Here is a 72,089-nt window from a genome sequence, read left to right as displayed (position 1 = left end):
CTTTGTCTGCAGTGTTCTCTAGGAAGATCTCATTTTGCTCCTTGAGGTTGGAGTTGGGGTAAAATGTAAGCTGTCTGAGGACCCTGCTTGGCTGACTATTCAAAGCATTTGAGAGTTGAATTCCTCAGCCGGGGGAGCAGGGAATTGAGTTCAAACCTGGCTCTACCTTACTGGTTGTGTAGCCTTAGGCGGGTCACCTCTCTGAGCTTCAATTCCCTCACTAGCAAAGAGGGAGTAAGAAGAACACCTACTTCACAGCAGAAGATGTGAATTCCCTTGCCTTTCTCTGACCTGCCTCCTTGAGCTTTCCTGAGCCTGTCACTATTGTTTCCTTTCTTATTCATTTGCAGGTTGCGAGTTTCCTGAGGGTAGAAAGGGTGTCAGCAATGCCTGACTGGCCTGCAGAGGCCCTTAGAGGGAGTTCAAGATTTCCAGGGAGTCAGGAAAGTCAGCTGCTGACCCAGGAAGAGCCAGAAGCTCCCTCTGCTTCCTGAAGCGGGTGCAGAGTCAAGGTCCTGTGCAGGAGGTCTTTGAACGTGAGTAGGGTTTTTCTAAGCAGTGTGTACTGCGTGCTGTGGAGATTGGTGGGGTGTGGGCGGGTGATAGGAGAGTGAAGGGCAATGGCTCTGGGGGAATGTTTGGCCAGGTTATTGAGGGCCTTGAAGGCCACTCTCAGGAGAGTCAGTCTTTAAGCCGTAGGCAGAGGTGCTTGCAGGGTTTTTGGCTGAAGCACGACACAATCATGCCCCACCCCCTTCTTCTTTTTTAAAAATCTTTTTTCTTTGAAGTAATTTTAGACTTACAAAAATAATACAGCAAGTTCTTGAATACTCTTTACCAGCTTCCCCAAGTATAACATCTTACATAACTACAGGAGAATTATCGAAGTCAGGAAATTAGCATTAATATACTACTGTTAAAGAATCTACAGACTTTATTCAGATATGGCCAGTTCTCCCACTAATGTTCTTTTTCTGGTCCAGGATGTAATCCAGGATCCCACACTGCGTTCAATTGTCATGTCTCTTTAAGGACTCTTTAATGTAGAACAACTCCTCAGTCTTTTTTTTTTCTCTCATAACTTTGACAGTTTTTAAGAGTCCAGGCCAATTATTTTTGTCTTTCGTGACCTTGACAGTTTTGAAGAGTACTGGCCAATTATTTTTGTAGAGTGTCCCTCAACTTGTATTTGTCTGATGTTTTCTCATGATGAGGTTGAAGTTATCCATTTTTGGTGAGCATCCCACAAAAGTGATGTTGTGTCGTTCCCAGTGCATCATATCAGAAGGCACATGTGATATTGCTGTGTCTCATTACTGGTGATGTTCACTTTGAAAGATGATGTGGTAAAGATGATGTCTGCTAGGGTTCTCCGCTATAAAATTACTGCTTTCCTTTTTGTAATTAATAAGTATTGTTTGGGGAGATACTTTGAGACTATACAAATCTTTTTATCATTACTTTCAACTACCTAATTCTAGCATTCACTGATGATTCTTGTCTGCAATATGTATTACCTTTGATTTTCCAAAGGTGATTTTCTATTTGCATAATTCCTTCTCCATTTATTAATTGAAATTCAGTTGTAAGGATGAGCTGTACCTTCCCTCCTATTTATTTATTCAGTTATTTATTCCAGTATTAACTCATTGATATTTATTTTATTCTACAGATTATAATCCATTACTAACATTTTTTGTTTTGTTGCTCAAATTGTCCCACATATGGTCATTAGGAGCATCTTCAAGTTGGCTCCTGCGTCCTTTTGAAATACTCCCATTCTATTTTGAGCACTTCCTTACTTTCTGACACCACAAGATGTTTCAGGCTCATCTTGTATTTTCATTGCCCCCTCCCTAGACTCAGTCATTTCTCCAAGGAACCCTGGTTCCTTTTCTTGGAGAATGACATCTAGAAATGAAGATCTGGGTGCTGAGTGTGTTCATTGCACTGAGGCGTCATTGCTTCTAAGCCCTGTCAGCAGACAGAGCTGGGGAATATGGGTTAGCAGTTCTTTTTATGGGCATTCTAGGATTGTGCAAATAAGAAAATATATTATATTTAATGGGAGCTACGTTTCTCACTGTTGAAGAAAGGAATTGCAAATGAGGAAAGGGGAGAGGGTAAAATGAGCCCTGTTGTCTTAGATTGGAATCAGCGGTATCAGCATGAATTCATCGTTTTTTATATATATATACAAACTGATAGATATAGAAATAAATATGACCTAGCAATTCCACTCCCAGGTATATACTTAAGAGAAATGCATGGCATAGGAAGATATGGACAGGAATGTTCACAGCTGTACTATCATAATAGTCCTAAAATGGAAACTACCCAAATTCGTATTGACAGCAGACTAGATAATGAATGGATCTACCACTAGATGCAACAATATGGATGAATCTTGGAAAAATACAATTAATGAAAGAAATTTTCGCAAAAAAAATCTGTGTGATTCAATTTATATGAAGTACAAACACAGGCAAAATTAATCCATGTTGTGAGAACTCAGTATTGAGTGACTTTTGTGTGTGCTGCGGGTGGATGGTGACTGAGAAAAATGAGGGGGCTTCTCAGATGCTGGTAATGTTCTGCAATTTGATCTGGGCGCTGGTTACACAGGTGTGCTCAATTCTTAAGATGTATACATGTTATACTTCAATAAAAAGTTTTAAAAAAATCTCTATCTCCTAGCTCTAAACTTCATGTTATCTTCATTTCCCCTCAGCTGCTGCAGCAACCCATTAACTGAATACAACAGGACCCACCACTAAACCTTAGGCATTAGAATTTAATTCTTTCCCTTAATCCTAATTGAAAGATCATGTAAACTGGTATTCTGGCCCCCTCACCCTCCTGGTTCCTTCCAGACTATGCGTGTTTGGTATTAGCCTTCCAGGGCTAGGACCCTTGATCCAGCCCCACCTGGTGGTGTAGGGTGGGAAAAGATTATTTAGGCCCACTGGACTAGAAGGGTGAGTAGGAGAGATAAGATTAGGGTTGTTGAAGGTTAACACCATCTCTGATCTTCCAGTTACTGCCTTCCAGGTTTTCTCATCTAAGATTAAGGGCAAGAATTAACTCTAAGGCTTCCATTTTTGTGAAGAATTATAATGAATAGGGCTTCTGTCCTGTGTGCTATTAAAAGGTACATTAAAAAAAAGATAAAATCATGACTGTCAAACAGATATAAAATAAACATGTGTTAAGTGATTTATAAATAGTGATTATAAAATAAACATGATTTAATTCTCTATTTCACAGAGAAACCAGAGGATGGATGCTTGTGACTGTGAACTGTCCACCCATTAGCATTTTAGCAGACTAACAGAGTTCACAAATTTCTGCAGCTATATGTGTCCTGTATAGTAAAACTTCTTTGACAAAAATGAACATGTTGATTAACAGACCCAGAGATATAGACTCTCTGTAGACGTAAAAAAAGGAGCAAAAGTATATAAAGTTAAATTATGCTCGGTATGCATGTTTCAGTATTCCACTTTGCTTAGAAATTATCCAGGGGCTGGTGCTGTGGCTGAGTGTTTAAGTTTGCACGGTCCACTTTGGCAGCCCAGGGTTTTGCCAGTCAGATCCTAGGTGCAGACATGGCATAGCTCAACAGGCCATGCTGAGGTGGCGTCCCACATAATACAACCACAAGGACCTACCACTAGAATAACAACTATGTACTGGGGGGCTTTGGGGAGAAGAAGAAGAAGAAGAAGAAAAACCCCAGAAGACTGGCAACAGTTGTTAGCTCAGGTGCTAATCTCAAAAAAAAAAAAATTAAGTACCCAGTGAATATCCATCAATTAAATGAATCAGTCCAAGCTCTTAAGTTACTTAAAGATCCTGGAAAATATCTTCAAGCTGATAAACGACAAAATGTATTAACTTTTGAAATAAAATTCATCAGCATAACAGTTCAACTTTGTTAAAACAAATTTGCATTTATAAATTTAAACGGTATGTAAAAGTACTGCTAGCCTATTTGATCAGTAAACATGCATAAGTTTAGGAAAAAGCATACCAAAGTAGAATTAAAATGTATACTCCTATCATACAAATAATTAATGTGCAAGTTTCAAGAGTTATTTTATTCACATATAAGCAAATAAATGTGGATATATATACACACACATACACCTCCTGTTCTATCACAAATATTAGCATTTGTACTCCTCATTTGTTTCTACTTGTATTTTAGAGATCTTTCCATATCAGTACATAAAAGAACTTCCTCATGCAGTTTCTTTTAAAGCTGCATAAAATTTTATTATATGCTATGGCAAATAATGCTGCAATGAAAAATCTTGTCCATACATTACTTCCATGCATCAGAATATATCTTTATTCCTAGGTCAAAGGTTATGTGCATTTACATTTTGATTGATAATGACAAATTGCCTTACAGAGGTGGTTTAATATACACTCATCAGCAGTGTATAAAAATGCCTTTTTCCTCACACAAGCTCCAAGTGTGTTAGAAAAGTTGAATATTTTTCTCAACATGATAGGTGGAAAATTGTTCTCTGAGTACTGTTTTAATTTGCATTTCTTTTAATATGAGTGAGGTTTAATATCTTTTAAAATATCAAAAACTATTTGTATTTCCTTTTCTGCGACCTAGATGTTCATATCATTTACTCTTTTTTCTATTGTGTTATTAGGCTTTTTCTTATTGAATTGTGGAAGTTCTTTATATATTAGAGAACTTCACTTTTGTCTGCGATATGAGTTGCATATATTTCATGATTGTCTTTTCAGTCTTCTTACAATTGTTTTAACATAAATTTTTTTATTAACATAAATTTTAAATTTTTTGTAGTAAAATTTATCAGCATTTCTGTTAATACTTTTTTAATGACATTTGTGTTTTATGTTATAGACAAACCTTTCCTACTACAAGGTTTAAAAGTATATATACCCATTTTTTTCTAATACTTCATGTTTTCAGGGTTTTTAACATTTGAATCTTTTTTTCTCCACAAATAGGATTTTTTATTTATCACCATTGAAAGTCTGAATTTTAAACAGATTCTTGGGCTGGTGGCTTGCATTCATCTTTAGCACCTGTCTCATCCCCAGTAGCTTTTCCACAACCTTCTCCATGAAACTCCATGACTTTTCCCAGTTCAAACTTGGGCTTCTTCAGCATTTTTACTTTTCCAACTAAGACATCATGGAGTGGATAAATAGATTGGCAAGCCTTTTCTGTGTCTTTCCAATGCTGTCAGGAATCAGTTTACTGACTACTTCTTTCAAGTCATCTGTCTGTACCTCTTGGGTCATGACTTCCATCATCTTCTTCCAGATTTGGCACGCCTGTTGGTGCTGAGCATAAGAGGTCTACTGAATCTGATTGTTGTGTTTTTTAGTAAAACCAACACAGAGAAGACGAGGCAAATAACCATTGGTAGTCTTGATATCAACAAGAGAGCTTCAATCATGGTCTGCCGTTTTTTGACCATAGAGCACATTCTGTCATAAGTAAGATCCACACCATGGAAATTAGATAGACAGTTTTTGCCCTGAACATCCTCAGTTATTAGCTTGAATTTTCTAAGTGCAACTTGATCATTCTGCAGATCAACAGGGCTCACTTCAAACACACAACCCTTGAGGCCGTCAGGTGTGATTTTGGTCCCTTGAGTTCTCATGACTAGTTTTCCTAATATTTCTTATATATATATTTTAAAATATATTTTTATATTTGTTTATTATTTATTTATATATATTTTATTTTATATATATATATTTTATGTATATTTTTAAAGGACTATTAGCCCTGAGCTAACATCTGCCACCAATCCTCCTCTTTTTGCTGAGGAAGACTGGCCCTGAGCTAACATCTGTGGCCATCTTCCTCTACTTTATATGTGGGCCGCCTGCCACAGCATGGCTTGCCAAGCAGTGCTAGGTGTGCACCTGGGATCCAAACTGGCAAACCCTGGGCCACTGAAGTGGCACATGTGAATGGTTGCACCCTCAGGCTGGGCCCCCACTATTTCTCATATGAATATAGCTGGTGCTTTCACATCATACAAATCTTTCTTAAAAATTGGATCAACCACTTTCTTCTTGGCTCCCTTTTTGGTACCTTTCTTAAAGTGCTTGTTCTTGCTGATTGCCATGGTGCTACTCAGAGAGCCTAAAGGGCTACATTTGAATGTTGAGGTAAATGTGACTCATACCAATTTTATATTTTTCCAGATGACTATCTAGTTTCCCCAGAAACATTAATTACACAACTTTTTTTTCCTATACTGATTTTAAAATTTGCTTAGGAACCATACAAAATTCCTCCATATATTTAGGTCTGTTTCTGGACTATCTATTCTGTTTATTTGTTATGTTGGTTATTCATGACCAGTTCTATCCTCTTTTCATTACTGAAGCTTTATAATATGCTGTAATATCTGATTGGTATAGTTCCTCTTCTTCTGTTTTTGATTTTTTTCCTGGTTCTTCTTGACTTTATTTTTCTATATGAACTTTAGAATCAGCTCATTTGATTATAAAAGTATTTCATTTGTAGCTTATTTAATTTATAAAATAACTTAGAGAAAATTGCTATCTCCATGATCTTGATTCTTCCTGTCCAAGAGCATGGTATGTCTTTCCACTTGTTCAAGTCTTCTTTGGTGTCCCCCAATAGCATTTCCAAGTTTTCTTCATGGAGATTGTATCAGTTAGCTTTTCCTGTATAATAAACCGTCCCCAAACTTAATGCTTTTTTTTTTTTTGAGGTTTCTACAGTGATTTATTGTTCATTATTTCTACAACTTTTTCATGAAGATAATTCACATATTGAAAACATCCTCAAACATTTAAAAGACATTATCACTTTAAATAACTGACATTTTACTAGCAAAGTTATGAGAATCTACAACACTAAAATTCTTCTTACTTTTTTAAAAGAAAGAACACTGATGAACTAGTGGACACAATTTCCCTTCTTTGCGGAGCTTATCAGTGTCAGTTGCAACTCCAATAAAAGTTACATTGACAAATATTCTTGGCACAGTTCTTTCACCAGTCATTTTGTAAAGAACATCTTGAAACTGGCTTCCATATTCAAGTATGTCCAATTCTACCACTTTATAATTAACATTTGTGTAATGGAAAAGTTTTTTTGCCATTGTACAGTAAGAATGAGATATTTTTGAGAAAATTACCACACAATTATCAGAAGTCGTTACTTGGATCCGATTCACAGGAGCAATTGCTGACTTCCCCAAAGATGGTGATGTGCCGTTCTCCATACCTGATGCCGCAGTGCCCACTGCCCGCCAAACCAGCCCCCTGAGCAGATGGAGATGACTCCCCATCAGCGCCTTGCAGCACCAGGAGGGCATGGTGGGAGAGCAGGGCTGCAGCGAGCAGAGGGGCGGGTGACCGTGGCCTGGGACAGCTTGCCTCCTCTGGCCGGCCCTGCCCCTAAAGGTTTTAAACCACAAGCTATTATTTAGTGCATGATTCTGCAAGTTATCAGTTTGTGCTGGGCTCAGCTGGGTGGTTTTTCTGTTGGTCTCCTCTGATCTCAGGTGGACTCACTTATGAACCTGATCGGCTGATGGGATAGCTAGGACTAGTAGCCTTTTGATGGCCTTGTTTGGGAGGAATAGAATGACTACATGGTATCTCATCCTTCAGAAGGCTAGTCCAGGCTTTGTACATGATGTCTAATACTCTGAGATTTTCAGTTAGCTCTTCAAAATTATACGCAAAATTGCAGGTGCATTTGTGTGAGTATGTGTGCACACTCAGGGATTTAGGATTATCAAATCCTAAAAGAGGTCCATAATCCAAAAGAGATTAAGAACCAAAGGGCTGTGATCCTCCTGTGATAGAATTGAGGTAAAGGTCCTGGTTCTCTCTTCCCAATAGCATGAAGCATCCTCCCACCTTGGGTTCTTAAGTAACCAATACTATGTCACTGTGAGTGACCCTGGGGTGCTCTCTATTCTGCCCATCCTCAGCCTGCAGAAGTAGACTTTCTCCCAGTCCTCTGGGCTGAGGTTCCTCCTTTCAGGCTCTACTACTGACCTATCACCTCAAATTTGGTTCTCCTGACTGCTCCACCTTTCCATGATCTAAGTCTCATATACTGTTGGTAGGAATGTAAGTTTGTACAGCCTTTGTGGAGGGCCATTTGCCAATGTCTACAATAATTTTCAATGTGATGCCCTTTGACTTTGCAATTTCCCTTCCAAGACTCTACTCCATACATAATGAAACAAGTGTATAAAAATGGTATGTGGTATACTAAGCAGATGTTAAAATGAATGAACTATATCTATGTATACCAGCAGGAAATTACTTGCTAGACTTATCATTGAATAAAGGAAGCAAGTTGCAGAAGAGTGTGTGTAATACAATCCCATTCATAAACAAAAGTATGTCTATGAGTATGTATGCATGTATATTATACACTCTTTCATTCATACCTATTTTTATATATATAGCCGATATCTAGAAAAGTGCACATTCAACTGCTAAAGTGTAATTGCTTTTCTACACAAGGGTTAGGTTGAGAGTGAGGGTACTGGGATAATGGGGAACTTCATGTTAGACATTTCTCATTGTTGAACTATTTGGTGTTTCACAGCAAGCACAGGATACATTTGTGATAGCAGTAACAGTAATTCTTGTTGCAGCCAAGCTCATCTTTGTCCAGAAAAGGAAATTGAGGCCCACAGAAAGGGCCTTGCCCAGGTTTAGGCAGTAGGTTAGCAGCAATGAAGTGGAGAGGGGAGCCAATGAGGAAGCAGGACTTAGAGGGAGAATAGGTGAGCAGAGGAGGCCCAGCTGGGGAGACGCATAGAAAATGTACTGAGCATAAGGAGCAGGAGGGGCTTGGCACTGCCTCCTAAACTCTGAGTGTCCCTGGTCCAGCGAGAAAGTGAACAGGGCTTTGGGACTCAGCTTTGCAGCACAAGGCACAGTCCCTGAATGTGAAGGTGACCACGATGCCAATGGGAGATGATGCTGATGACTAGTTCTAACTACAGCTGAGGGTGAAGTGAGAAGTGTAGTGGGTGCCAGAGAGCAGGGTGGAGAGGCCCAGGGGTCACGAATTCCCCTTTCAAACGTTTTCTGTGAAGGAGCCCCTGTCATCACTTCCATTTTAGAAAAGGGATTGAGAATGGATAAGAAACCTGCCCGAGGTCACCCTGGACTCCAAAGCTTGCTCTTAAGTGTGAACATGCTCCAGACTGTGCCTTGAGCCCTGAGTATGGCCTAAAGTTACATAGTCCTTGGACACCGTTCAAATCACAATTAAATTGAGAATGTTGCAGCACAAATTTGAAAACCACTGAACTTGACTAAGAAGGAACAAAGAAACAAAGAAAAAAAAGGCCTATGCAAGTATCTTTGCCCTGGAACAATTTTGCTTTTAACTTAATTCCCTAGGACTACAGGGTAGATGAATGGAGAATTCTAAAGTGTTCCTACCAGTCTGCAGATTTTATTTCTTAAAAACTTAAAATATATTGAGAAATTTGTATGTTGTAAAGCTTAAATGGGGGAGTGGGTTTGCGTGTTTCTGATACAGGTATAAATGTAGTTTGTAGGGGCTGGCCCGGTGGCACAGCGGTTAAGTGCGTACGTTCCGCTTCTCAGTGGCCCGGGGTTCACCAGTTCGGATCCCGGGTGCAGATATGGCACCACTTGGCAAGCCATGCTGTGGCAGGCGTCCCACTTCCAGTGACAGGGAACTCACTACTTCTCCCAGTAAATTGTCTATCACTAGTAGATAGTGCTTCTGGAATTTTTTGGAATTTTAAAGCTGGAAACTTATAAATCATCAAGTGTAACTGCCTCATGAGGAAACCCAAGTTCAAGAGGTGGAATGATTTGCTCAAGATTGCATGGCTAGTTAAGTGGCAGCTGCTACCCTCTTCTGCCTTCTGCTCTTGCTCACTAAGTCCATTTTCCTTAATGCATCTGAGAGCCTTGGTACTGCATCCACCAACGCCCCCCACACTCCCCAAAGAACAGTTCCTGGAGGCCCCAGGCTGTCTGTTTGCGGGGCCTCTTTGGATCCCAGATTATATATATATATATATATACACACACACACACACACTTTTTTTTTTTTTTTTGGTGAGGAAGATGGTCCCTGAGCTAACATCTGCGTCCATCTTCCTCTATTTTGTATGTGGGACGTGGCCACAGCATGGTTTGATGAGTGGTGTGTAGGTCCACACCCAGGATCCAAACCTGCGAACCACGGGCTACCAAAGTGGAGTGCCAAACTTAACCACTATGCCACCTGGCCAGTCCTAATCCCAGACAATATTGAAGGTTCACTGACCCATCCGTGGAACCCATGATGAGAACCTCCATTTTAGAACTTCTAAGTGATGAAGGCCAAATTCTCCTTGCTACATTCTGTAAGACAATCCTCCTCCTCCACCCCACAGTCACAGGGCTGATTCAACTCTACTCTGCTCCTGGGCTCAGCCCAGCCTTCTCTAATCCCAGTGGCCCCTTAACCTCCACCTTGACCCCGCTTGAAGATGCCTGGTCTCGGGCTCACAGGCCCCCTGAAGGCTGATATCCGTTTACTAACCCGCTCCACCTAGTCTGGAGAAAGAGTTACAGCTGAATTGCTTGGAGCTCTCTTCCCCACAGTGACTATGGAAGAATGGCATATGTACATGCTCAGGAGAGGGGCCTGGCCCTGCCCACCCCCAGAAGCCCTCTGTGCTGCTGACACGACCTTGGATGATGCCTCACAGAGAGGGCAGCATGGCCAGCTCTGTGTTCCTGAGCTGGCCCCTCCTCCTTTTTTGAAAAAAGTTATTTTATTGAGGTCATATTGGCTTATAACATTATGCAAATTTCAGGTATACATTATTGTATGTCAGTTTCTGTATAGATTGCACTGTGTTTACCACGGATAGTCTGGGTTTTATCCATCACCATACATAAGAGCCCCCGTACCCCTTCACCCTCCACCCACTCCCTTCCTGTCTGGTAACCACTAATCTGTTCTCCTTGTCCGTGTGTGTGTTTATCTTCCACATGTGAGTGAATTCATGCAGTATTCGTCTTTCTCTGTCTGGCTTATTTTGCTTAACATAATACCCTCAAGGTCCATCCATATTGTTGCAAATGGCTCTTGAATTAACTAGTTGTGGTGAGAAATCAGAAGGCATCACTGGGATCTTTTCCCGGCCTGAGTCTCTGCTGCACAGTTCCTCAGTGGCTTCAGAGGGGGCTGCTCTGGACAGTCCTTGCTCAGACTTGTGTTCAAATGGAAATGTCTTTTCTTAATAGATGCCATTTCAAAGAGGCATTTCAAATGAATCCCTTGCTTGAAGTAGAAATGGAATAATTTCTATAAAGGGAATTAGATGGTGGAGTCTGTTTTAAATACCTATTTCACAGAGCAATGTATTTCACTGTGAATATATTGAATCCAGGGAATGATTTTATACTATGGTCACATCTGTAATTTACAACCAATAGGCCATGAATACACGTTACAAACACAGGCTTTAGAGTCACAGGGATACAGGTTTGATTCCTGGTTCTACCACTCACTAGCTCTGATTGTTAACAAGCTACTTAATTTCATTAGGCCTCAACTTTTAAATTGGGAAAATAGAATGGCAGTGCCCACCTCCTAGGGGTTAAGGTGAGGATTAAATGAAAAGATGCAAGCAAGGCTCTAATCATAATGCCTGGCACACAGTGAGTATTCAGTTAAGGTTTGTTCTTTTCATTAACATAGAAGTCATTCTGTGGGATTCCTGCAGATTCAAAGGATGTAATGGGATTTCATAAGGAGTTCCTGCCTCTGGCCAACAGTGTGTTTTGCAACAGGTGTGACAGGATGCCAGTACAACACTACTGACATGTTGAAAATTGAAATTTCATAATATATTTATTTTCAGTTTCCTAGGAAATACTTTGTAATACCCACAACATAAGCCTGGCAAACTGGCTGTGCAGATGTTAAAGCTTCATAAATGCTGTAAATACCCCAATTCTGTGTACATGTGCAACGTATTATTGCTTCACGATTAACCCTGGCAAAAAAACCCCTAGTCTGCAGAGTGTTTACAATATTTGTGCATTGCTATGGATACAGTGTCAAAGGCAGGTGCCAGCAACATGAACTGGATGTAGGGTCTTATGGCAGCTAACAATGATGGAAACTATTCTTACTCTTAATGCATCATTCTTGGATAATATTTACAAGATATTTGGGAGGTGAAGCATGCTGTGGAGAACATTACTTTGGATGTTTTGTGCAACACTACTGAGAGGGAGCTTGGTGAAATATTGAGGAGGTGGGGACCTAGGTCTGCCACCACACTGGCTGTGTGACATTGGTGGTTACGTTCATTTGTAGGTGCTCAGTTTCTCCCAGTGTAAAGAGGTGTGTATGTGTGTGGGGTGTTTATCTTAAGATTTCTGCAGTCCCTTCCAGCATTCTGATTACAAGTGAACCACAAACATGGTTTCATCTCATATCCTGTGTAGTTTGATGCAATTCTGGCTAAGTAGAGCAAAATTAAGATAGATTTGTGGAGGTGTCCAAGATTAGCTATGCTAGTTGGCCAGCCTGGACTTTCTTTTTCTATTGTTATCTGTCTTGTTCATAAACCTCGTGGGTTCCAGTTGGCTCTCATGCTGTCTTAGAGACAGATGTTTTTCCCCCTCCAAGGGAGCAGCATGGAATGTGGACAACTCAGCTCTTGTTGGCAAATTGTCAAGAATTAAATGAAAATCAGATTAAGTTACCAAACTCACACTGTCCTTGGAATCCTTTTCAAGATGCCAAAGTTTAGTAGCAATTGACATATTGCAACATGATTGGGTCTTTAAGTCATATATATCAAAATATTATTCATGTAAATTAAAAATACATGCTCACAAAACAACAGTGTACATTGTGCAAGAATACATGCACAGCAAACACGTTGGAATTGTTGCCTGGGAGGGGGGACTGTAGTGGAAGGGGGATAAAAGGAAGCAAACAAAACAAGAGGAGAGTAGTTGCTGAGACTCAGAGAGATGATGACGTTTACCCAAGGTGACGGAGCTAGTAAGCAGTGGTAACAATGTGAACCCAGTGTCACTCAAAAGGCCAGGACCTTGTTCTACTACATCCTGCTGCCTTTCTGCTCTTAAGTGGAAACTACGACAATAACAACAAAAGATTGAATTGCGGCTTGTTATTTATCAGTTCTCTCAGAGGGTTGCTATGCTGTTGCTTTTCCCTCTGGAAGTAAACTTCTTGCAAGATTCCCTCTTAGGGAGCTTTGTCTTTATCAGATCTTGTCTTTTTTGGGTGATTTCATCTTCCAGTAACAGGAAAGGTAAGGTAAATTAATTCAACTCAGGGTTTCTGAGGTTGTATCAGGGGGAATAATTCCAGTTCACAGAGATTTTTAGAGGCCTCTAGAGAGTTAGAAAGTGGGAAGTTCTTCAAACTTTGGTTCTTAACGTGATATACCACTATCCCAGAGATGGGCACCTGAAATATATATTTTTTATTTTTTTTTGAAGATTGGCACCTGAGCTAACATCTGGTGCCAATCTTCTTTTTTTCTTCTTCTTTGCCCTAGAGCCCCCAAGTACATTGTTGTATATTCTAGTTGTAGGTCCTTCTGGCTCTGCTAGGTGGGACGCCACCTCAGCATGGCTTGATAAGCAGTGCCATGTCTGTGCCCAGGATCCGAACCAGTAAAACCTGGGGCAGCTGAAGTGGGGCGCACAAACTTAATCACTTGGTCATGGGGCTGGCCCCAAGGCACCTGAAATAGCACAGCAGGTGTGTTGTGAAAGAACTTTTGCCCATTTTGTCTGGGGAATGTACTCCATGGTGGGCATCTATTACAAGACTTGACACCTAGGAAAAAAGTGAAATAATAATATTTATATGTCTTTACTTTTATTTGAAAAATTACACACAGAAATGATAAACTGGGAATTAATGATATTTGTTACATAAGCGTAAATAAAAATAAGATTGAATTTTCCCTCTTGCCCAAAGGGAAGGAGATCTTTTCCTCTTTCTCTTTTCTTGGAGCATTTCCTTGAGAAACTGTATTTATGAGTGTATAATTAATATAGTAAATATACAATATGTAACTATATATATAACATGTAATTGCATTTATGAATGTATAATATAATAAATATATAATATATAACAATGTAATTGTATTTATGACTGTATTTATGAGTAAACTATATTTATGAGTCCTTTCCCCATCTCTTTGATATGTATATAAACCTTACGTAAAAGCTAAATAAGCCTCTTGATGATGTTACCACCCAGGAATGTTTTCTTAAAGGCTTGGGAGCTATTGCTTAGAAATGTAAATATCCAGGGAGACAGTGGCCCTATCACCTTGACACCGTGAGAATTGAGCCTACTGCCTTGCACCAAGCTGTAGCTACCTGCTTGTCATTAGAGAGAGAAATTTTATCTTTCCTTAGGATGAAGGTAATACAGATGGTCACCCTACTTACTAGGTGAATTTAGGAAGAACTATGAAAAAATGTACAGCAACTGGTGCTGTCATGTCCCCTTACGTGAAAACTAGTTATCGTTTATCTTGAGAACATGTATGTAATGGATCTTATCTGCTTGCCTATCTAGAAGGGTGAGATTTCTTTCTGTCTTTGCAATCTTGTTAGAAGATTGCCTGGGAGGCACATCATAGTCTGGTTTAGTGCTTATTAAATAATAAAACTGCTTTCTTTCTTTTCTCCATTTGTGGAAAGGATTTCTGGGTTGGCAAGAGATTTTATTTTTAGCTTTTCCTCCTACAGTTACCTATAGAAAGTGGGTAGGATTGGGCTGGAAGAGATAGAGGAGGGAATGAGACTTCTTCAATTATACTTCTTATATAGTTTTGCCTTTTGAACCCTATTGATGTCTTATATATTAAAGAACATAAGAACATTAACAAGGATGGGGAAAAAGGAAACCCGAAAATTGAATACAAATTAGCAAATGAACTTAAAACCTAACTGAACACCAACTATGGCATATTCACAAGGAGGCAAAAATATAACTCCTATGACATACATTGTACGGATCAAAAGGACTGCCAAGAAAGTTTGTTCTTTGTAGGAATATTGGCTGACAAGTCAGCTATTCTAAAACTATTTTGTGTGTGTTGTAGGACTGAGTGATTAAGTAAATACATTGATATTTGAACTAGAGTTCTCCTTGTGGGAGGAGACACAAGGAAAGGAAAAACCCTGTTGCAAAGAATTGGAATTACAAGGTATCAGTATGAATTCATGATTAAAAAAAAAAAAAATCTATGTCCTTAGCTCTGTCCACTGAATGGTTCTAAAGCAAGGACACCCTTGGCAGCAAGAAACAAACCAGATCTTGGTTTCTAAACACCTTTCTTCAATGCAAGAAAGCCAAACTGCTTGGAGAATAGGCTGATTCTAGGCCTAGCATAGAAAAATTACAGCTTGTTGAAAATACTAAAAAACTGATGAGAGCATTTCAAAAGAACGCAGAAATCACCTTGAAGGGGCTCCCACTGGCCAAATTTTAGCAGCAAAATAAATGAACTTAGAAACAATTTATAACACATTGAATAAAAAAGAATTCATAAGTTCATAATGATACCTCCAATACTAAACAAACCAATAAATGAAAATAGGAGAAGGAAGAAAACTCTTCTATGCAGAAAAATGCCAACTGATAAATGTAGAAGAAGTGATAGAAATAGGAAAATCACCAGTTTACAAACATCGTGGTAAAAATTGTTTGAGACAAGAATCATCAATGGATGCTTCAACAATTGGTGGGGAACATGTGGTCATGTGGTATTGTAGTATAACTCCTCGGATCTCTTATTAATTCAAAGGGAGGGGAGATATCTGTAATATTTTTTTTAATATCCTTTTTTTTTCCTTTTTCTCCCCAAAGCTCCCCGGTATATAGTTGTATCTTCTTAGTTGTGGGTCCTTCTAGTTTGTGGCACGTGGGACGCTGCCTCAGAGTGGCTCGAGGAGCGGCGCCATGTCTGCGCCCAGGATTCGAACTGACGAAACACTGGGCTGCCTGCAGCGGAGCTCGGGAACTTAACCACTGGGCCCCGGGGCCGGCCTCAGGAGATACCTTTAAAGTGGAGAAAACTGTTGAACACCAGCTTACCAAGTGATGAAATTTAGGATCATTAATAATGGGACAAACATCGTGGCTCTTGATGTGATGCACTGAAAAGGACATAGCGTCATCTGGCTCTACTCCTACTAGTGTGTTTAACTTCAGTCTGATCATGAGGAAGCAGACAAAATTGAGGGCCATTCTGCAACATAAATGGCCTGGGCTTTTAAAAAATGTCAGTAATTAAAGGTAAAAACCAAAACAAAAAAGGCAAGGGAACCCTTCTAGATTAAAGGAAACCAAAGAGACTTGATCACTAAATGCTGTGTGTGATCCTGGATGGGATCCTGGACTTCCCCACTACTGCAGTCCAAAGGCTTCTAAAGACATTATCAGCACAATGGGAGAAATTTGAATCTGAACTGTATAAGATAATGTTAAATGTCCTGAGTGTAATACTTATGTGGGGGTTGTGTAACACAACACCTGTGTTCTTAGGAGATGCACACTGAAGATGAAGTGTCATGGTGCCAGCAACTGCTCTCAAATGATTTGGGGGAAAAAAGAAAAAGTTATATAGGGAGAGAGAAAAAGAGAGTGATAAGGCAAATGTGGCAAAATGTTAACTGGTGAACCTGGGAGGTGAAGGGTATGTGGATGTCCTCTAACCTCTTCTCTGTGACTTTTCTGAATGTTTGAAAATTTTCAAATAAAAACAATTACATATCCTATTTTTGTTCTTTTGGCAGTTGCGCCTGTTAACCTAAAAATAAAGAGCCGAAATGAGAGGCAGTGAGATGTTTATTTTGGGATCAAAGAATTGCAATTCAAGGAGCACAGATTCAGGTAGAAACCCAAATACTGTCCTAATTACAGGAGAGGGGCTTAGGGTTTTTATGGGGAAAAGGGAGGATGAGAGGAGCTGTATTAAAGAAGAGTTCATTTGTGCTAGATAAGGTAAGGCTAGCTTTGTACTTCAGAGATTGGCTTGCGGTATGATCATCAGGCAAAAGGCCAGACTTGTTTGGTTAATGATTGGTCATCAGCAAAATCCAGTTTCATCAGTCCTTACAAACAGGATATTCTTGTCCTTACTCACTTCTTGGAATGTTGGTGGTTTGGTCTAGTTTGGAAGATAAAGAAAACAAGTGTTGCAAGGCAATTCCTCTGAAATGGCTGCTCTGGCTCTGTTTTAATATGGCTCCACTCACGTCATCTTTCACACACCTAATTCATCACTTCATGTTTGTTCATCCTGATTGCTTTTTAAAATTTATTAGTATCTATATTTCCTCCTAAGGCGGCAACTGTTTAGTGGATGAAAATAATCCATAACCAATCTATAAATGAAAATTTGGGAGAGAGTTTATTCTGAGCTAAAATGTGAGGACCGTGAAGTGGGGTGTGCAGAGTGGTTATATACCCCCAAAGAGGATGTTTCACATATGACTGAAATGTCCCTTTTACAATAGTTGCGAGACTGCTCAGTCAGCACAGCGATTGATGGACACAGCAGGGTGGCAGGTCTGTTGTCTCGAGCTGGGTGGTCACAGATAAGCTGGATGGTCACAGGCAGGCGCAGCAGTCAGTTCCTAGCCTAAGGAAAGATGCTTGTCCTTAAGGAAATGCCAATGTGGGGGGAAGTTGCACCTTTATCTTAAGGCCATTTGTTCTTGCCATAGGAAATGTTTAAAGCAGATATACGATGCATGCTCAATCGCCATGTCAGGCCTTTTTGGAAACTCAAAGTCAGGCCGAATTAGGTTTACACCAAATGACTTCCTCATATATTCCAATATATCCTATTGCTTGCCATTGCTATTTGTCAGTTTCAACTTACCCTCATGCCCAGTTAACTCATCCTACTGCCTCCCTCCCCCATACACACATGCACACACACATGCTATCATGGAAATTTTCTAGAACATATATAATTTAAATTTGGGGTTATTTTGAAAACATTATCTCCTTTTATTTTTCTTTCATGACTCTCTCCCCTTTCCTCCCCCATATCTCTTGCAGCACTGCCTGACTTTTTTCATTATTTAAGGACTTCATTCAAAGGTGTTTTCAATGTGGGTCTTTGTGTGGCAAACATTCTGTGCCCTTGGATACAGGGAATTTTCTATGACTTTCTCCTATTTGAACGATAATTTGGCTGAATATAAAATTCTACAAAGTTATTTTTCCTCAATATTTTTAAACTACTATTCCACTGTCTTCTAGCATCCAATGTAGCTGTTTGATATCCATCTCATTGTCATTTCTTTGGAGGTGATCTGCTCTTTCTCTCTGGAAGCTTTTAGACTTTTCTCTTTGTCATTATTCTCAAATTTTATTGTTATTCCTAGGAATGGATTTTTCCTGATCTCTGTTCTCTGCCCCTTTATGAGCCCTTTCGAATAAGGTTATTTAGGGGAAATTTATCTCCACTATTTCCTCAAATATCTTCTCTGCTGCATTTTTACTTTTCTCTACATTTGGAACTATTGCCCAGGCATTGGTATTTCTATATTTATCATCCACATTTCTAAGCTTTTCTTTCATATTTTATATTTTTTGTGTTTTCCTACTGTGAGACTTCCACAATCTTGTGTCCACAAATTCTTTCTTCAACTATATTCATTCTATTTCACTTACTCTGTTTTCACTTATTAGATGTTTTTATTTCAACTATTTTATTTTTCATGTCTAATATTTTCACTTACTTCTTTTTTATGATTTCTTGTTCTTATTTCATGTTGCTAATATCTTCTTTTAATAATGCCTTGTCTCCTACTTAAGGAACATCTTTAGATTCCAGGTCTTTCTGTTCCAGAGCTTTTGTTTCAGATGGTATGTGTGGCTCGGTGTATATGTGTCATCCTTAGCTGTCTGGTTATTTGGTTTGTGAGCTCATTTTCCCTTCAGGCATCAACTAGCATGCCTGCTACTATGCATTGGGGGAGGGTTAAAGCCAATTAGAATTGGGCTTAACTATATATTGGAATCAGAGATTTAAAGATGAGAATCCAGGAACCACAGAACCCTTCATGAAAACTGACGCCATTCCACCAGTCAGTCTTCTGCCTGAGATTTTCTCTTTTAAACCTTTAGGAAGAAATAACAACATAATCCACAATCCTGGTGATTTGGTTGGGAGCATGGTGGAGTGAATGCCTGTGTCTATTTTCATGAACTTTCCCCTGTCTCCCAGTGAGGGTTTTGTGTTGCTAATATTGACAGACACTGCCATGGGCACTGTTATTACCTACTTCTGTGCTGAAGGGTCGGAGAGAGATGACTGTCTGTCTTAAGGCAACTTGAGGGAGAGACAGAAACGGAAGGTAAAAAGTTCTCCTCCAAGCTAGTTCTCCCTGCTGCCCAAGGCCATGGCCACCCCTCCCCACTCCACACCAATTCTAGTAGTCTTGTCTAGGGGAGATTCCCTAATTTTTCCTCGGTTTTAGGAATCCATGCTTCTCTTGTGCGTTGACTGTTTTTTCAGGGTTGATCTTGGAAGACGCAGTCAGTGGCCTGAGCTAGTGAGCCATCTGAGCAGAGATCCCCTCAGGGTCTTCAACTATAAAATGGGCATAACTGTTACCTCACAGAATTGTTGTGGGTTTTGCATATTTTATGTCAGTGTCTAGAACAAAATGTTTGAAAAGTATTGGGTTTTTTATTTTCAAAAGGCCTCAATTCCAAACTTTTATCCTCAAGGAGGGGGAGTATGCAGACATGCCAATTGGCTAATTTCATCAGCATTTTTAGCACTGCAACAGTGCTCTTTGCTGATTATGTCAGGACTCCAAGTGCTGAGCTCCCAGTGAGGGTGTTTAGCTGTTTTTCTTACAAAAACATGTTGGCATGCATAGAAATCAACCCAAAGCCTCATGAAATCAGAGTTGAATTGTTTTATTTCTAGTTCTAAATTTTCTCTAAAAATCTTGCTATTCAAAGTGATCTGCAGATCAGCAGCTTTAACACGACCAGGGAGCCTACTAGACATGTGAAAACTTGGACATGCTCTACGCTCACTGAATCAGAATCTGCACTTTCACAAGATCTCACGTGATGCATTTGCATGGTCAAGTTTAAGAAGTGCAGGAGGCATCCTCAGCCAGCCTGCCAATAAAACTATACTCTTGTTTAATGCGTTATAGTGTAAAAAGTTGCTTTACCTAGATGATTTCATTTAAATTTACCATTCTATTTTCACCCCAGCCACAATGTAAAATTACTTATATTCTTTTTAATGATGAGTTTAAACTGAGGTCCAGGACGGTGACAAAAATCCTGTAGTTAGAGCCAGGTTAAACTCCGCACTTCAGTCTCAGTGAGTACTGTGATACTTTCTAATTACTAGTAGCGTGCTGAACATATCATTAGTATGCATGGTGATTTTAGGTAATAATTATGCTTTATTCTCTTCTCATATGTATTAGAGGAATATATAACGAACAAACCAAGCCTGGCATTTCAGTTATTCTTGCTTAGGAAGGTTTTTTAAAAAGTGAATTCAGGTGCAGTGTAGACATGACTAAAGTTATGAGTGGGCCCTACATGCTTGAGGTTTAAGGAACACTTCACTGCTTTATACTATAGATGCCATTTCTCTTTCATTTACAGCAATGTCAAGAGTGGCAATTTTTATTGAGTAATTTTTATTTACTAGCAACATCCTGTGCAACGTGTTGGTACAAGAGAAAAGTAAAAGTTCTTTCACGATTATTTCCCTGAACAGTATTAGTATGCCAAAGGTATTTTCCCTAATCCAACTTTATGACTTACTACAAACAGAAATGAGACAATGGGTATACTCAAACCTATTACAAAAGGTTAGGAGCCATCTTAAATGTTTGTTGATAGAAATTGCAAACACAGTATTTAAAATAGGACTTTCAAATGTCCACTGTGAAATCAGTATAGATCTCCTCTTCATAAAGAGAAATGTGAAATGATAATTATACACTCTCATTGTCCAACCTTGATGAAAGGGAAACCAAAATTTCCAATTTGATGTGGTCAAGGAGTCTTGTAGAGAGAAGGGTCTCAAAGACTTATCAATATGTTACTCAGCTGTCCTACTAGCATTTTTTGGTCTGTGCTGATAAGAAAGGGAAGGATAAATATTTACAAGCCAGGTTGCTAAACTAAGAGCTTTAATTAACAAGGCTCCAGCAAGGGCCCATGCAAAGATAACAATGAGATTGCACTCTGTTCTCTAACCTCAATGGCAGGTTCTCTAACTTCTCTGTTTTCAGAGCCTATATGTAAACACATAAGGGCTCTCAGATAGCAAGTTGTTTTGCCAAAGAACCTCTTTACACATCTGGAGTATAACCTCTTAAACTCAAGACTTGTTTTAAAACCATGACTTATAAAATGTTTATATTGGATTGCATGAAGTCATAACATGTTGAATGCAGGAAATAGTTTATAAATCTGGCCTGTTACTAGGTTGTGAGGTCATTCTCTCTCTTTTTTTTTTTTCCTAATTGGTTCTTTCTTTTTTGTCCTACCAAAACTATACATGCTTTTGATATTTCGGGGTCGGGGTAGGGGGTGGGTAAGAAAAGTTTAGTTTGTTTGCCCTCCATAGTTGCTTCCACCAAGAGCCTCTGGCCTTTTCTCATCCAAAGATGTTTCTCCCATGTCACTACTATGACTGCAACACAAAGCCAAGATGTCACCATTTTTCTGTTTATTTTTTGCTTCACAGACTTACTTCTAAGCTCCTCTGCTGAGGCAGGGGAGAACAGGACACTCAATTATTTTTGTGTGGTGTTGTTACCTCACCTTGATGGGATGCAGTTTATGGGTCTATAAAATGAATGACCTGCACCATTTGCTCACTAAGATCCTTTTTTGCTCTAAGCCATAATACTCCAAACAGGATTAGAGGATTTTATACTTTTGGCACTTAAAAAAAGAATACTACTCTCACTTGGTGTGTAGACTGTATCAAATGCTGAGTGAAACATAAAACAAGAGGACAATCCTACAATGAAAGGAGACACTCACGTCCACCCATGACTCAGTGCATGGAGGAGTCAAATGCGCTATGGGCGTCTCTGTAAACATAATGAGGAACATATGCCCTACAACTAGGGCATCTGTATTTCTTATCAGTGAAAAAAAAATCCCTGAACTGTACAAACAGTTCCATAATAGAGCCTATTTGAGAAAAAGTACAATCGAGCATGTGACAATCTATCAAACCTGACATACAAAAAAAGCATTTGATTGGAGAAACATTTCTGAAGAAATTCACAGCATTTTATTCAAGTTAGTCCATTTCGCTCACTAATCTGCCATATTGTTTCTGGCACCATTAATATTATCCTCATTATTTCTCTTTGAAGAGGACCATTGCTTCTAAAAAATCTGGGTTGGAGTTCCATGATGTTTAACTCTATGATCAAAAATCTTTTTCTTTACCAAAAAGCAACCCCTTAATCATAAGAGAAACAGAGGGAAAGACCGACATTAATTTGCAGAAATTGATCTCCACCAGCAACAATTCATTAGTCCGTAATCTTTTGTTGTTGTGCTTTTACTTGGGGCCTTTCTTTGGAGGAAAGGGCTGTTTCTGACAAATGCTTGCTTAAAACAAATAATATGCCCTACTGTATCATGGAAGGAAAATAAGGTCTAGTGCCTAGAGAACAAGAAGGTAGTCCTCCAGGAAAGAAGCCCTAATGGCTTCTAGAGGTGACAGAGTCATTCTACCAGGGTCAGGGGACACAGTCAATGACCCTCCTGCCCCTACCAGTCAGTCATAAGGTACAACCAGGTGAATAGGAGTAGTAGTAACTAGCTGGATAAGCCATGGGCTAGAATCTTTAGAAAAGGAATGTTTGTATTTGAGTAAGCCAGAGCTGGAGGGAGACATCTAGAGAGCCTGGAGAAAGTGACCCAGAATAGGAAAGTGCGAAAGACACAGGTTTCCTATCAGGGGACCCACAGAATGGTGAGACTACAGTCAAAAGCAGTCCTGTGCTTTTCTTTGAGGGTGCACTGAATGGGTTCTAAACTTTTCACACACAAATTGGAATGATACTCAACAAGTGGAAAGTGAAATCAGAGTTTCCCTCCTTTGTTCAATAAACACTGACAGAATACCTGTGTGCAAGGCAACGGGACAGGTGCTAAAAGAAAAATAAAGCTGTCTAAGATGTGGTCCTGACTTGAAGGAGCAATCTAGTGGTGGCCATTAGACCCCTGCACACTGCAGAGCACTGTCTCCGTGGGGCCATGTGGTGGCCAGGATCACTTCTGGCTGGAAGGATCAGGAAGGCATTCCCCAGTCCTCTCCTCCTGGTTCTCAGCAGGTCCTCTTTGCCTCTATGTAATCGCTCAGCCTGCCCCATTCCAGGCACTTGTTTATTTTCCTTATCTTTCTTGGTTGTGTGAGAAATAGAAGTTTGCAAGAATAAGATCTTGATTCACAGGTGCCTAGTAAAGCATGTGGAATTGATGTGTTGTGGAAGTATCACTCTATCTTGTTCCAGAAAGGTGGAAAAGATTGTGCGAAAGGAGAACAAAGATGGTGCTGGTAAGGGTAAGGTGTTTTAATCAGAAGGTGGGAGCAAAGGTATGCCAACAGGCAAATTTAGTGCCTGGCTTAAACCAGACGATAGGGAGAGCACCAACACAGCCAAGGACCTCAAGAAGGTAGCTAGAAGTCCTCTGCCAAACAGGTCAGTCTGCAGAATTGGAAAGTTAAAGTCTTTTCCTATTATCTGCTCCAGCTCAACCAGAATGTATGAAAGAATAATGAATAACTAGAGGGTCTTAACTTTCTAGAAAGTAGAAAGTTTGAGAAAAACACAGCACCCCTTAAAAAAGGTGGGGTTGAATATCAAAGGGAAGAGAAAGCTTTTGGATATCTTCTTTAAGTTTGTTTTTGGTGTTTTGGTCTGTAAGCAATCAAGATGGAGAGAGATGCTATCCCAAAGAGGAACGTCTGTAAGAACCAGAGTAGTTGAGCTCGACCATCTGTGATGCCTTTAGACCTGAAAAAAGAAAAAGAAAAGTTTAACCACCAGAATTTTAATGTTGTGGTTTCATAGGAGTTATTATCTTCTATTTTTTAAAAAACTTATTCCTTCTACCGACTTTCACTGGGTTTATTTTGCCATTTTCCTCCAGCTTCTTAACTTGAATACTTAGTTCATTTATTTTCATTTTTCTTGTGCATTTAGGAGGGTACACTCACTCTTCCCTGAGAAGCAGTCTGGCTACTGCCTAGGGCATGGTGTTATAGAACTGCTTCCCACGTGATTCTGATGAGGGGATAGGGTCAAAAAGCACTGATATGGCTTCAGAGCAAGTGTTTTGAAGATAGACCAGATGTAACTGGCCAATTACCAGCTGTGACCTTGGGCAAGTCACTCACTCTCTCTCAGAATCAGTTTCCTTGTCTGAAAAACAGGAATAATGTATTTATCTCACCAAAGTTTTGAGATGATTTATAAGATAATATACACAAAGTGCTTAGTAAAGGGCCTGGCACATAGTAATAATAAACACCTGTTTATACAGTCATTCAAACCAAACGGCTTAAAACAAAGCTTAAAAGAAAATATCCCAAAAGAAGTAAATGGCTTGCTACAGTCTCATTTGTATATAATTAAGTCTCATGTGGATGAATTTTAATTTAAAACAAAATTTAAAAACAATCTATGTAAAAATGATATAATTTTCCACACTAACAGATTAAAGGGGAAAAATCACATGATCATCTTAATAAAAGCAGAAGAAGCATTTGATAAATTTCCACATCCATTCTTAACACAAGTTCTCAGCAAACATAGAAATGGAATAGAACGTCTTCATTCTGATAGAAGAAATCTACATAATTCTAGAAAAAACATGATGCAAAATGTTGAAAGCTTTCCCTTTGATCAGGAACAAGGCAAGGATGCCTACTATCACCACTTCTGGTCAACACTGTGCTGGAGGTAGTGGGCAGGGCAATAAGGGAAGAAACAGGAATAAAAGGTATATAAAATTGAAAAGAAGAAATAAAACTGTCTTTACTTCTGGACACAATTGTGTACCTAGAAAATTAAAAAGAATCTATAGATGAACTATTATAATTAATAAGTGAATTTAGCAAGGTCACTGGGTGTAAGGTCAACAGATAAAAATCGACTATATTCATACATTCTACCACCAAACAATAAAAAAATGATATACCAAAGTGGGCCGGGATGTATGAGACATTTATGTTTATGCAGTACTATTTATAACAGTAAAAAAACCAGAGACTTAAAAGTCCATCATGAGGGAGATTTGTTAAATACATTAAGGCATATACATAGAATAGAATACTATGCACTAATAAAATGAATAAAGTAAATTTATAGGTCTAGACATGGAAAAATAGGCATGTACGACACAAGAAAAAAGTTATGGAAGAGTTTATATTTATATGTACACATATTATGGTGTCTATAAAGTAGAACATAGAGTCCAATCTTATCTCTGGTTAAAAGGAATTCACCAACTGTCCTACACAAATGTCCTGCATGTCTTCATATATTGATTCATTCACTTACACTTGCTCATTAATTCATTATTCAGAAGGAATATTTATTCTGATTTATAGTGACCAATGATACACTGCAACATGTTAGACCATAAACAAATGATTTCAAGAACAAAATAGTGGTGACCTAACCTCTCTATGCCTGTTCTCCCTCCACCCTTCAAAGAACGGCATGGCAGGATGTTAAATTTGATTCTTTCTATTTTCATTACAGGTTTCAAATGCCAACGACAAAATAGGTGTCAAGTACTCCAACACTGTCAGTGGACAGTGTCAGTGTGGCTGGACCACACACCTCCAAGCTGAGGTTTCACCGAGAGGCTGAAGAGGCCAGTGGAAAGAGGTGCTAGTGCTGTGGCATTTCCTATCACAAATCAAGCCCAAAGAACAGCTTCAATAGAACCAACTGGAGAGCTTGACACAAGTCCCCTGCAATTTGGGGGAAGGGATTTATATTTGATTCAAAAGATTAAAGGCTGGTAGGCAATTAAAGTGCATGCACTGGGAACCGCATGCACTTGCAGATTTTATCCCACTGGAGGGATAAGGAAGCTATTATCGTGAGCCATACAGATCTTGTGGAAGGGCACTGGCAACGGGTGGGCCTAAAGACCTAACTGAACGGCAGAAAAATTCTCAATAAAAGGGAAATTCCCCCCTAATCATAGTTCCTGAGAGGAAACTGTGACTGGCATGCTGGAGGAGGCACCTGAAGGAATCGTCGTGGGAACTGCACAAAGGAGATCCCCAGTGATGGGTGGTTTTTCAAAGATCCACCAGGGACCCTCTGGAGAGAAAGAGCCAACACTGGGTATGCAACATCCACAGCACCTCACTGCTGATCACAAGGCACACTGTGCCCTGTTTCCCCTAACTGCTCCTACCAGCCCAAGGGGCACAAGCAGCTGTTGCTAGTGAATATGGCAAAAAGGTGGAATAAGAGAAGGCACTAACTACACTGTTTTCCCCACAACAGGCTCTTGATCCCCAGCTGGATGAGAAGAGCTATTTTGAATTAGATAAAAGTTTATAGTTTTAATAAATAGACTGTACTAGACTGGATAATATCAGATAGTGACTGGAAAATCTATAGTGCTGCTTCTGATTTCATGCAGGGCTGGGAGGGAGGCAGAAAATAATCCACAGAATGAGTTTACTTGGAGAGGAGTGAGAAAAAATAAAGTTTCTTTCTGCTCCTCTCCCAAAAACTCCAGCTTGTTTAATAAACCAGAAGATAATCTATTTAAAGCACTTAGTGGTGTCTGGCATAGGGTGCACCCAATAAATATTATTTCTATTATTAAAAAGTAGTGGTAATAAAGTATCTTATTTTCCACTTTTAGAGGTAATACAACAATAACACAGGTGGCAGTTAATCTTGACCAGAAACAAAGTTAACTGCAAAGCAGTCTGGCATTACTATAGCCTTCTCTTTCATTACATTATACTTTCTGTATATGCTTACATAAGTACAAATGTAAAGAGAATCTTTTCTATTACTGTCACATAGTATTGACTTACACTGACATCTGTTGAGTAGGGTTTAGTCAAGGGGCTTTTAACTTGCATTGCAACCCAGAATTATCTGCGAAGCTTGAAAAAATAACAAATTCTCATGCCCGAAGTCAGGCCTACCAGGTTAGGATCTCTGGGTCTGGAAACCAGATATGTAGACATAAGCATTTTGAAAAAGCTCGTCAGGTGATTCTGTTGTGAAACTAGAATGGGGCATCATCAGCCTAAGTCAATAATTTAGCCCCTCTTCAAACTAGAAGGTAGCCTCCTAATCTTTTGTTCTAGTTGGGGCTATACAGAGAATTTAAAAAAAAATACAAAAATCATCAAATTAAGTAATGAAATAATTGATTAGCTAACACAAATGAAATGAATTCATTAATTAAATGTTTACTGAATACTCCCTCTAAGCTAGGCTCAGTATTAGGTGTGGGGATTCAACTCTACCCTGAGAGTGCTCTCAGCCTACAAATGCATGAATTATTTAAATGTGGCTACTCTCAACTTAGATACCAAGAGAAAAGCGACAAAGACCTATTAAAAACACTTACTTGCATAATACCACGGCACACAAGGACTCTCCCACGTGAATCAGCCAGGCAAGCCAATACCTGAAACAAAAGTCAGCCTAGTTTAAGGTGATGGTTATCACAGAAACCTCAAAAAGAAAGGTGCTTTAATGTGAACTAGCACTACTCTTAAATATCTAAAGGCAACTGCAGGCCTTCCTGGCGTACAGTGAGACCGGAGCTGCAGTGTCCACACCCCATTTCCGCAGCTGTCCTTACCCATTACGCAGGAGGGCGTGATGATGGTCCACCAAGTACTGAGTGAAGGGGCCCAGGGGCCCTAGGTTCTGATAAGGAATACTCTGAGGCCAGAAGACAACCCACTGGAAAAGAACCAGAGGCACACAATACCTATTAGGTCACTTAAATCAGCAAATGTTCCCTTTTGAGAGAGGCTAGGAAATAATTCTGATTCCACAAGAACAACTATAGACCAAAGAAACTCTGAATTAAGTCACCTGGGCTTCCACTCTCTACTTCTATTTTCTAAACACTATTCTAGTGGGAGATTTATGCTCAGGAAACTATATGGTTATCAGACTCAATGTCCAAGTTGGATGACTTCTTAATGAATTCCACCAAAAACATTATTTTATACAGTTTATTAACACATTTTAAGAGTTTATGTGCCCTGGCTAGCTTTTTTACTGCAGAAACCATGCCTTGAGCCAAACGCCTGTGGGTTTTTTTGGTGAAGAAGATTGGCCCTGAGTTCAAATCTGTCGTCAATCTTCCTTTGTGCTTGAGGAAGACTGGCACTGAGCTAACATCCATGCCAATCGTCCTCTACTTTGTATATGGTATGCTGCCACAGCATCGCTGATGAGTGGTGTGTAGGTCCTCGCCTGGGATCTGGGCCAGAGAACTTCTAGGCTGCCAAGTGGAGGGCACTAACTTAACCACTATGCCACCGGGCCGGCCCCCGAAACCCCAGTTTAATTTAAAATCCCTTTCTCTTCTTTCACTTTTTCTACCTCTAAAATTGGGAATGATCCTGCACAAAGTTGGAAAATAAGTGAGATCAGGTTTGTGAAGTGCTAATAGCAACTACTTAATCACATAAGCTTTTTGTAATCTCATCAGCTTTCCCTCAGTCTCTGTGTTGTAATCTCTGCCAGCTTAGGCTTTTCTGAGAACAATTATGTGCCAACAGGCCCAAAATTTATTGTCCCATTCAGATCTCAGCCAGGAGCAGTACTGCCTCTCCTATCATGTTGTTACACATCCAAAATATAAATAAAGCATGAAAAATCACTGCATCCTCCAAAAGCAAGGGGACTAGAAGGAGCAGCACCTGCCAGTTCCAAAATATCCCAATTTGAAGTCCCCAAAGCTTTCCTCCATCTGTATTCTAACTAGTCAGAGATGCAGAATCACAGAACAGAAATGCACCTTCAAGAGTTTTCAGTTCAATACCTCCATTTTACGTATGGGGAAATCAGGACAAAGGTGGTCAGATTCGTCAATAATCAACACTGTGGACACGACAAACACACTTCTTTTACTTTTTTCCTTTTCTTTTTTTATTGCAGTAACACTGATTTATAACATTATATAAATTTCAAGCGTACATCGTCATATATTTCGATTTCTGTGTAGCTTACATCATGTTCACCACCCAAAGACTAATTTCAATTCATCACCACACACATGGACAAACACACTTCTAATCCCTAATCACCACAATCTCCTGAGCAATATCCAAATAGCTTTGCCTTCCTTCAAAATTATACCAACTTAGTCCACAACCTACTTTTCCAGGCATCTATCCCATTATCCTTTAAAGGAACTCAAGACAAAAGTCGCTCCTCTTCTAGTAGAGATCCTCAGTCTTCTTGATTCCATATCTATGCCATACATTTTTATCCTTTCTATCCCTTCTTAACAACTATCCTACCCATCCCTTAGGTCTATTCCCATTTTCCAAGCAATTCTAACTGCCTCAAGCATTCTGCGTCGGAAGCCCTATCCTGACTTGGCAGGCCTACGGGAGTCTGCCAACTTGGATTCCCCCTCCGTCAGCTCTCCTCACACTCAGTTTAGTCTAGCAACCGTGGATGTGCGAGGACGCAAAGGCATGAACACTCTTAAAGCAGAAACCGTCCAAAGAGCCAACCTAACTTCCGCTTACGCCAGTAACCTAGGCAACCACCGGGCACGCAAGCGCAAGACCTCCCTTCCACAGCTTCCCCGTCCCCCTCCCCCCCGCCCCGCCCCGCTGTACGAGGGCCTGGCAGGCCAAAATAGATGCCCCGTCCCGCCCTATACCTCACCGCAAAATATCCCAGCCCCAGGACCGTGACCAGCGAGGGCAAGGCTCTGGACGTACGGAAATAGGCCGTAGCAGCTCTGCTGCCCTCTGACTTCGCCACCACCATCTTGAAAGAGCTAGACGCTGAGTCATGGGGTGGGAAGCCGTCCCCGCCCCCATAGAGGGAAAGCCTGAATAGCCGGTTTCTCAGGACCTCGAGCCCCGGCGACGGGCAGGGGCAGAGGAGTGCGCCTGCGTCTTCTTGTCGGCCTGCACCCCTTTCACTTGGCTCAAAGCGCCTGAGAGCCGGAATGTGCCTGCGCGGACTCTCCTCGCCCGCAGGCGTGGATCTTACGCTAGGCCGTTGCCCTTACGGTGTAATAGCCAAAGGAGAGGGTGATGACGGTGAGCCAGAACAGACTGCTCCTCTGGAAGTACGCCTCGTCGCCGGCGGCCTTCCCCATCGTTGCAGCACATCCCCGGAAGGCGCTGCCGGGGAACACTGCTCCGCTGGAGGTTGGAGGCAGGACCCGGGGCGGGGCCTCGGCGACCGCCCTTCCTTCTCCACTTCCCTCCGGGAGGGTGAAGGTCTAAGGATTCGGAACCTTGGGGAGCGAATCTTGCAGAGCTCTGGTCTGGTGCCCTGGTCATCTTGCAGGGGAGACCCCTGTCTCAGTGTCACTTTCCTGGGTTTAAGAAAAAGATGTTGGAATAGATGGTGCTTTCCGCCTCTAATAACCATGAGTCTAATTTTTGAACTTCAGCTCTGCCATGCTCGGTGAGAAATCATGCCATGCTTCTTCATTAGTGAAGTATCGAACCCTAGGGCACAGCAGTTATGAACAGGGGCTGTGGGATAGACACCCGGGTTAAGTCCTGGCTCTGCCATTAACTTTTTTTCTGTGCCTTGATTTCTCTACCCCGGGGCTTTGGGTCGATTAAATGAGTTATGCGTGTATTACACTCACAAAAGTGTTTGGCCCCTAGTGCTTTATAAGTTTTGGTTATTATTAATATTACTGAGCCTTCGACGTGTGTGCCGAGCCTGTGCTAAGCACTGTGTCATCAGTGCGCAGTGGGAGACATATCAGACAAGCGTGTTCTCAGACTTCATGAGAGGAAGACCATTTCGCCGGGACCTTAAAAGTGAGTGAAAACAATAGCTCATATTTATTGAGTGCTTACTACGTTCAAGACATTGTTTAAAGTACTGTTAAACAACTCTATGCAGTAGACTATTGTCCTTCATTTGAAAGAAGAGGAGACAGCACAGAGAGGTGCCTAAAGTCCTGCAAGTGGGTAGGAATATTGGAAGCCAGTGGTAGCCGAATGCTCTGGTCCTCTTAAGGACCATGCTATATGAGGTGTGGCACATTTCCAGAACTTCTTCAGTTGACATGGAAACAGCTAAGGTTCTGTTTCCTTGTTTTTTACATGAGTGTATTCGGTTATGTCTTAATGAATTCCAGAATATGTGACAAAATCCTTTTCCCAGGTAAACCACAGTGCCTGTCACTATCAGGGTTACCAGTGCTAAACAGCTTGTCTTAGTCGTAATCTTTCTTCATCATATCACCCTCTTGATTCTCCCTCTCTGAATACCTGTTTTCTCAGCTTTCCTTTTACCTGTCCCCTAGATACAGGTTTTCCCTATTGTCTTCTCTCTGTGTTTATAGTATCTTTGAGATTCAATTTCACCTCCATCTGGATAACTTTAAAACAATCTCTCCAGCCTTAGCCTCTCTCAGTTTCCTGCTGGTAACTTTCACTAAGTATCGCACCACACCTCAAAGACAAGTCCACTGTTGTTATCCACCAAGTCAGTCCTCACCAAGGCTCCCCTATTTATTTTAATAGCATCTTCCTTCTTCCAGGTACCCAGATTCCCCCCTTGGGCTGCCCTCATATCTAGTCTGCTGTCAAGTGTTCTATTGATTAACATGATATCTCATCCTCTGAATTAAACTGTGGTTTAATTTCTGTTGCCTCCCTGGGTCATTCCCTCCTACGTTCTACCACTTCAACAACCCACATGCAATCCGTTTATCGAATTTGTCCTACAAATGACAGGGTAACTCTCCTCAAGTACACTGCTGATTAAGCCTTTAACAAAACTTTTCAAGAATTTCTCTAATTTTAGACTATTTTTCAGTATTTCTCTTTTATGGTTAGGCTGTCATGCACATATAAGGAATTCAGAAGGTACCAGAAGATCTTTACTCAGATATGAGTAGTTTATGTCAATCCACAAGGAACTCACAATCAACTGGAAATTCGGAGGGGTTTCCTCTCTTCTACCTAAGTTACCCTCTCCACACGTGTCAGAGGTGGCTAAATTCTTTTGTTTTCTTTTTAAAGATTGGCACCTGAGCTAACATCTGTTGCCAGTCTTCATTTTTTTCCTCCCCAAAGTTCTCCCAGTACATAGTTGTATATTCTTGTTGTGGGTGCTTCTGGTTCTGCTGTGTGGGATGCTGCCTCAGCATGGCTTGATGAGCGGTGCTAGGTCCATACCCAGGATCTGAACTGTTGAAACCCTGGGCCATCGAAGTGGAGCACATGAACTTAACCACTCAGCCATGGGGCTGGCCCCCCAACTAAATTCTGTATCCTATATTGCCATCCCCTCTGGGTTGGCAAAGAAATCTCTTACCCTTTTACACTTTATCTCTTTCTTTCCCCTCTGGATGGATTAATGACCTAAACATTGAAAACAATGAAGAAAATATGGGAGAAGAGTTTTACAACCTTTGAGAGAGGGGAAAGAAACTCTTTAGCAAGATATGAAAATGCAAAGCCATAGAGGGCAAGATAAAAAATTTAACTGCATCTAAATTAAAAACTTTGTTCTTATGAAAGGCACCATAAGTAACATTGAAGGACCTGGAAGAAGAAATTCTTCAATGTATATAATAGGCAAATGAGTGAAGGATATGAATTGGACATCTGTTAAAGAGAAGACTTGAATGGCCAAGAAACATGAAAAGACGTTCAACCTTAATGATAATTTGGGATGTGCAAAATAAAGCAAAAAAAGATAGTTTTTTCCTATAAGCTTGGTCTACCAGGTATTGAGACACACTATAAAGAGCTATAATAATTAAAAACATTTGATATTTGATATGTAAATCAAATAAATCAGTGGAAAATGATACTCCAGAGATCTGACATATACACAAGCATTTATGATAAAGGTAGCATTTCAAATTAAGGAAGAAAGAATGAACTATTCATTAAATTATTTTATGATGATTCGTTATCTATTTGGGAAAAAATATTTTAAACTCTACCCTCCCCCAACACAAGTATACCAATAATGCAGTATCATGACGTCCAGAGATAATAGTACCCCTAGGGGATTTCTGATGAGATGGCTGTAGTGTAGGATGGGCATGTGCTAATATAGCAACCCAGTTTTCCAGGATCATGGGGGAGTGAGGAAGGGAGAGCAATCTAAACAAATTTATGGGAATTTGGATACAGCATTGTGTCCAGAGAATTAAGAGCAATTTGTTGTTGCAAGAAGGAACAATGTGGGAACATTGTGAGTTGAGTGAAGGGAGTTGAGGCTCACAAGGTGGGTAGGGTCCTGATCATGAATGTCATTAGGTATCAAACTAAGTAGTTTTGATTTGATCCCTTAGCCAAGGTAAGTCAGTAAAAACTTTTTTTTTTTTTTTTTTTGCTCAAGGAAGATTAGCCCTGAGTTAACATCTGTGCCAGTCTTCCTCTATTTTGTATGTGGGTTGCCGCCACAGCATGCCTGACAAGTGGTGTAGGTCTGCACTGGGGATCCTGCGAATCTGGCATGCAGAAGTGTAGCATAGTGAACTTAATCACTACGCCATGGGGCTTGCCCCCCAATTTTATTTTTTTTAATCAGTGAGGGGAAAATGTCTGGTGTACGTTGGATGGAGTTAAATTGGAATCAGGGAAACTAGGAAAGATGAAAGGTTGACAAAGTATAATGTGAATGGAGAAAAGGTTATGTCATTCACTCAAATATTCAGTCAGTCCTTCTGAGGACTCATTTAGTGTCAGGTGCAGTGCTAGGTCCTGGAGATACAGCTGTGAATAAGACAAATACAGTCCAGGCTTCAGGTTGGGTACAGTGTAGTTCTGATGACAGGCAAATCAATAGGGATTTACTAGAGGCAGCATAACTTAATATTTTAATACAACTGACCATTTGACCTTAAGGTATGAGATCCTACATTCATGGGTTGCAAACAGAAATGTCCTCAGGGCATTAAATTAACAAATGAATGAAAGGGATAGGGATGATCCAATTTGGTGTGGTGAAACTCTGGGGAAACCAAGGTGGGTTTGTCCTGCCTAAAAATCTTCAAATTCAAATAATGATGATGGTTGATGATGACGATGATGATAATCAGATTTTGTGCAGGATTTTGGCCTATAGGACACTGATTTATTATGTGTATTTGGGAAATGGTTAGTTTAGAAGTGGCATAAAGTAAATCTTCAATAAATGTTAGCTGTTGTTCTTACTATTGTTTATACTTCCATGAACTGAGTGCTGTGATATGGGAGGAGGAGGCAAGCAAATGGATAAAATTCAGTTTGAGAAAATACAATTCATTGAATGGGCAATTTACATAAAATCATCTCAACAAAACCCAAAGTGCTCAAAGCGAATTTGAATTGTCAGTTTGCCAAATTCACCAGATTTATGGAGTGTAGCTTTAATACTTCAATAGGTATGTTATATAGCTTTGTCAGGCATGTTTACTTTTGGTCATGGAGTAACTTTTCTGTTTATATTGATATTTTGTGAATCTTTTAACATGTCATTTCCTGTTTTGTTGAACTTTGGAATTTTTAAGGATTTCTGAGCCAAGTTTTCAGATAGCGTATTGTACTAGTTAGGATTACATATGGCTTTAGACTTTTATTTTCCTCCCACAAATCCAGGTGTTGACTTCTAGGGCTAGTTTTGATACTGGCCCTGATATCAGTTTCCCCTACATTAAACCAAGCATATATGGGGTTAAAAGCAAAGCACTTATTCCCTGCTTACTCCCTGGCTTCCTGGCACCAGAATCCGCCATCACTGATTGAGGCAGACAACCAAGGACAGCCACCTGCATTCCTTATCATCTCTTTCTCCTCCCTGCAAACAGCTTCCTGAGGCTGAATGCAGGCTGGTGAGAAAGCTCCAACCAGCAAGGCCACTGACTCCCCCCACCCACAAGCGGACACATTCCTTGCAACCTTTAAAAACCCCTTGCCTCTGATCTTTTGGAGCAATGAGATGAAACAAGATGAATTTGAGGGCTCAGTCTCAACTCCCAGCTTGACGTCACCCAAAATAGAATCCTTTCCTTGCCATAAGCCTGGCATTCCAGTTTTTATTTGTCCCCTCTTGTGTGGTGGGTAAAGAACCTATGTTTGTAGCCAGTAACAGTTTGGGGGGCCCCATAGAGCCTGTAGGGGGTTAGGGAGAATTCCACCATACCCATTTCCCTCTGGTTCTTATGGCTGGTCAAAAAATTTAAAAGGCAGGGGGCCGGCCCCCTGTCCAAGTGGTTAAGTTTGTGTGCTCTGTTGGGGTGGCCCAGGGTTTTCTGGTTCAGATCCTAGATGTGGACGTGGCACTGCTCATAAAGCCATGCTGAGGTGGCGTCCCACATGCCACAACTAGAAAGACCCACAACTAGAAGTATACAACTATGTACCAGGGGGCTTTGGGGAGAAAAAGGAAAAATAAAATCTTTTAAAAAAACATTAAAAAGGCAGGTTAGCAGGAGGAAGTAAAACAAAGTTTAATAACGTGTACATGGGAGAAACCCAGGAAAACTGAACAACTTGCCAGAATGGCCAAAGGTGTCACCTTAAATATCATCTTCAGCTAAAGGCAAAGGAGGATGTTGGGGGTATCCGTTTGGGACTTCAAAGGGGAGGAAGACAATTCACATGGAAATGGAAAGCAAATGTTTGTTAGACATCTGTTTGCTGGGCCCCCTATAGAGAATGTGGCCCAAGAGACAGAATTTTGATAAGATGAGCTTATTGGTGCCTTTCTTATCACACCTATTTTCCGTTATACTATAGTTATCTCATGGTATTAGCTGCTTCCTGGATCAGGCCTTCTATGTTAAATCCTTTTAGGCAGTTTAGGGGAAGGTGAAATGTTCTTCCTGAGTCTTCTGAATCTTTATTGTCTTCAGCTCAAAATAATCTGCATAACAGAGTGGCATATGCTGGGGCAGCCTGCTTTGAACCCCATCAGGACATTTGGCCTGTTCTCAGTTTACTTCCACTAGGCTTGTGGCCTTGTGGTTAACCCTCCCAGTCATCCTTAAGCCTGTGTGAATAATTTTACTCTTCCTCTTGGAATACTGTAGCACATTGCATACAGTTTGACAGAGATCAACTTCTCCTCATGAATAACCAACATTTCAGCATAGGGTAAGGGATGGAAGGAAGTGAAACTACTGTTGCCTGAAATAAAGAGTCTAGGTGATATTAGAGAAGGAGTTTATTCAATAATCAGCATGAGGAGTTCAGACCCCAGGAAAACAGTTCAAGAGAGTGCTCTGATGGAACTGCTCTGAGGGGTATGAGATTAAGTGCAGTTTATGTCTCTTTCACAAACAGTGTACATGCAGGGAAGAGGAAAAAAACCCCTTACAACTAGAGTTCACGTATCTTAACAAAAGGGATAGAGCACATCGCAGCTTTTCTCTAGATTATATAACAAAGGTAACGTAAACAAGAATTTCTTGATTATATATCAAACAAGTTCAGAGATACTGACATTATCTATGTGGGGAGGGAGGCAAGGACCAGGGTCATTAATTATTCCCTCAATCTCTAAGATGCAGCTGGGAGATGTGAGAGTGAGGTACCCCTTTCTCTTTTCCTGTTGTGGATCTCTCCAGCTGGCATCTTCAGTCATGAGGTGTGGGGTTGCAAGGTCATTTTAACACAGGCTGAAGATGGCCTGCACAGCTGTTTCACAGTGCAGCACAGACGTTATTGTACTGACTTAAAGCCCATGAAATTTGCTTGCTAGATTTACCTATTATACTACGGAGAGAGGTCCCAAAAATCTGTCCACAATGCTGAATAATTTCCCTTTGAGCATGTACATTGAAAAACAAAAAGAAAAGTATCACTTAAAGGTGAAGCCAAAGGCTTTGTTTAAATAAAAACAATGAAAAAATGACCCAAACTTTGGTATAACAAACACATTATTGCTAATCGCTAAATAGAACAATTGTGGCACACAGGAGGGGCTCAGAAATATTTATTTAATAAGTGAATGAATGAAATATTCTGTTTCCAACATCTGTGTAGAAGGCAAATGTTATATTTTTGCAGTAGGCAAACTGAGGACTAACCACATTTTTGTGCATTTATGGTTTAAATTTTAACAGCACAAAAACAATGGGGAAAATGAATTAAAAATTCACTGGATGCAAAAAGTAGAGGAAACATCCCCAAATTCTGCAGGCAGGGAAAAACCCAGAGGAAAACACTTAAGGAAAACAAAATTACAGAGCACCAAATTCTTAAATCACTTGTTGTTATTGCTGCCTTTTTCTTTTTAACCAGATGATTATTTTAATCAAATTGCCATGTTGATCAACTTGCTTTTGGTTAAAGTATTTTCTTCTAATGTCACCTGGGACTTTTCTTTGCAGCACCTGAAGCAGATTGTCGACGAAAATAATCCATAACCAATCTATAAATGAAAATTTGGGTGAGTTTATTCTGAGCTTAAATCTGAGGATTATAACCCGGGAGAGTCTTTCCACAAAGGAACAGATCACTCCAAAGAGTTGGGGGGGTATACAGGGTCATTATATACCCTCAAAGAGAATGTTTCACATATGATTGGAATGTCCCTTTTACAATAGTCGCGAGACTGCTCTGTCGGCACAGCGATTGATGGAAATAGCAGGTAGGTCTTCTGTCTCGGTGAACACAGCAGGTGGCAGTCTGTTGTCTCCAGCTGGGTGGTCACAGGTGAGCTGGGAGGTGAGTGCAGCAATCAGTTCCTAGCCTAAGGAAAAATGCTAATGTGGGGGGAAGTTGCATCTTTATCTCAAGGGCCTTTGTTCTGGCCATAGGAAATGTCTAAGCAGATATGCAATGCATGCTCAATAGCCAGTCAGGCCCTTTTGGAGGAAAAAAAGAAGTCAGGGTGAATTAGGTTTATACCAAATGGCTTCCTCATATACTCCAATATATCCTATTGCTTGCCATTTTTATTTGTCAAGATGTACAGGCCAGGAGGGCGGAGAGTATCTCAGTACCTGGAAGTGGCCTAGCCTGTTGGAGCTAAGAGTTTGCAGGAAGTCACAGAGTCTCAAAGGCGAGGCTGAAAGGGAAGTAGTGGCCAGGTCATGAAACTCCTTATTAGGCATTCTAGTAAGTTCTGGCTTTTCCTTGCAGGTGACAATTGGGAGTTAAGTACTTCTAAAAGTTCACTCTAATGTTGCTTCTCTGAGAGCAGAGACTGCATTTGTGCTTTTGCACAGCTGTGTCACAGGGCTCAATACACAGGACCTGGTCTATGTTGGGCTCTCACGTTATGAGGTATTTTTAAAAAGCATAAAGGACTCAAGTGGATATTCCTTGAAGCCAAGCTTAATATTGTTGATGCAAATAATCCATAACCAATCTATAAATCAAAATTGGGGTGAGTTTATTATGAGCCAGAATTTGAGGGCCATATAGCCCAGGAGAGTCCTTCCACAAAGGAATGGCGCACTCCACAGAAGTAGGGGTGCACAGAGTGGTTGTGTACCACAGAAAATATGTGTCATATTGATGCGGGGTCGGTGAGCTGAGGAGTCGAAAGAAAGATTTCTTAGACTCTCAAGATCTGGCAGTAGTGCTCTTTTATTTAGAGAATAGTGTGGAATAGCATGGGGACAGGACCCATGGGCAGTCAGAGCTTCTGCTGCCACCGCTTCTGCTGCCCCCGCTGGCATGGGGACAGGACCCATGGGCAGGCAGAGCTGGTGCGTGGGGACAGGACCCACGGGCGGTCAGAGCTCCTGCTGCTGCCCCGAGTTGAGGGTTAGGGCTAATTTTATAAGGCATGGGTACGTGACTTATTTTTACTGGAGAAAAGAAAAGATGATGTAAAAAGTCATTAAATGATTTCAGTGCAGATGGGGTCTGGTTATTGTGCGGTCATATAACTTTAGATACGAATCTGGCCATATAGATCGGCATGTAGGTGAGGATGCCCTGGGCTTCTCTCCCTGGGGCGGTCCTAATTCATACCATAAAAAAAGTCCACTGGGTCGTATAGTTTGGCATGTAGGCCAGGTCACCTTGGGCTTCTCTAGCTGGGGCAGCCTTAATCCACATCAATATGATTGAAATGCCCCTTTTACAATAGTGATGAGATTGCCCTGTCATGACTGGTGGACACAGAAAGTAGCAGGTGTGTTGTCTTGAGCTGGGTGGTGACAAGTGGGTGCAGCAATCAATTCCTAGTCTAGGGAGAGATGCTTATCCTTAAGGAAATGCCAATGCACCAGGAGGTGCATCTTTATCTCAAGGGCATTTTTTCTTGTCTTTGGGACATAGCCGATGCTTAAAGCAGATATACAATGTATGCTCAATGGCCACCTCAGGCCCTTTTGGGAAAAAACAAGGTTAGGCCAAATTAGTTTTGCACCAAATGGCTTCCTCATATACTCCAATATCCTATTGCTTGCCATTTATTTATCAATATAAAGAATCTGAAGTAAGAGAGTTTTCAAGAAAAAAAGGATTGGCCAACGATGTTTGATGCCTTAGGGAGGAAGTTTAACTATACAATTAGGCAATTTAGAGGCTGATTTGTTGACCTTTGTCAGTGACATCTAAATGATGGAATGGGACCAGAGGCAAGACTGACTGGAGTTAGGGAAAGAACCTGAAGCAAGGAAGTGAACGTGTCTGGCAGAATGTATTTTGGAAGCAGCTTGATGGAGGAGGCACAGGGAAGGTCACCACCTAGTGTGAATTCAAGGTACTGAGAGAAAAAATAAAGCCAAGAATAGCTGATTTGAACTTTGAATTACTGGGAAGAAAAAAAAAAGCAGAGAAATCAGTTTAGGTCCAACCTTATCTTGGTTTGCTCTGCTCTCTTAGCCTCCAAACTCCTCCAACACTTCCAGCTCCCAAAATATTCCCCTCAACTACCTCAGAGCACCTGGTACTGCCCAAATGCACTGGCTTGGCTATCAGTGCCTCTGACCCCAAGCAGACAGCAGAGGACCCATCTACAGTCATAACTCATTAACATGACCTCCCATGATTTCATCTGCCCACCAAGTCTCTTCCTTGTGCTTTATCTTCATTTGTTGGTAAGGTGTGATCTATGTTGAAATCAAGTCAGAAACACGGGCTTTCCCTCTGCCTGCACCTCTGCCATTAACATGCCTAATTAAACCTTACTTCCACCTGCTTTATGTTCTTCTAGGCATTTTCCTCTTCGTAGAGTTTGACCTCAGGCAATTTAGCTCATCTCTCTGGGCTTCAGTGTCCTCATATGTATCACAGGTATGAGTAATATATATCCACGTAGGGCTATTACAAGACTTAAGTAATATAATGTGTGAGAGATCAATTCTTTGGGTTTGTCACATAAATTTGTAGCAATTTTTTTAAATAGAAAGGGGCACATGTGGATCCCTCTGAATTCAGATGAATTAATATGAAAGAACTGTCAAGCATGTGTTATGTTTTTCAGACCTGGAGTATATAAAAACCTTCTCCCACACATTTGGGAAGGTAAAAAGTCCTAGAATTGTGAAGAAAACTCCAATGGCCTGCAGTTTCCTCATCTGTAAAATGGAGGGTTTGGTTATCTCAAGGACTGTTTCAAGGATAAGATGAATTAGCAAATGATCTAATGTCTATAATCCTTATTCAATATTAGTCTCTGGTCTCTTCTGCTCCCAATCTCAGTATTCTGTAGTCGAATGATATATCAAGCAATGTGGATCCTCTGTGAGCCTGACAAGCCTTCCATACTCACACATCCTGCAGTCTATAACATAATAGGATGGTAGTGACAAGCATGAGGTCAGAGATCAGACTGTCTGGGTCAGAGGCTTCCTCTATAGTCTAAATCTCTCTGTCCCTGGTGTCCTCTAAGTCTAAGTGGGGGTAAAATAGTGCCTACTTTGTCAGGGTATTACAAAGATAAATAAGAAAATTGGATTCAGTTGGTGCTCAATGAATGGAAGCCAGGTTTTGAAGAGGTGGATTAGGTAAGGTGATCCAAGGGTGTATCTGGGGTGGAGCCCCACCTAGGGTGGAGCCATGTCTAGGGCTGTGTCTAAGGTGTGTCTAGGGTGGGCACCTCAGGGGTATATTATTGCTGCTCCAGTGCTCATCACTTTGTCACTCCAAAAGACCCTGGACTAGAGATTCAACATGTCTTCCAACGGTGAGTTTCTTTGGTGGGAGGCAGCCTACCTGTTGTACTAGTGCTTTCCGAGGGATTGAGCTTTCATTTTTTAAAAGTGCAGGTTTATAGGCTGAGGACAGCTCATGTCACTGATGTAATTGTCTGTGGTTGCCGAACAGTGGAATTGGGTGCTAGGACTTTCTGAGAGGCTCAGGTATTTGAAAATGAAGTTTTGATTACATTAAAAGGGATATCTTGTCAATTGTATCTCAATAAAACTGGAATAAAAAAGAGAAATGAGAACAAACCTAAATAAATATCCAACAATATGGAACTCATTATAAAAAATATTTCTTATATTTTAGAGATATATATTGAAGTAGTTTTGGGTGAAACAGTATGTCTGGGATTCACTTCAGAGTAATGGGGAGGGGTGTCAAGGAGGTGAGTGGATGAAATAAGACTGGCTATGTAGTGCCATTTATTTGAGTCTGTGATAGGATCATCAGGTTCATTCCTCTCTTCTCTCTTACTTTTCATGCATGTTTAAAAGTTAACAGGGTAAAAAGTTAAAAAAAACCTTCCCAAACCTAAAGAGCTATCCTGGAAGAATTGCTGAAGTGGTCCTGGGATTTTTTTCCCCCCTGGTTCCCAAATGATTTGATATTCTGTGCAATTCAAAATAACTTGGAACTTTCCAAGCTTGGGGTATGAAAGAGACTTGACACTCTTGTTCTTTGAGAAGGTAGATATCACAAAATATCAGTGTTCTGGCTTTGATTTTTTTTTTTAGAAGAACCTTAACTGAGGAGAGAAGGCTCTGTGGTCTGCTCCAACTGTGTCTTATATCTTTTGGTGTTGTGCTCAATGAATAATATGTGACTCATTTGTCAGAGGCTCCTGAACTATGTATGGTGGACCCAGGAGTCCACTGCTCCCATCACCATCTCTGTCTCGAGGCAAAAATCTGCAACAGAGAGACTCCAAAGCAATGATGGCTCAATCACAGTGCCTGTAGGATGTGAAGTCCTCCAAGCAAGTGCTTTGGGAATGGCTTTCAGTCTTTCACCACTGAGTATTATATTTGCTGTGGGTCTTTCAAAAATGGCTTTTATTATGTTGAGGTACTTTCTTTCTGTTCCTAGTTTGTTGAGTGTTTTTATCCTGAATGGGTGTTGAAAATTGTCAAGTGCTTTTTCTGCATCAATTAAGATGATAATATGGTTTTTGTGCTTTTTGTTAATATGGTATGTTACATTGAAATTTTTGTATGTTAAACCATCCTTGCATTTCAGGTATAAATCCCACTTGGTCATGATGTATAAACACTTTAATGTGCTGTTGAATTTGGTTTGCTAGTATTTTGTTAAGGATTTTTGTATCAATATTTATCAGAGATATTGTTCTGTAGTTTTCTTATGATATTTTTGTCTACCTTTGTTATCAGGATAATGGAGGGTAAAACTCATAAAATGAGTTTGGAAGTATTCTCTTCTCTTCAATGTTTTGGAAGTATTTGAGAAGGATTGGCATTAATTTTTCTCAAAATGTTTGGTAGAATTCTCCAGTGAAGCCATCTTGTCCTAGGCTTTTCTTTACTGGGAGGTTTTTGATTACTGAGTCAGTCTTGTTATTAGTCTGTTCAGATTTTCTTTTTCTGCATGATTTAGTCTTGGTAGATTGAGTGTTTCCAGAAATTTTTCCATTTCTTCTAGGTTATCAAATATGTTGGTATACAGTTGTTATGAAACACAAATGCAGGTTCATTTACCTGATGCATTGTAGGCACAATAAGTGAAATGTCAGGCTTGTGGCAAGGAAAGAGGTTTACTATTGAAAGGCAGTCAGACAAGGACATGGGAGTTAGAACTCAGATTCACCTCCTTAAAGGGAAAAAGGGAGGGGTTTTTATCTGGGGTTTTAGGTAGGAAAGGGAGAGCATGTGCTGGAGTGTTAAGTAGGGGTAGCGGGAGCATAATGCATTGCTGGTTGGTACCTTCTCATCAGCCTGCATTTGGCCTTGAAGACTGAATTTCTTTTCTCTTGACTGGACTTTTCTGTTTAGTTTTCATCTTCAGCCTACATTTGGCCTTATGAAGCTGAATCTTGACATCTGGGTCTTGAGTTCCTGGGAAAGACAGCTCCTTCCTTTACTAAGGAGGGACATCAAAATCTGGTTAGTTTTAAACAATAGTTGATTATGCAAAGCTGGAGTTAGCAAAGCTTATCTCAAAGTTTTCTGCTCTAGGGGAGATTTTTTAACTTTTTCATTCTTGGTTTCACAATTGTTCGTAGTATTCTCTTGTACTCATTTTTATTTCCATGGTATTAGGTGTGATGCTCCCATTTCTGATTTTTATTTGAATCTTTCTTAGTTAATGTAGACAAGGATCTATCTATTTTGTTGATCCTTTAGAAAAACCAACTGCTAGTTTTGTTGATCTTTTCAGTTTTTTTCTATTCTCTACTTTTTAAAAAAATTTTATTTTTCCTTTTTCTCCCCAAAGCCCCCCAGTACATAGTTGTGTATTTTTAGTTGTGGGTCCTTCTAGTTGTGGCATGTGGGATGCCACCTCAGCATGGCCTGACAAGTGGTGCCATGTCCACCCCCAGGATCTGAACTGGCAAAACCCTGGGCTGCCAAAGCAGAGCACTCAAACTTAACCACTTGGGACATGGGGCCGGCCCCTTTATTCTCCATGTTTAAAAATCTTTAATCTTTATTATATCCTTCTGTCTTCTATTTGGATTTAGTTTGTTCTTTTTCTAATCCCTTGAGGTCTAAGGTTAGGTTGTTGATTTGATATATTTTTTAACGTACTCACTTACAGCTAAAAAATTCTCTCTTAGCACTGCTTTCACTGCATCCCATAAGTTTTGGTGTTATGTTTTTTATTTTCACTTGTCATAAGGTATTTTCTAATTTCCATGGTGACTTGTTTGACCCATTGATTGTTCTAGGGTATGTTGATTGATTTCTACAGATGGGTAGATTTTCAGCTTCCTTTTGGCTATTAATTTCTAATTTCATTCCACTGTAATTGGAAATATACTTTGTGTGATTTCAATATTGAATTTTTTAAGACTGCTTTTGTGGCCTAATGTATGGTCTCTTCTAGAAAATGTTTCATGTGCACTTGAGAAGAATGTATATTCTGCATTTAGGTGGGGTGTTCTGTATATGTCTGGTATGTCTAATTAGTCTATACTTTTGTTCAAGTCCTCTATTTCCTTATTGATCTTCTGTTTGGTTGTTTTATCCATCATAGAAAGTGGGGCATTGATGTTCCTACTATTATTATGTTGTTCACTATTTCTACCTTCAATTTTGTTAATGTTGGCTTCATATATTTGAGAGGTCTGAGGTTTGGTCTGTCATACTTAAAATTATTGTATCTCTTTGGTAAATTGATCCTTTTGTCATTATATAATGTCTTAGTCTCATAACAGTTGTGACTTGAAGTATATTTTGCCTGATGTTAGTATAGCCACCTGTGCTTTCTTTTGGTTACTATTTGCATGGGATGTCTTCTTCCATCTTTTCACGCTTTGGCCTATATGTGTCCTTAGGTCCAAAATGAGTCTCTCATAGACAGTGTATAGTTAAACCTTGTTTTTTTGTTTTGTTCTTGTTTTTACCATTCATGTAACCTCACTACAAAACCTTCCTACTGTTTTCAAGTGTCCTTTGATTGCTGTGTTGAAGGATATGTGCATTTTCAGTTTGATTGTATATAATAAAATTACTTCCAAGGTGGTTCTAAGAATTTATACTTATACCAACCCTGCTTCTGATTTCCTCTTTTCTTTAATCTTTATCCGTCTTCCCCACTCTAGTCCCGTACATTTAAGTTGGTTAGCAGATGGTGTGAGCTGGTTTATTTGTATTTCTTCAATTACTAATGAGGCTGAGCATTTTCTCATCAGCCTTTTCTTTTATAATGTGTGACTTCTTATTAAACTAAAGAAATCCTTCCCTACCCTTGTTGCTAGTGCTGTTGAGTTGATTCCCTACCTTAGAGGTCATAAATCTCATTTTCTCCTCATAATTTTAAAGATAGGCCTTTAACCTATTAGTAATCTTGTTATTGTAAATAGGTGTGAGGTGGGGTTCCACTTTTTAAAAATCTTTTATGAATGGTTAGTCAGTGAACAGTCTTTTCTTTTTCTAGATACTGTCATTATTCCTCAATGCATTTCCCTTTCCATTTATATATTTTTCAGGATCTCCAGTCGAAGAAGATGGTCATAAGGAAGTTAAAGGAACAAAATGGAGAGGAGGAAAGGGAAAACAACGACATAAATTTACTACGGATGAATTGTATATTCTTAATCAGACATTTGAAGAGACTCCTTACCCTGATTTTACCACTCGAAAAGAACTGGCCAAACAACTGCGTTGTCAAGTATATATAATTGATGTAAATGAAATATTCAAAGCTTTGCATTCATATATCTTTTATTGACAAATATAAAATGTAAAGAATTCTGAAAAAGTTTCATAGTATTTCATCACACAGAACAAAGTGTTGACATCTGGTCACTTTTCTTATTTATGTCAGTGTGGGCATGAATATGTTATGTATGTGTTTTATGGAAAATAGACTATTGTGGATCAAGTTTGGAAGCAGAGACCAGTTAAGATTCTGTTGTAATTATCTAGGATAAGGACAATGATGGTTTGGATTAGGTTGCTGACTGTAGAAGTATAAAGAACTATTATTATTATTATTACTTTTGAGGAAGATTAGCCTTGAGCTAACATCTGCCACTAATCCTCCTCTTTTTGCTGAGGAAGATTGACCCTGAGCTAACATCGGTGCCCATCTTCCTCTACTTTATATGTGGGACGCCTGCCACAGCATGGCTTGACAAGCAGTGCATAGGTCCGCACCCAGGATCTGAACCACTGGATCCCAGGCCAACAAAGCAGAATGTGTGGATTTAACTGCTGCACCACTGGGCTGGCACCTAGAGAACTATTATTTTGAAGGTAGAGCCAATAGTTTGCTGAGAGGTCTTTGCATCTTCTCACTGTATATCCAATAAAGAGGGATCCAAAATTTTGGCCTAAGCAAGTGGAAGATTAGAGTTGCCTTTAAGATAGGGAGGCCTGGAATAGAGTGGTTTTATGCTAGAGGCATTAGGAGCTTCACTTTGGACATAATAAGTTCAGTATGCCAATTAAACCTCCAAGTGGAAATAGTAAGTAAATAGTTGGATATCCAAGTCTGAAGTGCAAGAGAAAGGACTTGGCTCAATAGTGTCCCATCACTTGGCACAATACATCACAGCTATAGCAGGTGCTTCATAACCATTTGTTGTGTGAACCAAATTTTGTCCAGGGAATCTCTCATATGATTGTTTTTAGAAATGATTGATAATAGCTCCATGAAATTTTATTAGAGCTGTACTTTTTGTGCCATACACACAATTAGGAAGATTTTCTTATTTCTCTTTGTCCTGTAATTGTCCATAGATCTTTGAATTTATTGGTTGTTTGACAATAGGAGGAAATTATCTTGGTGGAAATAAGAAAGGGAATGCAAGAGTAGCTTTGGAGGATAAAAGTATAGGCAAATACTATGTAAGTAATTATGTCATCATATTATAAGAGTTTCATGAGTTGGAAACATTTCAAGAAAAATACAAGTTAATGATTTCATATAACTAAGTAGAAACTCTAAAAAAGGTAACAGCCAGGAAACAATAGAGACTGGTCAAATACTTAAAACATTTTTATACTGTATTTTCTTTACATTTCTGGATTCATGACCACTGGGTTTCTCAAGTTCAAACTGTTTTTTTAGTCTTTTTTTTTAATCCTCCAAACATGTCACAGGGATAGTTTTATAACATGAAGTTCACAGATATGGCCATTCAAATTGCCTTGCACTGAATTGAGCTGCATGTGCTTAGAGAGAGTGTCCATGATGTGATCAGGAAGCAAACACAGTTGGGGGAGGATCAGGGCAGGCTGTTAGACTAGGGAAAGTGAGCACTTGTTTTCTGGTTGGGTCTGCGTGAAATCGACATTCGAACTGGCCCTATAATCTCTGACAAATTGACTCTTGTAACTCAGCTTTCTGTAAAATTATCTATGTTGTGGAGTTGTGAGGAAAAAATGAGAAAGTGTGTTTGGAGGTGTCAGGGTCACTGTGCGCAGTCAGAATTTTGCTTTAAACAATCATCATGAGGGGATCAGAGATCCGTTTAGCTTTAGTAATACTAATGGCCTAAAGCTATTCTGAACTTGGAGCCAGAGGGCAGTTCCAGGAGTGAGCAGATGGCAAAAGGCCCCCAGGTACTGTTGCTTAGGCTGCATGACTCTAACTGTCTACAGCAACCCTGGCTTATTAGGATGGATTGTCTACAAAAGCATTTTATCATTTCCAGCTCACCCAATGTCCTGGGGATTATGGGTTGGCATGTATAATTATCCTCATTTTAGGGAGGATGAACAATGGAGACTAGAGGTGTTAAAATGAAATGCTTAGAGACACGTATAAAATACAGTAAAGTTATGACTTAAACTCTTGCTTATGTATAACGTTTGAAAACAATGAATTTCAGAACATGATTTAGAATACATTGAGCCATGAATTCATTCTTATGCAGCAGCTTGAGTAAATTAACATTGTGGGAGAAATTCAGTGTATTTAGGAAACAGCTGGGAGTAGGTTCTGTCTAAACACAGGATTGCAAACAGATTAGGGGCAGATTTTGAAAGGCTTAGGTTTGAATGTACAGAAGGGCCAGTGCAGACTTTGAAGGTGGTTGGAGTTTTGGAATTGTGTACTGTATGACTTCCATAATCACACGTGTAGCCCCAGGGAAGATTGCCTTTATTTTTGAGTACAAGGTCAGGAGGAAAGTCAGTGATAATGCTGAGACTAGGCTTAACTACAAAATTCTCTCCTACATTATGGAAATATACTGAGGAATATAACCAGATAAGTCAATTTGATAAAACACTACTCTTTTTTTCTCTTTAGAACTGGTTCCAGAATAAAAGAGCCCGACTGCCACCCAGAGAGAGACACAGAATGTTTGCTATTTGGAAACTACATGAATTCCCTGTTCAAGGTCGTTCATGTTTAAGCCTCCAGGATACTCAGGCAGAATCTCCCAACTACACCACTGAGCACAACTTCTCTTCTACTGAGGAGGCTGTACTGGGGAGAGCTAGCTATTCTTCTCTAGAGACACAGGAAATTCCCAGTCAACAGGATGGCCCAGGCGACACTATGGTCCCAGGCATTGTAAAGGAACCAAGCTGTACTTTGGAGTATCAAGGTGATACGAGAAGTAAACTTTGTCCTGCCTATCCATTTTCCAGCTACAAATCAGCACTCTTTTTTCATCCTCCTACATCTTCTGTGCAGTATTTTGAGAGGGATGGGCCTGAGAAAGAAGAAAGCCAGCATGCAAGGCCCATCATTCTGCACCATATTTCTACTGTGCAGGGAGAGAGGCAACAGCAACAGGAGAAGAAGGCCCATTGTCATCACTCACTATTTCAAGGACAGCAGGCTAATGGTTGCAGATGTCCTTTACAGCAGCCTCAACAGCTTCAGGATTATCAAGAGAATCTGCTCTTCCAGGCTCAGTATCTAATGCACCTGAGTTGTGGGGATTTAGGGCAGCAGGTGCCTTCCCTTCCATCACAAGAGCAGAGGGGGTTTTCTCAAACTAATGGAGAGCCCCTGTGTTCTCAGCTGCAGCATACACCTCTACAAATGGTGGTCAAGTCTCGGCCAATGCCTCTTGGGCAAGGTATGCGTCAAGGAGCTGCCGAGGAATCCCATTCTGAAATGCAGCATCTTTGGGATGAGGGGTCTGCAAAGGTCCACTGCTGGGATCGAGATTGTGGCCACAGGAAATAATAACCATATAACATTCAATAGTAATCCACACAGCAGATCAAGGTGAACACCTCTCCAGAGCCTGAACATAAACACTGTCTTGAGGAAAGCTCCATGAGCTGTTGATCCCTTCTGGTTGGGCAGCAGTGTCCACCAGTGTTTTAGCCCCTGATCATACAGCTTATAGTGCCCTCTAGGGCTGGGCTAGAGGATGGAGCACAAAACCAACAAACACAAACATAGCAAGACAACCAGCAAACAGCAGTTGCCAAATCCAAAGCAATTTGTGCTTCAGAAGAAAGAGGCCCTTGCACAGTACCTGTTTCAGATATTGTCTGCCCCTCAGAGGGGAGATAGCCAACAAGAATCCGAAGGACCCCACTGCAGCAGCCTTTGGATGAGAGCCCTATGAGGCTGCTACTGCAATGTTCCTACACCATGGAGCCACCGGAGTAGCCATATGTCCTGCAGCAGCCTCACTGAAGCCCTACTGTGAGAGACATCCAAACGTCAGCCAGGTCTCCATACATCTAAAAGGCAGTCCCTTTGTTGAGGCCACCCAAGTTTTCCCCACTTAAGGCAAGAACTTCAGTGGAGCTGCAGGCCCAGCTGTTGCCCTTTGAAGAGCCCCAGGAGGATCCTGTGCTGGGTCAGGTGTGCAGCCCCCACCATCCCCCTTACCTGAGAGCTGCTGCCTGGGAACCCAGAGTGTTGTGACCAAGTCTCCTGTGGATGTGCATAAAGCAGATGTCACAAGATCTGAGAGTACCCAGTTGAGCATCTGAATGCTACATTATTTCATATGTACACAATTACCTCATCTGCCAGTGATGGCACCTGTATTTCTATACAATCCTTATTCTATTTTCCTTTTACTGTGTTGGCTGAAAACTGCAGTCATACATTGAATCAGCAGAGTGAGAGGTGACATCGTTGTCAGTATTTCCCAGTTTCATATTTAGTATGTGGCATTTACTATACTGCATATTATCAATTTCTGCAAAAGGAGTCCACTTATTTCTAATTTGTTCAGTTTCTTTATTTCTTCCCTCTCTATGGATTTTGAAGCACTTAAATGTTTTTTCATTGATTGCAATTATATAATTTTTTTTCTCTTGTAACTTGTTCCTGTGGTGATTTAAATAGATTTTTCTTATATCAAAGAATGTCGTGTTTTTGGAATAACCCAACTACGTCATGATGTATCCTTCTTATGTATTTTTGGGTTGTAGTTTCCAATATTTTGATTACAATCATAGCATCTATGTTCACAAAGGAGTGGGCCTCTAATCATTTTCTTTACTAGCACTATCTTTAGGGGTCTGGATCATGTTAAACCAGCCTTGGAATGAATTAGGTTTGCTACCTCTCTCACTATTCTCTAAAATCTTGTGTAAAAACTTATTCCTTCATTAAATGAATTTTCTAGTCAATCCGTCTGAGTCTGATGTTTTCTTTATGGGAAGATTTTTGACTACTAATTCCATATTTTAAATGATCATAGGACAACCATTTCTCCTTGAGTCATTTTTGCCAAGTTGAACTTTTCCAAGAATATGTCCATTTCATCTCTGTTCTCAAATTTATTGCTATAAAGTCATTGGAAATATCCTCTTAACTGATGTGCCTGGAGCATATGTAGTAATGTATATTGCAGTTTACAATTTATATTTGTACTTTTTATTCTTTCTTTCTTTCTTTGGCAGAGGTTTGGAAAGACCCGGCCAGGCCAGCCCAGAGAAGCCTCAGGATGCAGACCTGTGCAGTGGATTACATCTTGTCACCTTGCCCATGAAGGCCTCTGTCAGGTCTGGTCCATTCCCATCAGTTGACAGTCTCCTCCAGGGGAACATCTGTTAAAGCGGAGAGGAATCCTCAGGTGCAAAAAGCCTCCCCTTTGCCTCTGGAGCAGGATTTAGCACCTGGAAAGGGGAGTTGGGATTCACTCACTAGCAGTCTAGGTCAGATCTTAGGCTCTGAAGAAGGTCCAAGTGCTGTTTCTTGCTGGAGAGTTGGGACTCATTCCTTGGCCTGGCCAGTTTGTACTTTGTGCAAGTCAGGAGTCAGGAATTTGTGGCTGGCCCTAAACAAAGGACTTTGTACCCCTGAAGAGTTTCCCAGGGAGTCAGGTGCAGTCCTGTTGCTCCCCAACCAGCTCCAGTGGAGAACCAAGGTTGAAGAAGAAAAGAAGAGTGTCAGGCAACTGGCCAGCTACAGAGGGGAGACTGCTGTGGGGATTCAGATAGTCCCCAGTCACTGAGGGGCCTCTCCTTAAAAGCCTTTATGTGTTCCAGGCAGGCAGGAGCCAAACTGTACCTTTGATACCTCTCTTGGCTGGGGCATGGGTGGAGGTCAGATGGCTGGTAGCTGTATGCAAAGTTTTTGGGTGAAAAGAGTATTAAACCTCTTAAAGTGTGTTATTACTTGTCTCAGATAAGATGTGGTCAAAATGAATTCCTATAGGAAATACCACAGGTATTTTTATCTCCTTACAAGTGCTTCATCTGGATCCTATATCTTAATTCACTTCAAGTCCTTGGTAGCCCATCACAACAGTGGTTGACATGGCAGAAACTACACTGAGTGGCAATTACTATTGTAGTAAGAGATGGGAGATAGTTACAGAATGAACAGAATATTCCTTTCATTTCCTCAAGAATAGGAGAAACCAACACAGTTTTTGAGGTACACCCCAAGGAAAAGTCCCATGAAGATTGTCTGCCTATCAGTATGTCCATTCTGCAATTTTTGAAAGTCAAACTGAGTTTTATAATCGCCTAGACAAAGACAGATAGATGGAAAGAAAGAATTGGGGAGCAAACATTTGCACAAAGGTTTATTCATTTCTTTCTACATTATACTCTATAATAAATATTTGAATTGCAGTTGCAAAATAAGCAAATACTTCTTTCTCGTTGAAAATATTTAGCAAAAAGCATTGTAAAGTTCTTGAATGGTGGATAAAGTTGCCTCTCAGAACCACACCCTGACCTCTTTGGGGCATTGTCTGTCTCTCACTGAAAATGTTCTCAGCTGAAAAATGACACACCTGCTTTCAATAGAAAAGATCTGATCAAAAAAATCTGTGGAGAATGCATGAACGCTGCACAAATTACAAGGCCTCTCCAGGGCCTGGCCTGGTGGTGTAGCAGTTAAGTTCACGTGCTCTGCTTCAGCAGTCTGCGGTTCGCAGTTTTGGATTGCAGGCACGGACCTATACACTGCTCAACAAGCCATGCTGTGGTGGCATCCAACATACAAAATAGAGGGAGATTGGCACAGACCTTAGTTCAGGGATAATCTTCCTCAAGCAAAAAGAGGAAGGTTGGCAACAGATGTTAGCTCAGGGCCAATCTTCCTCACAAAAAAAAAGCCTATCCAACATAAAATAAAATGGCCGAGCCAAGATAATTAAGAAACAAGAGAACTTGAACATAGTAAAGAACAACATGTTTATATATGTATAAACTAGAGAGCACAGAACCAAAGTCATATTTGGAAAGGCATTATGATAGATGCAAAATTACCTACTGTAATCTTTACTTTCACTTCCTCCTAATCTGATTGCTTTGAAATCCTTTGTAAAGGCATTAAATATTTAATGAAATGATTAAATAGAAAGATATTTAAGAAATAGGTGGGCCACCCTAGGTCTTGATAAATCCTGTGTCTCTGGGATTTGCTAAATTGGCCAGCAGTCTCTGTGAAAGCTAGGTGACTCTCCCAATATGGATTTGATCAGCATTTCAAGTGATAAGTTCCCATCAACCTCTTCACTGTTTTCTTTTATAATAACAAAAGCCTAATTTATTTTCCAGAGTTTATGAAAGTTTAAATTATCACCATGATTGGAGGGATATGTTTTTGGAGGAGACCCAGTGATAAACTGGATCCAAGGACGGTGTTTTTTGAAAAGTGTTACTGTAATTTCAAGTTTAAGATGGCAACCAGGGGTACCACACATGAGTTGTTTACCTGAAGTGTTAAAGTTAACATTTTAGTTGGACAAAACACAAGGAATTCCTAACATTATATATTTAATTTTATCAAAATATGTCATTTATTCCACTGTACCAACTTCTATGATTTTATTCAAACTTTTAATTTTTTCATGATATTGTTTCATTTAGTTTCAGGAATTTTCCTAGGTTCTGTTCCTTCCTATTTTCTTTGCATGTAATGTCATGGATGTTCTGTAAACTCTTGCTTTGTATACTTCGATCATTGATTATCATCCTTTCTAAAATATATATTTATACCTATTTGTGTCCATAGTAGCATGGCTTAATCTGTGTCCCTAAAGTAAAAATATATAGTCATCATTGAATGTACAGACTTTCAACCTGGAATAAACAAAAACTATGTGCTCCCACCACAATCCTTCATGCTCCCTATCCCTTTTTTGTTTTCATCAGGCTCACTACAAAGAGAGCCCAGCAAAGGAGGATTGTTTTGAACCACAGTGAAAAGGATATCCTCCAATCATGGTTTGAACAGAACGCTTATCCTGGAATAGCTACCAGGGAACAACTGACCAAAGAAATTGACATTCTAGAACCTAGAATAACGGTTGGCATTAATTTCTATTTCATTCTCTCTCAGAATCAAAGTAACAAGAAAAGCTAGGCTAAACATTTTTGAGCAATTCTCTTATATCAGGTATTTTGCCAAGAAATTTTTCCTGTTGTATAATGGAAAAATAACACAAATACAGAATTCTGTTTATAACTTTTACTAACAGTGGAAATATTGGTTGTGTGTATTCACTGATGGGGGAAGGATGATGTACTGGCTCAGGCTTTCTGCATAGGAGATAATGAAAGCAAATTTTGAGATTTACAGAATATAGTACAGAATTGGATGAGTATGATAATGATATGGTGCCTTTAGTTATTGGATTAAATACAGCAAAACAATAACATATAATTTAGAGAAAACTGTGGAGTAAGAATTCATGGAAATTGCCAATTCATAGGCTAATCTTTAGTTAATGTCTGAAGTGTGATTCATACACAAAAGAGTGTTGGAAGTAAAGTTCTGTATTGAATTATTTTGAATAAAATTGTTGATGTAAAAATGAAACAACTGCTGTTGTGATGAATTTCTCCTAATCATTAAAGAGATAGATGTATATAATTATACCAGGTGAAGCAGTATTTAAACTGATGAAGATAAGTAAAAATGTCTTTTTAGAGATAAATGAGTTCAGGGTTTTGTATGCATTATGTAGTCTCAGGTTAACAATTGGCTAGAATGACCTCAGTCTTGGAGGATGCTGAAAAGAAGAAATTTTTCTTATCTCTCTATGTATCTGTTCTGGATAGGGAAGACAGTATTTACTCAAACTCTGGTAATGAAAGTGATTCATGTGGAAACACCTGTCAGAGAGATTTGGCTGTCAGAGAGAGAGAGAGAGAGATAGACAGAGACAGAGAGAGGGATTTCTTTGAGGAGACATAGCAGTGTTTTGAACGAGGGAAATTTACTTTGGATACTATGAGAATGATCATAGAAGACATGCTAATTTGAGAGTGGATCAAGTGCTGTCCTGAACTTCTTGCTAATATTTGAGATAATAACATTCCTAGAATAATACGTTGCCTTTCTCTTATGGATAATACTCCACCAGCAGATGCCAAACCAGCGTTGTTCAATTGGATCAATGTTTGGAGTGATATAGACTGAGTTACATGACTCACACCTTCTTTTCCCACTTAGATTTGGTTTGAAAACCACAGCTTAGATAGAGATGGCTGAGATCTGAATGCTCCTTAGGAGACTATCAAACCCAAGGATGGGATAAGCCTCATCTTAGGACTCATGGTAAGAAGTCAGCAGTCCAAATACAGTTCAGTAATAGATCTCCTTGAGAGGATAAACAACTCTGCATGTTGTGCCCAAATTTTCTGCAAACAACTGCACAGAACAGGAAAAAATAATAGTATGGTTGGGGCATCCTAGTGTCAAAGATATAAACATCATCCCACTGTTTGCTGGGAAAGGCAGGTTCTTAGCAAGAAAGCCTTTGGACTTTGTTTCTGCTGTTGCTAAGCAGTGCAGTGTCCTGCTCTTCTGTCACCTCAGGGGTTTTATCCAAGGGCCAAGAGTTGTTGATGAATTCCTCGGGGAAATAAGAGGGAGTGAAGGTTGTCAGAATGATATTTAGAAATCTCTGTTTTGAGGTTAAATGTGAAAGATCGCCTAAAAACCCTTTTTTCTTCTCGAGTTTTCCTTTACAATGCTTACCAAAAGAAGCCAGACAAAAGGAGACATCCATCACTGGATCACCAACTTGTTCAAGCCTTTGAGAGGAATTGATTTCCTGGTATCAGCACCAGGGAAGAACTAGCTAGACAAACAGACATTCCAGAACCCAGAATTCGGATAAGTTGTCTGTGGCACACAATTTTGTCCTCTCTGGAAGTGGTATGCCCCCTGAGATGTTGATGAAGAAATGAGGGCTATTTGGGGTTATCCCAGTGATCTAGCGTAAAAATATATAATGGGAAACACCTGACATTGTGAGTTTGAGTCTGGAAAAAGGACATATTTTCAAATCAAATTGGCAGGAGCATATGCATTTAGAACCAACAGTAGGACAAAAAGTGGAAAAAAGTGAAAGTTGATACTTATTTTGAGAACATACTCTGTGGCAGGGCTTCCAAACCCCGGCAGTACTATCATGTTTGGCTAATTAGTTCTCTGTTGTGAGGGCTTTCCTGTGTGTGGGAGGATGTTCATCAGCATCCTGGATCCCTAGGCACTAGACACCAGTAGAGGCCCTGACCCCACCCCTCTCCTAATTGTAAGCATCTAGGGTCATTGCCAATGACCTGGGGTGGGGATGGGTGCACAATGACCCCTACTGGACAACTACTGTTCTACATAAGTCATGAGGATAGTGGTTTCATGTATGTTAAATGTTTGTGAATTATGAAGCAGGTGCTTGGGTAAATCAAGATGGAAACTCTCATTTGGATCAAAGAACCTAGGATTCTAATTGAACATGCATTCAGAAGCCCTGTGTTCTTATCTATGAAACTCAAGCTGGTCAGGAGAGCTCCTTTCCTGATCCAGCCTGGGCTGATTCTAGATCCATTTTTCTTTTCCATCTGTATTCAGTGGCTACCTTTGTCATGACCTCCATCCATAATAGATGTGCTTGTATACACATCAACTATACACATGGACTAGAGGCATGAATTTCAACCCATGACTGAACCAGGGATAACCTCTGAGCCAGATTAGGTGATTTCCATTTGGGTTGCAGCCATTAACAAACAGACGAAAGGTTCCGAGGAATGCATATATACTTGAGGACTTGGAGTATTCTGGGTAGGAAAGAAGAGGTGCATATCTAAATATTTGCCCTAGAACTCATAAGGTGATTGATATTAAGGTATAGATTTCCAGGAAATGAAGAGAAAGAGAGTTCCTGGGCAGAGTGTGAAAGGCCCATAATTCCAGCCAATAAATGTGGGATCCACTCCTACACAGGTCTCAGTAGTTACCCTGAATTTGTACCTAGTTTTCAAAGACCAGAAGAAAGGTATAGATAGAATCCCCCCTGAGATTAGGCCAACATGCATGGCCCTCTACCTCTCCTGTATTCAGGAAAAATAGAGCTGAATGCTCTGATATCCGTATCTCCCTTTATCCGTCCTAGATATGGTTTCAGAACCAAAGAGCTCAGCACCCAGGGCAGAGTAGAAGTGAAGCTGTGAATTTCCTGGCAGAAAGACCCCAAGTAGGAGACCTTATCTGGCTGTTCAGCTGGAACAAAGCAACCTGCACACTGCCCCAGGCAGCTCTCATCACTTTCCTATGCTCAATTATTTCATCAGCAAACAATCACCTGTACTGACTCTTTATCCACTCCACACATCTTTTGTTCCTTGGATTTTTTCTGGGGGCCATGTGGGCCAGTAACTGGAGGCCATGGTGGTCCAGCCCTCTCAGGCTGTGAAGGGAGGAGGGAACTCTCACCTTCCTCAGACACTTATGAGTGACTTGTCAACAGGACCAACAGTGAGGGGCATCCTTCACCTACTCACCCTCCTCTCTAGCCCCCATATCAAGGAAAATACTGGGAGCATGAGCACACTGGCATGGCAGCTCTGTCCTTCCAAGACTCCCCTCAGCATGACCCTGACAGTCCTCAGTGACAGTTGCATGATCTGGGTCCGTGAGACATATCTCTCTTTATGCAGCGTTGGAATGAGTCATTCCAGTCTGTGATTGCTGAATGGGAAACCTATGATGGGATGCTTCAGCTGCCTGGACACACTGAGACACTTTTCTGAAGCAGCAGGGCCAGCTACCTGAAGAGCCATCTTGTCCATTTGACCAACCACACTAGCTCTCTGTAGAAACCTCAAGCATTTTACATCAACTCTTGTCAACCACATTTTCAGGAAAAGACAATCTTTCTGAATCCATATCTATCAGCAGAGGACCATTTGTGACCTGAACAACCTCTCAGTGAAGATTTTCAAGCTCTGCTCCACATGCTGCAAAGCTCATCAGGGCCTCTGCTTTAGTAGGAGGAAAGCATCATTCTCACGATCTTGATCCATGCCTCCTTTCCTTTGATGCAGAATCAGTGTGATTTAAGGTGGATGAATGAGAGACACATCATGTTTGGGGGCAAGAAGGAACATAAACCACTTGGAAGTATAAAGGTTGCATCTTTGCTTATTTGGTTATTTTTTTAAAACTTTTAATTGTGGTAAGAAATACATAATATAAAATTTACCATTTTAACAATTAAAAAATTTTTTTAAATTTATTTTTGTTTTTTTAATTTTTAATTTTTTTAATTTTTATTTTTTTCAGATGTACATCATTTTTCGAATTCTGTATACATTACATCATGTTCACCACCCGAACACTAATTATAGTGCATCCCCTCACATGTGACCCTAATCACCCCTTTTGCCCTCCCCCCTTTCCCAAATGGTAACCACCAGTCCAATCTCCAATGCGATGTTTTTTTTTTTTTGTCGTTTTTATCTTCTACTTATGAGTGAGATCATATGGTATTTGACTTTCTCCCTCTGACTTATTTCACTCAGCACAATACCCTCAAGGTCCATCCATGTTGTCACAAATGGCTGGATTTCGTCATTTCTTATGGCTGAGTAGTAGTCCATCGTGTATACATACCACACCTTCTTTATCCATTCATCCCTTGATGGGCACCTAGGTTGCTTCCAAGTCTTGGAGATTGTGTACAATGCCGCAGTGAACATAGGGGTGCAAGTATCTTTATGCTTCTGTATTTTCAAGTTCTTTGGATAAATACCCAGCAGTGGAATAGCTGGATCATATGGGAGATCTATCCTTAATTTTCTGAGGATACTCCATACTGCTTTCCATAGTGGCTGCACCAGTTTGCACTGCCACCAGCAGTGAACAAGTGTTCCCTTCTCTCCACATCCTCTCCACCATTTGTTGTTTCCTGTCTTGTTAATTATAGCCATTCTGACTGGAGTGAGGTGATACCTCATTGTAGTTTTGATTTGCATTTCCCTGATAGCTTATGATGTTGAGCATCTTTTCATATGCCTGTTGGCCATTGGTATATCTTCTTTGGAGAAATCTCTGTTCAGATCTTTTGCCCATTTTCTAATTGGATTGTTGGGGTTTTTTTTTTGTTGAGCTGTATGAGTTCTTTGTATATTTTGGATATTAACCCCTTATCTGATATATGGTTTGCAAATATCTTCTCCCAATTGTTAGGTTGTCTTTTCGTTTTGTTGATGGTTTCCTTTGCTGTGCAGAAGCTTTTTAGTTTGATGTAGTCCCATTTGTTCATTTTTTCTTTTGTTCCCCTTGCCCGGTCAGGCATGGGACTTGAAAATATGCTGCTCAGACCGATGTCAAAGAGCGTACTGCCCATGTTTTCTTCTAGAAGCTTCATGGTTTTGGGTCTTACATTCAAGACTTTAATCCATTTTGAGTTGATTTTTGTGCATGGTGTAAGGGAATGGTCTACTTTCATTCCTTTGCATGTGGCTGTCCAGTTTTCCCACCACGATTTATTGAAGAGATTCTCCTTTCTCCATCGTATGCTCTTGGCTCCCTTGTCGAGTACTAGCTGTACATAAATGTGTGGGTTTACTTCTGGGCTCTCAATTCTGTTCCATTGATCCGTGTGTCTGTTTTTGTGCCAGTACCATACTGTTTTGGTTACTATGGCTTTGTAGTATAATTTGAAATCAGGGAGTGTGACACCTCCAGCTTTGTTCTTTTTTCTCAGGAATCCTTTGGCTATTCGATGTCTTTTGTTGTTCCATATATATTTTAGGAATCTTGTTTATATTTCAGTGAAAAATGTCTTTGGAACTTTGATAGAGATTACATTGTATCTGTAGATTGCTTTAGGGAGTATAGATATTTTATCTATGTTAAATTTTCCCATTCCAAGAGCACGGAATATCTTTCCATTTCTTAGTGTCTTCTTCTATTTCTTTTGACAATGTTTTACAATTTTCAGTGTATAGGTCTTTCATTTGTTTAGTTAAATTTATTCCTAGGTAGTTTATTCTTTTTGTTGGAATTGTAAATGGGATTGTTTTCTTAATTTCTCTTTCTGCTACTTCATTGTTAGTGTATAGAAGCACAACTGATTTTTATGTTGATTTTTTACCCTTCAACTTTACTATTTTCCCATTTATTATTTCTAAAGCGTTTTGGTGGATTCTTTAGGGTTTTCTTTATATAAAATCATATCATCTGCAAATAGTGACAGTTTTACTTCTTCCTTTCCAATATGGATCACTTTTATTTCCTTTTCTTGCTTGATTGCTCTGGCTAGAACTTCCAAATTATGTTAAGTAAGAGTGGTGAAAGTGGGCATCCTTGTCTAACTCCTGTTCTTAGAGGGATAGCTTTCAGTTATTCACCATTGGGAATGATATTAGCTGTGGGTTTGTCATATATGGCCTTTATTATGTTGAGGTACTTTCTATACCCATTTTATTCAAGGTTTTTATTGTAAATGGATGCTGTATCTTTCAAATATTTTCTCCTCATCTATTGAGATAATCATGAGAGTTTATTCTTCATTCTGTTAATGTGGTGTATGACGTTGATGCATTTGCCGATGTTGAACCATCCCTGCATCCCTGAAATAAGTCCCACTTGATCACAGTGTATATTTTTAATGTATTGTTGTATTCGATTTGAAAGTATTTTGTTAAGAATTTTTGCATTGATGTTCATCAGTGATATTGCCCTATCATTTTCTTTTTTTGTGTTGTCCTTGCCTGGTTTTGGTATCGGGGTAATGTTGGCTTCATAGAATGAATTAGGAAGCCTCCCCTCCTCTTCAATTTTTTGGAAGAGTTTGAGAAGGATAGGTATTGTGTCTCTTTGAATGTTTGGTAGAATTCACCAGGGAAGATGCCTAGTCCTGGAATTCATTTTGGGGGACTTTTTTGATTTGTTTCCATCTCCTTATTGGTGATTGGTCTATTCGAATTCTCTATTTCTTCTTGATTAAGTTTTGTAAGGTTTCACGATTCTAAGAATTTATCCATTTTTTCTAGAACATTCAATTTGTTGGCATATAGCTTTCTGTAGTATTCTCTTACAATCTTGTATTTGTGATGTATCCATTGTAATTTCTCCTCTTTCATTTCTGAGTTTAAGTTTTCTCTCTTTTTTTCTTGGTGAGTCTAGCTAAAGGTTTGTCAATTTTGTTTTCAAAAAACTAGATCTTAGTTTCATTGATTCCCCCCCCCCCATTTTTAAGACTCTATTTCATTTATTTCTCCTCTTATTTTTGTTATATCTTTCCTTCTACTGATTTTGATCTTTGTTCTTCTCTTTCCAGGGCTGTTAGATGCACTGTTAGATTGTTTATTTGAGATTTTCTTGTTTGTTGAGGTAAGCCTATATTGCTATAAACTTCCCTCTTAGAACCACTTTTGATGTATCCCATAAATTTTGACATGTCGTATTTTCATTTTCATTTGTCAAGTACTTTTTGATTTCTCCTTTGATTTCTTCATGGACTCAATCGTTATTCAGTAGCATTTTGTTTAATCTCCACATTTTTGTGGCTTTTCCAGTTTTCTCCCTTTAGTTGATTTCTAGTTTCATACTGTTGTAGTCAGAAGAGATGCTTGGTATTATTTCAATCTTCTTAAGTTTATTGAAACTTGTTTTGTGGCCTAATATGTGATATATTATGGAGAATGTCCAAGGTGCATTTGAAAAGAATGTGTATTCTGCAGTTTTTGGATGGAATGTTCTGTATATATCTACTAAATCCATTGGTCTAATGTGTCATTTAAGATCACTGTTTCCTTATTGATCTTCTGTTTGGGTGATCTATCCATTGGTGTAAGTAGTGTGTTCAAGTCCCCTATTATTATTGTGTTGCTATTTCTCATTTTATGTCTTTTATTAACTGCTTTATATATGGAGGTTCTCCCATGTTGGTTGCAGATATATTTATGTGTTATATCCTCTTGTTGCATTGTTCCCTTTATCATCATGTAGTGCCTTTCTTTGTCTCCTGTTACAGTTTTTGTTTTAGTTTCTTTTTTCTGAGATAACTATTGCTACCCCAGCTTTGTTTCATTTGCCATTTGCATGGAGTATCTTTTTCCATCCCTTCACTTTCAGTTTGTGAGTGTCTTTAGGTCTGAAGTATGTCTGTTGTATGCAGCATATATATGGGTCTTGTTTTTTATCCAATTGGCCACCCTATGCTTTTTGAGTGGAGCATTTACTCCATTGACATTTATAGTAGCTCTTGGTAAGAATGTGTTTGTTGCCATTTTGTTAATTTTTCCCAGGTGTTTTAGTAGTTCTAATCTGTTCCTTTCTTCTTCTCTTGCTCTGTTCTCTGTGGTTTGATGGCTTTCTTTTTTTTTTTTATTATGTTGGGGTTCCTTTCTCTTATTTTTTTTGTATTTATTATTAGTTTCTGTTTTGTGATTACCATGTGGTTCATATAAAATAACCTATGTATGTAACAACCTATATTAAGTTGATAGTCTTTTAAGTTTGATCTGTTGCTAAGCTCTACTCCTTTACTCCTCTCCTTCCACATTTTATGTTTTTGATATCATATCTAACCTCTCTTTTGTTCCTGTATATCCATTGCCCTCTTATCGTGGAAATAGATAATTTTAGTATTTTTGTCTTTTGACCATATTAGCTTCATAGGTGGTTGATCTTTCTTGTATATTTGCCTTTACCAGTGATTTTGCTGCTTTTTTGGATAATTTTCCTATTCCTACTTATGGTCTTTTGTTTTCCACTTAAGTTCCATTAGCATTTCTTGTAAATCTGGTTTCTTGGTGATAAACTCCCTTAGTTTTTGATTGTCTGGGGAACACTTTATCTCTCCTTCCATCCTAATGATAACCTTGCTAGGGAGAGTAGTCTTGGCTGTAGGTGTTTTCCTTTCAGCACTTTAAATATATCACTCTATTCCCTTCTAGCCTGTAAAGCTTCTGGTGAATAGTCAGCAGGCAACCTTATGTGGTTTCCTTTGTACATAACTTGTTGCCTTTCTCTTGTGGCTTTTAGGATTCTCTCGTTATGTTTAATTAGAGGACATTTTAAGTATAATGTGTCTTGGTGTGGGCCTCTTTGGGTTTATCTTGTTTGGTGCTCTCTGTACCTGGATGTCTGCTTCCTTCCTTAGGTTAGGAAAGTTTTCAGGTATTATTTCTTCAAATAGATTCTCTTCCCCTTTGTCTCCATATTCTTCTTCTGGGACACCTGTAGCACAGATGTAAGAGCACTTGGTCTTGTTCCAGAGGTCCCTTATAATGTGCTTATTATTTTTAATTCTTTTTTCTTTTATCTGTTCTGCTTGGGTGATTTCTTCTAGTCTTTCATCCAGCTGATCCATTCTTCTGTATTATTTACTCTGCTTTTGAGTCCCACAAGTGAATTTTTCATTTCCAGTGTTGCATTTTTAATTTCTGATTTCTTCTTTTTCATATTTGCCAATTCTTGTTGAAGTTCTCACTAAATCCATCCATTGTTCTCCCAAGCTCAGTGAGCATCTGAACATCTTATTACTCTTTGCTTGAACTCTTTTTCACTTAGATTGTTTTTCTCTGTTTCATTTAGTTCTTTTTCTGAGGTTTTGTCCTGTTCCCTTACATGGAACATATTCCTTTGTCTCCTCATTTTGCCTATTTCTCTGTGCTTATATCTATGTATTAGGTATGTCAGCTACACCTCCCAATCTTGGAGAGATGGACTTATGTACAAGATTCCCTATGAGGCCCAGCAGTTTGCTTCCCTCTCATCACCAGTTCCAACTCTTTCTGGATGTCTCTGTGTGGGCTACATATGTCCTTCTGTTATAGCAGGGTTGCTCTTGCTACAGGTGCCCGGGGGGTGTAGGCTGTCCCCCTGGCATGCTGGTTGTAATGCTTAGCTGCATTTAGCTGTTATGGTCCTTTCAGTCACTTTATCAGGCATGGGAAGCTCCAGCATAGTTGGCTGCAAGGACTAATAGCACATTCCTGTTTCAGTTTTTCTAAGTGAGTAGGTCATCAGTATGGCTGGTTGCTAGGCTCAATACCTTACAATTGCTGCAGGCCTGCTGCCGGCAAGGCTGTTGTCAGCTGTCTCAGGGTTGTAGGTGAGTGGGCCTAGCACAGGTATTGGAGCGCCCAGTTTTTCAGGCCTTGGAAGATGGGGCCAATCCCCTATGTGGCTGTTTGAGAAGCACAAGTCTGCTGCAGCTGACAGTCCTCACCACCCACAGGGCCACACACCCTGTCAACAGAGTCCTGCCCTAAGTGTGTGTCCAGATTCACTCAAGTGGACTCAATTGCCCCACTGCAGAATCCCCACATGCTCCACAAATGCAGGCCTTCCCCTCATACACATCCTGCCCCACAGAGGCAGATCCACTCACCTGGTAGCATCTGTATCAGTCACCCCACCTATGTGGACCCACAAGTTGTCTAAGTTCTTGCTCTTTGCAGGCTGCCTGCCCTGGTTAAGCTGGACTAAATTGGTGGTCTGGTGGGGGTAGGAGGGGCAGACTCCTGCACTAACAGGCCAGAGGAAGAACTCCAATGGTATCTGCCAGTGTCTGTCTCAACACACCTGAAGTAGACCAGAATAATGGTTACCACCAATGTCTAAGTCCCTGCAGGGGTCTTGCCTCTCATTGAGATGCTCCCAGAGTCTATCAGGTGAGTCTCTTTTCACCAAAGGATAGTGCACCTTCCTTCTGGTGATTTTAGGTAGCTTTCTGAAGAGGGTGAATTGGTGCATGGGCTCTTTTTCTCCCCTTGTGTCTGATAGTGTTTCTGGGGATACTCCTCATTTTAGTTAATAGCCAACAAAAGTATTCCAGGTATTAGGACACTTGCCTCAGTTGTGCCGAGTCCAAAAGCTGTTTATTGTGGTAATGCTCCCTTGCTCAGATCCACCACTCCTGTATGGAAGGCTTTGTACCTTAAGGTTGTGTCCAGCTAGCCACGAATAATCGTGGCTATAAGATGGCTTTTTTCCTCTCTAGAAAGGAATTTCTGCCTCTTCCACTGCCATCAGCACCATCCCTTGTTGTGGTGGTTCTTTTTATCCAGTTTTCAGTTCTTTCTTAGGGGTAATTGTTCAAAGAGTAGTTGTAAATTCATTCTGTCCATGGGAGGAGGTGAGTTCAGAGTCTGCCCATGCCACCATCTTGACGCCATCTGCTGAAAAGTCTTATAGAAGATGTTCCTAAAGAACTACAAGCAAGATTCTTTATCCCCTGTGTTCTTTAAGTGAATGAAATTCATAGATATTCCCTCATGCTTTTAGTGAAATGTTTGATCTGTCTTATATGAAGACGTTCCTAAATGGCTGTAAGCAAGACAGATTAACCACAGTTTTCTTTCCTTGATTGAACATTATAGACATTACGTCACAACTGGAGTGGTATGTTTTGTAAGGCTTATATGAGGATGTTCTTAAATAGCTACCTGAAAGCTTAGTTCACCACAGTGTTATTTCATTATAAGGACGTCATCACCATTCTTTAAACCATATAATAAAATCTTTGAAAACCTTTATCAGAAGATGTTCCTGAAAGTTAGGTACAGCACAATATTCTTTCTTTGTAAGAAGATGATCAGTGTTCTGTGAGGCCTTAGCTAAAATGCTTGAAAAGTCTTGTAAGAAGATGTTCCTAAACAGCTACAACCGAGATGGATTAACCACTGGCTTATTACCCTGAATGAACATTATAGATATTCTGTCACACTGGTTGTGATGTTTGTTGTCTTATATGAAGATTTTCCTAAACAATTACTTGCAAGCTGGGTTTAGAAAAGTGATCTTTCCTTGTGATAAAGTAATAGTCATTCTGCATAACATATACTGAAATGTCTGAAAATCTTATAAGAAGCTGTTCCTAGTGATCTACAGGCAAGATGGTTTAACTGCAGTGTTCTTCCAGTGAATGAATGTTATAGACACTCTGTCATACCTGTACTGATATGTTTGTTAAGCCTGATATGAACATGTTCCTGAATAGCTACCTGCAAGCTGGGTTCACCACAGTGTTCTTTCATTGTAAGAATGTGATACCATCCTGTGCAGCATATTCTAAATTGTTTGGAAACCCATTGAGGAAGATGTTTCTAAACAGCTGCAAACAAGTTGGTTTAACCACAGTGTGATTTCACAGAATGAACGTTATAGATATCTGTCCCACCTGTAATGAAATCTTTGATAATGTTCCTAAACAGCTATGTGCAAGCTAGGTTCAACACAGTGTTTCTTTCCTTGTAAGAAAGTGATAGCCATTGTGTTCAGAATATACTGAGATGTTTGAAACTCATATTAGAAGATGTTTCTGAAGAGCTAGAAGTAAGATGGTTTACTACAGTGTTCTTTCAGTGAAAGAATGTTATGGATATTCTGTCATGCAGGGAGTGACTTGTTTGTTAGCTCTTATATGTGAATGTTCCTTAACAGGTATCTGCAAGCTGGGTTCAGCACAGTGTTCTTTGATTATAAGGGAGTTATAGGCAGTCTGTCAGGCCTAAGCTAAAATGTCTGAAATGTTTTATACAAAGATTTTCCTAGAAAGCTACAAGCAAGATGGCTTAACTACAGTGTTCTTCCAGTGAATGAACACTATAAATATTCTTCCACAGCTTTATTGATATGTTTGTTAAGTATTATATCAAGATATTTCTAAACAGCTACCTGAAAGCTTGGTTCAGCACAGTGTTCTTTCCTTGTCAGGACTTGTTAGCCATTCTGTTTGGCATATAGTCAAAAGTTTGAAAAGTCATATATGAAGATGTTCCTAAAGAGCTCCAAGCAAAATGGCTTAACCAGAGTGTTATTTCATCATTGAATGTTAAGATAGTCTGTCCTGCCTGTAGTGAAATGTTCATTAAGAGTTATATGAAGATGTTTCTAAACAGCTGTCTTCAAGCCTGGTTCAGTACAGTGTTCTTTCATTGTAGAAAGAGAGGCATTCTGTAAGGTATAAGCTGAAGTGTTTGAAAAGTCTTATAAGAAAATATTCCTAAACAAATACAAGCAAGACAATTTAAACACAATGTTCTTTCAGTGAATGAACATTGTAAGTGTTCTGTCATGCCTGTAGTGACATGTTTTTTAACCTGCATTTGTATATTCCTAAAAAGTTATGTGCAGACTGGGCTCACAATAGCGTACTTTCCCTGTGAGACAGTGATAGCTGTTTGTATGGCATATACTGGAATGTTTACAAAGTCATAAAAAGATCATCCCAGAGTACTACAAGCAAGATGGTTTAACCACAGTCTTGGTTCAGTGTATGAATGTAATAGATATTCTTTCACACATGCAGTGAGTTGTTGATAAGTCTTATGTGAAGATGTTCCTAAACAGCTAAATTCAAGATGGCTTAAGCACAGTATTCTTTCAATGTATAAAAGTGATCAGCATTTTGTAAGGTCTAAGCTGAAATGTTTGAAATATCTTGTAAGATGTTCCTAAACAGCACAAGCAAGATGGTTTACCCACAGTGTTATTTCAGAGAATGAATGTTATAGATATTCCCTGATGCCTGTAGTGAAATGTTTGAGAGGTCTTGTAAGAAAACATCCATAAACAGCTACAAGCAAGATGGTTTAATTATGCTGTTATTTCAATGAATTAATTTTATAGAAACTGTGTTACCCCTGTAATGAAATGTTGAGCAGTCTTATATGAAGATGATTCTAAATAGCTACGTTTAAAATGGATTCAGAATGGTGTTCTTTCATTGCAAGAAATTGATAGGGTTCTGCAAAGCATAACCGAAATCTTTCAGAATTCTTATAAGAAGATTTTCCTAAGCAGTTACAAAATTTTTTAACTCCAGTGTTCTTTAAGTGAATGAAAGTTATAGATATTCCTTCACACCAATAGTGAAATGTTTAAGTGTTACATCATGATGTTACTAAACAGCTACAAGGTCATTTATTCACAGCATCCTTTAATTGTGAGAAAGTGACATTCATTCTGTAAGGGGTGTACTGAACTGTATGTAAGCCTTCTCTGATGACGTTCCTAAACACCTACAAGCAACATAGTTTCACCCAAGTGTTCTTTTGTTGTAAGAAAGCGATAGCCATTCTGTATGGCATCTACTGAAAAGTTTGAAAAGTCTTAATATAAGATGTTCCTAAAGAGCTAAAAAAAGATATTTCAACCATATTATTGTTTCATTAAATGAACTTTAAATATATTCTGTCCTGCTTGTTGTGAAATGTTTGCTAACTCTTATGCGTAACCATTTGTAAACAGCTACCTTCAAGCTGCTTTCAGCACAATGCTCTTTCATTGTAAGAAATTGATAGCTGTTCTGTAAGGCCTCACCTGAAATGTTTGACATAATGTGTATAACATTCATTCAGAGAAAGAACACTGTGGTTAAACCATGTTGTTTGAAGCTATTTAGGAACATTTTCATGTAAGACATTTCAAACATTTCAGTATATGTCTTACATAATGACTGTAATTTTCTTACAGTGAAAGAACACTGTGGTGAACCATCTTGCTTGTAGATGTTTAGGAACATTTTAATACAAAACATTTCAAACATTTCCTTATATGCCCTAAAGACATCTGTCACTTTCTTACAGTGAAAGTACACTGTGTTAAACGATCTTGATTGTAGCTCTTTAGGAACACCATATGAGAATTATCAAACATTTCACTATTGGTGTGAGAGAATATCTATAATAATCTTTCACTGAAACAACACTGTGGCTAAACCAATGTGCTTGTAGCAGTTTAGGTACATTTTATTAGAAGATATTTCAAATATTTCAGCATATGCCTTATAGAATGACTTTCACTTTATTGCAAGGAAAACACTGTGCTGACCCACAGTGCACATAGTTGTTTAGGAACATTTTCATGTGCGACTTATCAAACTTTTCACTATGGGCATGTCAGAATATGTATAACTTTCATTCACTGAAAGAGCATGGTGCTTAAAGCATTTTTCTTGCATCTGTTTAGTAAATCTTCATATAAGACATCAAAAAATTCACTATTGCATGAGTGAATATCTATAACTTTCATTCACTGAAAGAATACTTTGGTTAAACCTTCTTGCTTACAGCTCTATAAGACATCTTCTTATAAGATTTTTGAATTATTTCAGATTATACCTTATAAAATGACTATGACTTCATTACAATGAAAGAACACTGTTCTGAACCCACCTGAAGCTAGCTACTTAGAAACACCTTCATATAAGACTTAATCAAAGAATTCACTACAGTTGTAACAGAATATCTATAACATACATTCACTGCAATAACACTGCTGTTAAACTGTCTTGATTGTAGCTATTTAGGAACATCTTTTAAGACCTTTCAAACATTTCAAGTTATGCTTTATGGAACACCTATCACACTCTTACAATAAATGATCACTGTGCTGAACCTAGCTTGATGGTAGTCATTTAGAAACAGCCTCATACAACATTTATCAAACTTTTCACTGCAGGCTGGAGAGAATGTCTATAAATTTACTTTCTAAAGGAACACTGTAGTTAAACAATCTTACTTGTAGCTGTAGAAACGTCCTCCTATAAGATTTTCAAAGATTTCAGTATATGCTGTACAGAATGGCTATCATATTCTTACAAGGAAAGAGCATGTGCTGAACCAAGCTTGCAGGTGGCTGCTTAGGAACATCTTCATGTAAGACATAAGAAACATTTCACTACAAGTGTCACTGAGTTTCTGTAACATCATTCACTGACAGAACACTGTAGATAACCATCCAGTTTGTAGCTCTTTAGGAACAGCTTCATGTGAGGCTTATCAAACACATTTCACCACAGGCCTGAGGGAATATTTGTAACTATCATTCACTGAAAGAAGACGTGTTGAAACCATCTTGCTTGTTGCTGCTTAGGAACATCTTCCTGTAAGACCTTTCAAAAATATCAGGTTATGCCTTAGATAATGCCTATCACTTTTGTACAATGAAAGTACACTATGAAAATCCAGCTTGAAGGTAGTTGTTTAGAAAAATCTTCATGTAAAATTTTCAAATATTTCACCACAACCGTGATAGAATATCTATAATATTCAAGCACTGAAATAACACTGTAGTCCAACTCTCTATGTTGTAGCTCTTAAGGAACATTTTCATACAAGATTTTTCAATCATTTGTGTATATGCTGAACAGAATGGCCATTATTTTCTTATGAGGAAAGAACAGCTTGTTGAACCAGCTTGCACATAGCTGTTTAAGAACACTTTTATAGGGGATTTATCAAATATTTTACTACAGCTGTGAGGAAATATCTGCACCTTCCATTCACTGAAAGAACACTGTGGTTAGAGCATCTTACTTGTAGCTGTTTAGGAACATCTTCTTATAAGGCTTTTCAAGAGTTTTAGGTTAGGGCTTTGGGAAAACTGATCACTTTCTTACGTTAAAGAACAAGGTGCTGATCCCAGCTTGAATGTAGCTGTTTAGAAACGTCTTCACATAAGACTCATCATACATTTCACTGCAGGTAGGACAGAATATCTATAACATTCATTCACTGAAATAACACTGTGGTTAAACCATCTTGCTTGGAGCTCTTTAGGTACATTTTCTTACAAGACATTTTACACATTTCAGCATATGCCATTCATGATGCTATTACTTTCTTTATAGGAACTACATTCTGCTGAACCCAGTTTGCATGTAGACATTTAGGGACGTCTTATAAAACTTATCAAATATTTCACTACAGATGTGACAGACTATTACATTCACTCACTGAAAGAACACTATGGTGAGACCATATTCCTTATACCTGTTTAGGAACATCTTATAAGACATTTCAAACTTTTCAGGTTAGGCCTTAAAGGCTATCACTTTCTTACAATGAAAGAACTCTGTGATGAACCCAGCTTGCTGGTATCTATTTAGGAACTTCTTCACATAAAACTTATCAAACATTTTACTACAAATGTGAGGGAATATCTATAACTTTCATTCACTGAAAGAACACTGTTTAAACATCTTGCTTGTAGCTCTTTAGGATCATCTTCTTATAAGACATTTCAAACATTTAAGTTTACGCCTTAGAGAACAGCTATCAATTTCTTACAATGAATGAACACTGTGCTGACCCAGGTTGAAGGTAAGTTGTCCAGAATCATCTTCTTATAAGGCTTATCAAACATTCCACTATAGGCAGATCAGAATACTTATAACATTCATTCACAGAAATAATATGTTGGTTACACCATCTTGCTTGTAGCCCTTTTAAGTACATTTTCTTACAAGACATTTCCAACATTCAGTAAATGCTGTACAGGACAGTTATCACTTCCTTACAGGGAAACACACTGTGCTGAATTCCGCTTTCAGGTAGTTGTTTAAGAATATCTTCGTTTAAGACTTATCAAAAATTTCATTACACGCATGACAGAATATAATATTCATTCACTGTAAGAACACTGTACTTCAACCATCTTGCATGTAGCTGCTTAGGAATGTCTTAATTTATGACTTATCAAAGATTTCACTACTGGCAGGAGAGAATATTTTAACTTTCATTCAGGGAAAGAAATCTGTTAAACCATCTTACTTGTAGCTGTTTAGAAACATCTTCACAGGGGCCGGCCCGGTGGTGCAGTGGTTAAGTGCACACGTTCCACATCTCAGCAGCCTGGGGTTCACAGGTTTGGATCTCAATTGTGGACACGGCACCACTTGGAAAACCATGCTGTGGTAGGTGTCCCACACATAAGGTGGAGGAATATGGGCACAGATGTTAGCTTAGGGCCTGTCTTCCTCAGCAAAAAGAGGAGGGTTGGCAGTAGTTAGTTCACTGCTAATCTTCCTCAAAAAAAAAATCTTTATATAAGACTTAACAAACATTTCACTATTGGCAGGATAGAGTATCTATATCATTCATTCAGTGAAAGAAGACTGTGGTTAAACCGTCTTTCTTGTAGGTATTTAGGAACATCTTCCTATAAGACCTATCAGACATTTCAGTACATGTGAAAAAATATCTATAACATTCATTCACTGAAAAGACACCTTGTTTAAACCATTTTCCTTGGTGCTTTTGGAACATCTTCATATGGGCTTTTCAAACATTTCAGTATATGCTAAACAGAATGGCTTCACTTTCTTTCAATGAATGAACACTCTGATGATACCATCTTGCTGGTAGCTATTTAGGCAATGTTCATATAAGACATAGTAAACTTCACTACAAGCATGAAGGAATATCTATAACTTTCATTCACTGAAATAACACTGTGCAGAACCATCTTGTTTGTAGTTCTTTAGGTACATTTTCTTACAAGAAATTTCAAGCTTTTGTTACATGGGGCATACAGAATGATCTTTCTTACAGGGAAATAAACTGC

The 72,089-nt window shown here is 39.5% G+C and overlaps 2 protein-coding genes and 1 pseudogene across 4 annotated transcripts; 1 reads left to right on the top strand and 2 right to left on the bottom strand.

Annotated features, from left to right (window-relative positions):
• Nucleotides 1–5,032: 5,032 nt before the first annotated feature.
• On the bottom strand, nucleotides 5,033–6,137 carry LOC124235211 (40S ribosomal protein S3a-like; annotated as a pseudogene).
• Nucleotides 6,138–22,347: 16,210 nt separating this feature from the next.
• Nucleotides 22,348–30,513, bottom strand: TMEM254 (transmembrane protein 254). Of its 3 annotated transcripts, none has more exons than XM_046655109.1 (4): nucleotides 30,356–30,513; nucleotides 27,950–28,053; nucleotides 27,713–27,772; nucleotides 22,348–24,108 (listed from the first exon to the last, which is right to left on the bottom strand). In XM_046655109.1, exons 1-4 carry the CDS (start codon nucleotides 30,443–30,445, stop codon nucleotides 23,988–23,990), a joined length of 375 nt encoding a protein of 124 aa, XP_046511065.1. In that variant the 5' UTR covers nucleotides 30,446–30,513; the 3' UTR covers nucleotides 22,348–23,987. The 3 variants fall into 3 exon arrangements, with proteins under 3 accessions (XP_046511065.1, XP_046511066.1, XP_046511064.1); XM_046655110.1 differs by lacking the exon at nucleotides 30,356–30,513 and adding an exon at nucleotides 30,004–30,349; XM_046655108.1 differs by lacking the exon at nucleotides 30,356–30,513 and adding an exon at nucleotides 30,060–30,198.
• A 240-nt stretch (nucleotides 30,514–30,753) lies between these two features.
• On the top strand, nucleotides 30,754–50,662 carry LOC124236256 (cytoplasmic polyadenylated homeobox-like). Its single transcript, XM_046655107.1, has 3 exons — nucleotides 30,754–31,127; nucleotides 45,589–45,785; nucleotides 48,360–50,662. Exons 1-3 carry the CDS (start codon nucleotides 31,094–31,096, stop codon nucleotides 49,248–49,250), a joined length of 1,122 nt encoding a protein of 373 aa, XP_046511063.1. The 5' UTR covers nucleotides 30,754–31,093; the 3' UTR covers nucleotides 49,251–50,662.
• The last annotated feature ends 21,427 nt before the right edge of the window (nucleotides 50,663–72,089 follow it).

This window comes from Equus quagga, chromosome 2 (genome assembly GCF_021613505.1).
Source record: "Equus quagga isolate Etosha38 chromosome 2, UCLA_HA_Equagga_1.0, whole genome shotgun sequence".
Lineage (NCBI taxonomy): Eukaryota > Metazoa > Chordata > Mammalia > Perissodactyla > Equidae > Equus > Equus quagga.
This window is presented reverse-complemented; position numbering and strand designations above follow the sequence as displayed.

What these genes read in the sequence shown, in the direction of transcription:
- LOC124236256 (XM_046655107.1), top strand. Translation starts at nt 31,094, where the DNA reads ATGAGAGGAAGACCATTTCGCCGGGACCTTAAAA. An exon ending in ATTTCGCCGGGACCTTAAAA is followed by an intron (nt 31,128 to 45,588) that starts GTGAGTGAAAAC and finishes TATATTTTTCAG; the next exon opens with GATCTCCAGTCGAAGAAGAT. An exon ending in GTCAAGTATATATAATTGAT is followed by an intron (nt 45,786 to 48,359) that starts GTAAATGAAATA and finishes TTTTCTCTTTAG; the next exon opens with AACTGGTTCCAGAATAAAAG.
- TMEM254 (XM_046655110.1), bottom strand. Translation starts at nt 30,108, where the DNA reads ATGGTGGTGGCGAAGTCAGAGGGCAGCAGAGCTGCTACGGCCTATTTC. An exon ending in TGGGGCTGGGATATTTTGCG is followed by an intron (nt 28,054 to 30,003) that starts GTGAGGTATAGG and finishes GTTCTTTTCCAG; the next exon opens with TGGGTTGTCTTCTGGCCTCA. An exon ending in CACGCCCTCCTGCGTAATGG is followed by an intron (nt 27,773 to 27,949) that starts GTAAGGACAGCT and finishes CTTTTGTTTCAG; the next exon opens with GTATTGGCTTGCCTGGCTGA.